The sequence below is a fragment of the Akebia trifoliata genome, chromosome 8 (genome assembly GCF_017979445.1).
Source record: "Akebia trifoliata isolate Shusen 1 chromosome 8, ASM1797944v1, whole genome shotgun sequence".
Classification (NCBI taxonomy): domain Eukaryota; kingdom Viridiplantae; phylum Streptophyta; class Magnoliopsida; order Ranunculales; family Lardizabalaceae; genus Akebia; species Akebia trifoliata.
Window position 1 is genome coordinate 29382072 of NC_141382.1, and position 72089 is coordinate 29454160.

Consider the following 72089-nt stretch of genomic DNA (forward strand, 5'->3'; position numbering starts at 1 on the left):
AGTCTAACGGGACCCGAATCGATGAAAATAGAGAAATTTAGGAAAAGTGATAAAAATGACCGAAATGTCCCTCGACTTCCAAACTCAACTTAGAGATCTCGATCCTTAGGAAAATATAATAAAAATTAAAATCAAATTAAAAATTAAATAATTAAAACTTAAAATTTAATTCGAAATTAAACAATAAAAATTAAAATCAAATTAAAAATTAAACAATTAAAACTTAAAATTTAATTCGAAATTAAACAATTAAAATCTAATTCAAATTAAAAAAATAAAAACTTAAAATTAAACAATTAAAATCTGATTCGAAATTAAACAATTAAAATCCAATTCAAAGTTAAACAATTCAAAATTAACAATTAAAATCTAATCTAATTAAAAATCAAACGATTAAAATTAGAAATTAAATTCAAATCAAAATCAAAATAAAATCGACGAACAAATTAAAATCGAAATCGAACTCCCACCGACCAAAAATTCAAATCGATCGACAAAACTAATAAATCAAATGGCCGATTAAAACTCAAATTAAAAATTGAAATCAAATTTAAAACCAACAAAAATCAAAATCAAAATTAAACCAATAAAATTTAAAATAATTTTTTTAAACAACCAAAATCAACCAATCAAGACGTAAGCATCAAAGAATTAACGAACTACGAGTAACGTGGGATCGCCCCACCATCATTCTCCTAAAAAGCAATCAAAAACAAGAGAAGGAAAACACGTGTTAATGAAAAAAAAAAGGGGGAAAGAAAATAAAAAAAGAAAATTAGAAAGAACGAAAATAGAAACTGATTCTTATCAAAAGAAGCACGTCTCCTTCTTCTTCTTCCTGGCTAAAGATCCTTGGGGCTGGCTGGATTGCTTCATCTTCCTCACGTCTCCCTCATGTGCTGAAAGACCTCTCCTTTGGGTTAATTTACTGCTTCTTCTTCCTTGAGATCACTCTCTCAACATCCTTGGGTTGCAACACAGCATGGCTGCTGCAATAACAGAATGTCCCATCTCCTTTACTCATTCTCAAGTTTTATAACAGTTCCCCCATTGCCCTCTTTTCTCCCACACGTCTTCTCGGACAGCAACTAAGAGAGGAAGAAGAAGAAAGAATGAGTTCTTATCATCTCTCTCACCACACTCTCACGACCTCTTGCCACCCTCTCCATTATCTCATAAACCTACAACCCAGACTCCTCTAACACCATCTTTGTAATGTCTTCTTGCTGCCTAACTTTTTATTCAGCAACCTCTCCAACAGTAAGATAACACCTAGCCCCACTACGGCCATCTCAGCCCTCCTTTCTCTTTTACTCCACAACAGCACCCTCTCTCCAGCACTCCTCATTTCCATCACAACAGCCGCGACGAGGATTCACAAGCCTTCGCTTGTACCTGAAGGAATCAAGCCACCATTCTCGGACTAATAGGTGATTTTATTGTTATTTTATATTTATCTATTTGTATTATATATATATATATATATATATATATATATATATATGTATTCTCTGTTTTTTTTTACATTACTATTCCTATATATCTTTTTCTTTTTCTTTTTTTTTTCTTTCTTTATGTTTTTATTAATTTTCATATTTTCATATTTTCATCAAAAGGATTAGGAAGATATTTATTTTATGTATTTTTAGGTTTTTTATATTTTTCATATCAATTAGGTTATGATAGATTTTTTTATATATTCTTCTCTATGGTTTATACATTTTTTATTATTAGGAGAATTTGCTTTTTTGTATTATTTCTCACTATTTATTCGTCTTCGTATATCAATAGGGTTCGCCAAATATTCATTGTGTATATTTTCTTAGTTTTTATCTTTATTTTTTTTGTATTGTTTTTTATAGGTTAGGAAAATATTTTTAGGTCTCATCTTGCTTATTTTATTTGGTAGTCTTTATTTTATTTTATATTCGCATGTTGGTAGGATTATAGGATTTTTTTATCATGGCTATTATGATCGAGTTGGATTTGCATGATCTATAATGATGTTCGTGTTCTTTGTATTATTTTAAGATTTTTCCATGTGATCAATGTACTCATTGACTTGACAGCTATGCATGTTATTGAATGATAACTATTTTGACAAAAATCGAAAATCATGTGTGCATGCTCGTTTGGTTATTTTAGGGATTGATAAATATGAGAAATTTCTTGTGAATTTTTCTTTCTAACTTGAAAATTTTTTTATGATAATATTTGTCAATTTTCAATTTGGTGATTTTTGGTAAATTCATAATCTTCTAATTTGCGACTTTATTGTTTATATAATTTTTCTTTTTGGAGATTATTTGTGGATCATTAGAATACTCATATTTGAAAATTTTCTAATAGGAGGTTGCATAATTTTTCTATTTTGGGAAAGACACATACTTGTAAGTTTCTATTTTAGGAATTTCATATTTTATTAACTTTCTAATTTAGAAGATTTTGTACCCTTATATTTAGAATGTTCACATTCATGGAAAGTTTGGAGTTTCTAATTCAGAAATTTACATTTTTTGAAAATTTTTTATTTTGGAAAATGTATCTTTTGAAATTTCTAATTTGGGAATTCAACATATCTTTTTTTTGAATTCTAATTTGAGAAACTTTAGATTCCAACTTGGAGATCCTAAGCTCTAATTTGACAATTTCCATTTTGGACAGTTTGAAAAATATTTGCAGGTGGGATCTCTTAATTAATGTTAGATCATGGAGCTAATCAGGGCTTTTTCATATCCTTCCATATTTTATGAAATTTAAGGAATGATCATGTAATAATTGGGACAATTTTAGCCATGGGATTTTTTTGGAAAATCTAACGTAAATTGATGATGATGATCGGACTGTGACCTTGATTGTAGTCTTTGTATGTTGACCATAGGATGATTTTGGATTGTAGTAGAGACCGATCGTCTTAATCGGGAGGATTCGGTGCCTAACACCTTCCGAAACCCGTAATCTGACCCCTTACCCATATCTTTGATCCGTGGACCGATCCATATCCATTTGGAGTTAATTTTGGTTCTTATACCTAAACTAGGTGGCGACTCCCATTTCTCAAAAGTCCCCCATTAATAAATCGGGTCCCTATCCACTATTTAGTGAAAACGGGTCGAGGCGATTTCAAAACCTATGAAGACAAGATCGTTGACATGTTACGCGTGTGGTCATGTGGGACATATTAGGAGAGAGTGCCTTCTATCACTGTCGTGAGCAAGGATTGTGACCTAGAAGAAAATACCTATCTCCTATGAAGTTTTGGAATGTACAATTTTTAATTATAATATTAGAAAGTAAAGTTCTATTAAATACTGGTACGTCTAGATCATATAATTATGCTGAGATTTTGCACACTTGCTAGAGCTAAAAATTATTGACATGGGTCAACTAATGAAATCATCTACACTACAAGAAAACTATGATTGATAAAAAAATTTATTGAGGTAGTATGGACAAAGAATGTTGATGAAATAGGCACGATAAGGTAGAGTAGAAAATGAAATATTGAATTGAATATAAAGATAGTAGTGTATTGAGAATGAAGATTTTAATGTAGTTTACGAATTTAATGTTAGTAGATATTTATATTATAGTAGGGATATATTAAGTGTGGATGTTGAGTATTATTTTATTAAGAAGTATTAAATAGTGTGCAAATTATAGTGGTGTGTTTGCGGTAAGTCTATGCATTGAGAAGTAATAGCCATGACAAGTATGAGTAAAACATAATAGACGGTATAATTGGTGAGAGAAATAAAGATAAAGAATAAAGAAGATGTGAAATGATTATTATTGATAGATATTGGTATGAGAGTGATATAATGTGAATTGATTGTTATCTTAGGATTATACAAATAATGGATTAATAAGAGTATAAGTTTAAATTGGAGTGATTAATTAATGAATGTGTTGGAGTAACACAATACAGGTGACATAAGGTTACGAGTTATAAATGAGATTGGCTTGGGACTAAGAATAGAAGATAATCGAAAATAGGTATTGTTCATTATACATGTCGTGTTAGTGGAATGGCAACAAAGCATGATAAGGTATGATTTAATTTCAATGACAAAATTTTTATTAAGGGGGCAGAATGTAAAATTTCGAGTTTTTTATTCGTATCTCGAGAAAAAATATATAATGGAATTTTGAGGAAACCTTGAAAGTAGGACTCAGAATAAAATATTAAGATCTTTTTCTGATCATTTTTAATGAAATCTGACCTCACTATTAGATTCAAAATGATCAGAAAATATACTTTAAACTATAAAAATGCTCAAATACTAGTCTAAACAGAAAAAATTATAAAATCCTCGATTTTCAAGTCGGACTATGCTAAAATAATGACTTTTTGCTATAAATTTTTTTTTTAAATTTGATCACACCATTAGATTTATAACGAAAAATTATAAAAAATGAATAATTTACTTGGCATTTTTGAAAATCAAAAAGTTGAATTATCATTAAAAATGAAAATGACGTCAATTTTAGTTATTGGGTCAAAAATGTAAATTTTTGTTAAAGATTGAATTTATAGAAATTGACCATACCATTAGATCCAAAATGAAAAATTAGACAAAATAGAATATTCATTCGCCACTTTTGGAGTCTAGACAGTCAAGTTATCATCAAACGAAACAATAGGTAAAATATCAATTTCGTCCCAAAACTTTATATAAATAAATTTTTTTAAATTTTCACTATTCATCGTCATTTAAAACTATCTAAAAACCAATCAACATTTTTTTTTTTAAATTGATTTTTTCCTTGACTTTCCAACTCAGATTTATCGCGATCAGGTCGTCGTCGACTTCCGACACAGAAACAGAAAATATCTATAACCTCGACATCTACAAAACCTACCCAATATCTTTTTGTTTCATCTTCTTTTTTACCTCATATCATTCAAAATTAGTCGTATATATATACGAAAATTTCGTAACTTCGACCTTAAATTTCATTTGTTTTAGGGTCAAACCGTTCTCCACCGCAGAAGGGAGAAAAGTAGACGGTATCAAGATCTTCAAAATCACCGGGCCAAATTCAAAAATTAGCCACCTCAAAGTTCGATCCTTCTCGATTTCGATGAGGTCAGATTCCATTAAAAATAATCAAATACGTCCTAAAATTTTATCCTAATTCCCACTTTCAGAATTTTCTCAAATTTTTACTATTTACTTTTTTCTCGAGATACGAATCGAAACTTAGGATTTTACATTCTTCAATTCTGCCCTACAGAGAATGGTATGGGACTCTCAATTTTTATTGGTAGTCGTAAATTATGAAAATTACATTTAAAATTTTTAACAAAAATATGTAATGTATTTCAAAAATATAAAAAAAATTCCGTTATTTCAAATTCATGTTTGATGGGTGTAATTGTGTTTTATAACAAATTATTCGTGGATGAGACATTTCACTAGATTATTTTTGCTAGTTTGGTCTTGTGTACTGCTCGAACCTTATTTTGATCAAATTTTTATAATTTTTCAATTTAAATGATAAAAATAAATTTCAAAGTTTGAAAAATAATTTAAGATTCAATGAACTCATATTGGGTTGATGAATATTGAAAAATAAATGTTATATTCGAAAAATTGAAAAGTGCAAAAATCGAAAAAAAAAAAAAGATGAAACATTAAAATGTCATAATCATACTCGAGGGGTGATGTTTGAATTTTACATTGTGATGCTATGTATGAGTTTATGAATGGATATCCAATGTTAATTTACTATTTGTTGTCACGAGGTGACTTACATGTTATTTACTTTCTGTTAACACGAGGTACTAGTTTACTTTTATGTACTGTTATTTATTTTAGACCATTGGGCCATAATTACATAGTAGGAAACTAGATATTCATTCACTAGATAGTCTATCATATCATTCGGAGTGATATACTATCCTGAGATGTATGATAGGGACAACCAAGCCATACGTGGTATGGGACGCGTATGAGAGTTGAGTCACAACGGAAATTCAGGTTTATTCATCTCTATCTTTACTAGTGAACTTGTAATATAAATGTGGTCATACACAAATAGAGTCGCATAATGGGAATCACTTGTACGCCTGATAGGAATAAACAAAGACAATTAATCAGTAATCACTAACAATCTAGAGCAGTTGAACATTCTGACACATCAAAAAAATACACATAGTTTACAGTCACGTCAAATGGTCAGCCTGAGCCGGATAAATAGTTAATCAAGTGTGGTATGTTGCAATGATCGACCAAAAAATCAAGAATTAAAAGCTAGTAAAGTATTGTAACATCAGATTTTGAATGGGAGTAATCCAGTCGTGAATCTCAATTCTCTAATTCCACTACTCCACTATTGTGTATTATGTATTTATTACTTTATTTTGAATTATAAAATGAAACGCATGTTTAATATTTCCATTTGGTGAATCAGATTTGTATAAAAAAGAAAATGTTATAGTGAGTACTACTAATTGATACAATATGAGCTTTAAAATATTTAGTTGCTCATCATTGGCCATATGTACTAGTTAATTGAGTTTAATTTGTAAAATCTTGCATGTATTGAAATGTTTCAGTATGCTTACTCGTTCATGTTTAAGAAAGATTATTAGTATAAATTGTTTGTGAACCTACTGGGTAATCATTGTTACTCACCATTTTCTCTTATTTTTTTAGTTTTAGAGCCTACAGTTGACTAAACGGGAGTAAAATCGACTAGTGGAGGCTATTTAGTAGGTCATATAGACGACCAAAGTCTATTATCTGATGAGTAGTGAGGCTATACCCCCTAGTGGTGTCAATTCGTTCAGGTGGTATTATAAATTTTATGTTGAACGTTAGGATTTTTTTTTAGAGTAAAGAGTTTCAGTAGAATTCTATATATTGTTTATCCTTCCGCACTTTGATCTATCTTACATGGCTAAATGTATATAGATTTTCATTTTTATTCTATTTTTGTATGTATATACAGGATATTATGTATATTATTTATCAGGTGAAACAGGTTGAGAGTCTTGAAATGCAAACATAAATAGAAGAGACCATGCCGAAATTTCGAGGCACCACCTAGTGCCTCAGGATCTGATATGGGGCTTTGTGTTAGTGTTTCAGGGGGTGTCATATTTCTTGATCAAAACTCAAACCTTTACCCAAAATATTCTTCTTTGATTCGACTTTCAAAACTTTTATCTTTGACAAAATGTTTTTGAGTTCCCACCCAACCTATAGGTTTAATGCTCTACCCCTAGTATTTGTGAACCAAATCATATTTCAACGCAAGGATAGCAATGTGGACTCGACTTTGATTGATATTACTTTGGAAGTTCGAGTGGGTGACCGGTTGGCTCTTATGATTCTAGCCGATCAAGTTTTGACAACTTGCGTTATTAAAAGGAAACGCGTTTTTGTAGGGTATGCCTCATTTTTGCAAGTAAAGGTCGTGAACCCTCCTCTATTTTATTAATGAAGTTAGTAGATAAATGTTTTTGGATTAAATTTTTTTTGTGAATTTTTTTTAAAATTTAGCATTTTTGTGATTTTTGAAATTTCAGATTTTTATATTTTAGAAAATATATGCTATTTATTTTGTGTTTGATTTACTCCATGTTAAAATGCAACATTGGTTATTTAATCATCTTTCTTTTTATCATGCGATTGATCATTCATTCTGTCTTGATTTTGATCTGGTGACGATGATGCTTTAGAAAACGTATCCAGAGTTCATCAGTGAGGAAAAAGGCTGGTATACCTTGCTTCAAAATTTCGAGAAGAGTTTTATCTAATGGATAGGTTCTTTTCAACACTTTGTCCAGTCTACTCTGTCGTTCAACACTTTGTCTAGTCTATTATATATTTTCAGCACTTTGTTCATGTATATTTAAGGTAAATTTTCTTTATCATTTTTTTACATATTTGCTTATAAAATATTTGTTTCATTTTAGTCTTCAAGGAGTTCTTATCATCATTTAGAATATGTTGATTGGATTCCTTAAAAATAATCATTGTTAAAGTCGAAGTCATTTTATTTAAGTATCTTGCCTTTTTACATTTATGTTTTTTTTTTCATTATGATTGAATGTTTTCCAATTCAAGAAAAAATGATAAATTTCTTTGTCTAGTAATAATAAAAATTTTATGATTTAATAATAAAAATAGCTTGTTATTCATCTTATTTTTTATAGAATATGTTGCAGTTCATTAGAAAAGATGTTATACTCAAGACAAAGTCGATATTGTGCGAGTTGAATGGATTAAAGTTTTCAACGAAATTTTGTGAAAGGTTCATGAATATGTTGGCAATGAGAGCATTTGGATAGGTTTTATATCCACAAATTTCTAGTATCTGTAGGCTTACATATTATATTTATAAGGTTTGGTTAAATGCATAAATCAAAATAAAATGTGTGATTTTGATATCTAATTTAAATGTGGTATGGATTTGAAGTTCCATTAAAATGATTTGATAAATTCAAGAGGGGTGATAGGCTTAATTTGTTGATAATGTAACTATACCTTAGGATTTGATGGAATGGATTAAATAAAATATTTGAGTTAAGAGCATTGAAGATCATTTGAGGTCCGGATGATTCTCGAATTTAAAAAAAAAAATTGAATTATTTTGAAACCTGGACTATTCATGAAAGTTTTGACATTTGTCAATAATTGAGACACGTTACTATTTATGAATAATAACTAATGCATGACTGAACAATAATATTATTCATTGCGTGACTTTGTGATAATTACTGAATCTCCTCAAAAGTATCTCTCACCTACTTCTTTTTCCTCGTTCTTTACTACATCTCCTTCATTGCCCATCTTTCATCAAAAATCTCTATTTTCTTCATACCATCATACTCTTTCAAGCGATCCAGTTAATTTTCCAAATATCCAAATACTCCCAATTATTTCAATTTAACAATGATCCTATAATTTAGTATCAAAACCAAGTTTCAAAAGTTACCCAGAAGAGTTTGTAATTTTGTTTCAAAAGTTCAAAAGAAGATTTCAAAAAGTACAAAAAAAAAGTATATTTTAAATATAATTAATAGCTTTCTTTGAATTCTGTACAAAATTTTACTGTCAAAAATACAAAGTACTATATCTAAAGGTAGCTCAAAGGTAATTAGGTATGTCTAGACTTTAAAGGTAACACCCTGAGCAAGAAATTGTGTCAGGAACCTAACAATTCGCCTTTACACCGGATATAATATCAATATTTCATATTTAGATTGTAGATTTTGTCTCCTCTCAAATATCTTATAATTTGTTCATTAAAAAATGTTAATTTAAAAAAAATTAAATCTAGGTTCAAGGCTACTTAGTCAGATAGTAAAACTCACAGACAGTGTTATCGTAAGACGAGTAGTAAAACCTTTACCAGCCACTAGAACGAAAATATTTAAAATTCAACTTGTTTAAATAGAAATAATTTTAAAACATTTTAAAAGAAAACTACAAGTGGGCAATTTTTCTTCATCAAATACAATTAAAATAATTTCAATCAAACAAAATGATGAAATTTCATATGAAAATATGGAACAATCAATAAAAAATTGGATAATTCCAAAAGTCCCTACAAACAAAATTTATAAAGATAAATCAAAATTAAGAAATGACTATATAATAAATACAATAGAATAATCTATTTCAATTTCTACAAAAATGATAAATATTTCTTTACTTTCACAAAATTTATTAACAAACTTCAAAATAAAAAATATAATTATATTCATTTTGGTCTTATCCAAGTAGCAATAGTACCCCTTAATAGAACAATCTTTCATACTTCTACTCTGGCCCATGTTAGAGACCGAAGATGTGGCGCCTCGCCGAAACGCTAACACAAATCCCCATGTCAGATCTCGAGGTATTATGTAGCACCTCGAAATTTCGGCATGATCTCCTCTGTTTATGTTAGCATTCCAAGGTGTTCAACCTGCACCTGATAAACGACATACAATCCTGCATACATATACAAAATATAATACTAGCGGAAGCCTATATAAGTCTAATAACGTACGAATTATCAGAGTGCGGAAGAAGAAAATTTACGGGATTATACAAAATTTTCTCACTCTAACAAGAATCCTAACGCTCAATACAAATCTATAATACTCCTAGACAAATGGAGTATAACTCCAATACTTACCAAGTGACAAAGTCTGGCTATCTATTTGACCCACCAGATGATTCTCACTCGTGCTCTATACTTGTCTCGCCAAGCTTTAGATCTGAAACTAAAAAAAATAGAGAAGGAAAGGGTGAGTAACAAGGGTTACCCAGTAAGGAAGCAACAATTTCTGCCAATAACCTCTCCTAACATGAACGAATAAACATACTGAATCATTTTAAAATAAACAAAATTTTACAGAAGAAAACTACGATTAACTGGTACATATAGCCAGGGATGAGCAACTAAACATTTTAAAACTCACATTACATCGATCAGCAGTACTCACTATAACATTCTCTTTTTATACAAATCTAATTGATCAAATGGAAACAATAAACATTCATTTCATCTTATATATCAAAATAAGCAACAGATACATAATACACAATGGTGGAGTATTGGAATTAGAGAGTTGGGATTCACGACTGGATCGCTCCCAGTCGGGACATGATGTTACAATTCTTCTCGGGCTTTTAGTTCCTGATTTTGTGGCTGGTCGCTGTTTACCACGCTTGGTTGACCATTTATCCGGCTCAGGCTGGCCGTTTGACGTGACCGTAAGCAATGGGTCTCTTTTCGATGTGTCAGAACGTTCGACTACTATAGATTGTTAGTGATCACTGACTAATCATCTTCGTCTATGCCTATCAGGCGTACATGTGATTCCCAAAGATACAAACCATTCGTATACGACCACCTTTACATTACAAGTTCACTGGTAAAGATAGAGAGGAATAAACCCGGATTCCAGTTGTGACTCCACTCTCATACGCGTCCCATACCACGTATGAGTTTGGTGGTCCCTACCGTACATCCCAGGATAGTACACCACTCCGGATGATATGATGCATTATCCCTTCAGGCATTCACAAACTCTTTAACAGCTCACAAAATAGCTACTTATATATATTATTTTCATTTGAAAACAAAAGAGAAATTAACAATACAAGGTTGAGAATAGATATCCAGTTTCCTACCATGCAAGTGTGGCCACCCGGCCTAAAATAAATAACATAACAGAGCGCCTCGCGCTAACAGAAAGTAAATAAACATGCAACCAATAACATTATCCCTGGATATCCGTTCACCAACCTGCATACAACACAACAACGTAAAATGCAGACATCACCCCTCGGGTGTGACTCTGACATTTTACCATTTCATACCCTTTTTCCCTTTTTTCGACTTTTACAGTTTTCAATCTCTTCATAAAATATCCATTTTCTGATATTCATCAACTCAATATGAGTTCATTGAATATTAAATCACATTTTTCAACTATACAATTTATTTCTATCAATAATATTGAAAAAAAAAATACAAATTTCATATCAAAACGGGGTCCGAGCAGTGCACAAGACCCAATTTATGGCAATAACCCGTTAAAATACTCTACCCACGTATAATTTGTTAAAAATACAATTAAACATATCAAACATGTAATTTCTGGCGTGAATTTTGAAATAAACAAAGAATTCTATATTTCGAAAATACATCCAAATTTTTCCAATAAAATCCTAAATGCAATTTTCACAATCTATGATTATTAATAGAAATTCAGAGTTCCTTACAATCTCTAGGCGAAAGGATCAAAGCACGTGCACAGAAATCGAGACGATCGGCACGGAAATCGAGACAGACCGAACTTCGAAGCGGCTGATTTTTGAAATCGACCTGGTGGTTTTGAAGATCTTGATGTGCTTGTCTCTTCTCCCTTCTACGGCGAAAGGCGGTTTGACCCCGAAACCGATGAAAATCGAGGTCGAAGTTACGAAAATCTCTGTATCCAAATACGGCTGATTTTTGACGATATCGGGTGAAATAGAAAGTAAAACAAAGCAAGGTTGGGTGGGTTTTGTAGAGAATGAGGCTACGGACGTTTCTCCCTTCTGCGTCGGAAGACGGTTTGACCTCGAAACGGACGAAATCCGAGGTCAAAGTTTCGAAATTTCCGTATCCAAATACGACTGATTTTTGACGATATCGAGTGAAATAGAAAGTGAAATGAAGAAAGGTTGGGTGGGTTTTGTAGAGAACGTAGCTGCGGACCTTTTTCCCTTCTGCGGCGATCGTCGACGGCGAACCGTTTGCGAAGGATCTGAGGTGGAAGGTCGAAGAGAAAAGAAAAAAAAATCGTTTTATATGTCTCGGTTGTATGGATGCGTTGGGGAAGATGGGTTTAAAAAAAAATTAAATTTTTTTTATTTATACAAAAGTTGGGACGAAATTGATATTTTGTCAATTGTTTGGATCGTCGATAACTTGATCATTCGGACTCCAAATCTAACAAACGAATACTCTATTTTGCCTAATTTTTCATTCCGGATCTAATGGTATAGTCAATTTCTACATATTATGTCTCCATCAAAAATTTACATTTTTAGCCTGACGTGACCCCTAAACTTGATGTCATTTTCGTTTTTGGGGATAATTCGACTTTCTGGTCTCCAAATTTGACAAATAAATAGTCCATGTTGAATAGTTTTTCGTTATGAACCCAATGGTATGATCAAATTTTAAACATTATTGCTCTAACAAAAAGTCACTATTTTAGCCTGGTCCGACCCGGTAATCGAGGATTTTGCAACTTTTATATTCGGACTCGCATTTGAGCGTGCTTACAGGCTAAACTATGTTTTTCGATCATTTTGAATTTAATGGTGAGGTCAGATTCCATTAAAAATGATAAAAAACATCCTAAAATTTTACCCCTAAATCCCACTTTCAAGATTTTCTTAAAATTCCACTATTTATTTTTCCTCGAGATATGAATTAAAAATTCGGGGTGTTACAGAAGACACATAAAATTTTCAGATCAATTAATAGAATGATTCAGACACCCTTACATGTTGGTCTTATATTTTTTAATTGCTTTCCAAATTTCTAAGTTTCTTTGATACGTCCAACTATTTCAAAATCCTTAACTTTAGATGTTCAAACTAAAGGTTTTAATATGTCAAACACTAAAAACATCACCATGATTTATAGAATTTACTATAATTTTATGATGTCTTTAATTCCAAATGTAGCATATCAAAGTCAAACAAAATGATTAACTACATTATTTCTAACAAATTTTAGAAATACTGTAATAACTCCAAAACAAATTCAATGGGACACCATTGATCTCAATAGCCCTTGAAAAACAAAAGAAGCATAAGAATTTCTCACAAAAGAAGATGATCAAATAGAAAGTATAATTGAACATTCTGATGGTAGTATTGAAATAAATTTTGACACAATGAGTTCAAAGAACTATGTTGTATCAAGGCCATCAATAAGTTCATCCTCTCAAAGATCATTTGAACAAATGACCAACAGAACATATAATATTGTTCCAACTCGTATTTCTTATCTTGTTGACCCAAAACATAAAGAAGTTAAAACAGAATACAATCCTACTAAGTCTGATTTTGGTAGTCCACCCAGAGAAGTTAATATTATTTATTTTGAAAATAAAAAGTTCACAATAAATAAAGAATTGTTAAAGGTTGATATCCTAAAAAATCCATTACACAAATGATTTTTTAAAAACTTCTCTCAAACAGAACAAAAGAAGATTAAAGAAAATGGTTTGAAGAGATGACTAAAAAACAAATTCATATTTCATTATTTAAATGGTTAAAAATCCGAACAAACTTAAAATTATCTTATTCGATAAATATGTTAAAACAAAAAATATAGATATGGAAAACGGTAAAAAATGAGAAAATTGACTCACAATTTCCTCCTTTTAGAGCTATAAAAATAATGGGTTCAATAACAACACCCCTAAAATCTGAAACTCAATTTCAAAAAAAATGTCTTTGTACTCAAAAAGATATATCTCATCTAATTGAATAAAATAATTATACTAACACTTATCTTCATCAATTAGGACAACAATTAGGATCATTATCTAATAAATCCAACAAAAAAATTATAGGAGAATCATCAACAATTAAATTAAAATTTCATAATCCTTTTCATCTTCAAAAAGAATTAACCCTAATAGAAATCTCTTCATATTTTTTGGATGAAATAATCAAAAGAATCAAAGAAAATTTAAAAACAAATCAATAAACTCAAAAAATCAAAATATTCTCGATCGCAATCAATTTCTATTCAAAAATAAAAAATTATTATCGTCGATCAACAAAATTTGATGTCCAATTTGAAGAAATAACATCCAACAAAACATTATGATGGTAATGAACTCTACGAATAGAACATAAATGGATTCACTGATTATCAAATATTAAACACTCTCTCTCAAAAGATTGTGTTTGCAAAAGCATGTAATCGATATAATTTACCTAAAACCCATATTACAAGTCATTGTAGGAGGTTTTACTGGTCAATTCTATGGATGGTTGAACAATATGTTAAACCAAACCCAAAAAGATGATATTTTTAATCACGTCAAAACAAATGAAGATGGTACTCCTATATTAGATAACAAAGGAAATCAAATTCTAGATCAATTTCTTACCCTTCTTTAAAACATTATTTATCATTTTACTGGTAGACTTGATGATTTAGGAATAAAAGGATCGGAGAAATCTTAATAAGTCTTAAATGCCCAACTCTAACAGATTTTATATGGTACAAAGATGTAACACCCCGGATTTTCAACTCATATCTCGAGAAAATTAAATGGTGAGATTTGGAGAAAAATATCGAATGAGAGACTTAGAGTAAAATACTCGAATATTACTATGGTTAATTTTGAGGAAAATCGACTTCGCCATTAGATTCAAAAGGATCGAAATATATACATTAGCCTGTAAACAAGTCCGAATTCGAATTCGGATAGAGAAATTGTAGAATCCTCGAATTTCGTGTTAAGTGGGACCCAAAACAGTGGAATTTCGTTAGAGCGAGAATCGAAAAGATTTGATGACACCATTAGATCCGAATCGAAAAATTATTCAAAATGGTATATTCGTTTGTCGTTTTCCGAGTCCGAATAGTTAAGTTACGATCGAAACTAGAAATAAGGGGGAAATTACAAGTATGCCCCTCAACTTTATTATAAAAAGGAATCTGATTTCTTTTATTTCATTCTTTCCTCTTCTTCTCTAAAGAACTCAACTCAGCCATTTTTTTTGACCTAGGGTTTGAACCCATTCCTATCAAGATCTATCCCAATCAAGCCCGAGTTGAACCTCGACGAAGAAGGCAAAATCGTCGGCGTTGTCGAGCTCTACGTCCTCACCCCATCCAACCTCCATTTCCTCTTCTTTTCTCTTGGTCTCCCACAAGGATCAGCAAGTGGGTTTTTGTATAATCACTTGGAACTTCATCCAAATCATAGGAAAGTCGTTGTTGGTCATTAGGAAGCGGGGAGAACACCTTCAAAGAGGGTTTCACAACCAACCACTCCGTTGGCACCCGAGTTCAACCACATTCGGAACTTCGAGCCACCTAACATTGATCCTTGGTGTTGATTCATCACCATTGGCGTCCACAACCAAGTAAGGGACTTCCAATTCTTATTGGTAGCTTTAGATTTCTGAAATTTGCATTTAGGGGTTTTGTTAAAAATGTATTGCTTGTTTTAAATCATAGAAATCTTTATTTCAATTGAAATTCATGCTAGAAATAAGGATTTGATGTGTTTAATCTATATTTTAAATGTTGAATTCGTGGGTGGATTGAGGGATTTGAAGAATGGAACAAAGATCCAAAGAAGGGATCGAAAAACCCAAAAATCGCGAGTGAGGTTCAGGCTGTAGGTGGGAAGGGTCGGTGCCACCGGCACCTATCGAAGGCATTCTGTCGGTTCCACCGACAGAATGAGGTTTTTGCCACCGACGAAACCAAATAACGCGAGAAAATTTTGTTCTGTCGGTAGGACCGTCGGTCCCACCGACATCTGCCGATGACCAATCTGTCGGTTCCACCGACAGCCACCGATAGACACAGTTTTGATGGCTTGACCTCTTCACACCTTATACACTATTTCTCACCCTTCATTTCATTAAAAACATTTAAGTAAATGTCCATTTACTTTAAGTTCTTTAATGAAATTAAGGTTTTACCCCCCATTTCGGAACAATGGGAATGGTTTTAAGATCCAAATCTCAAAGGATCAAAATCCGAATTTTGATTTAAAGAACAAAACGTAATTTTCGACGTTTTCGACAAGTTTTCAAAATGAAATAACTTTCGCGTTTCTTTGAATTAGATTACAAAAACTATATGGTGTCGAATCTCATGATCGAGACTTTCATTTCGAAAAACCCGTTTTCAATTTCGAAAACTTTGAAAAATTGAATTTCCGACACTTAGCCAAATTTCACCAGCTTTCATGATTTTTAACAGCTTTTGCCCCGTGCATCATCGGGACCTTGTTTTTGAATAAACTTCGGTGGTTTTCAATGGAAAGACCAAAAGAATGACTTTGAAAGATTGAAAATGAATGGTTGATTTGAAAGGATGAAAAATGAGAATGTTGAGAGAATGAGAAAAGGGAATGAACGGTAAAATGTCATAATCACACCCGAGGGGTGATGTTTGCATTTTACATTGTATGTTGTGTGTAGGTTGGTGAAAGGATATCCAGGTTATTAATGAAAGGGTTGCATGTTTATTTCCGATTATGTTAGCGCTTGCGCTGAGTACTGTTATTTATTTTAGGCCGGGTGGCCACGGTTGCATGGTAGGAACTGGATATCCGTTCTCAACCCTGTTATGTTAATTTCTCTTTTGTTTTAAATGAAAAACTATATATATGCGTAACTATTTTGTGAGCTGTTAAAGGGTTTGTGAATGCCTGAAGGGATAGTGTGTCACATCATCCGGAGGGGTGCACTATCCTGGGATGTACGGTAGGGACCACCAAACTCATACGTGGTATGGGACGCGTATGAGAGTGGAGTCACAACTGGAATCCGGGTCCATTCCTTTCTTATCTTTACCAGTGAACGTGTATTGTAAAGGTGGTCGTATACGAGTGGAGTGTCATTTGGGAATCACATGCACGCCTGATAGGCATAGACGAAGATGATTAGTCAGTGATCACTAACAATCTAGTAGTAGTCGAACGTTCTGACACATCGAAAAGAGACCCATTGCTTACGGTCACGTCAAACGGCCAGCCTGAGCCGGATAAATGGTTCCGCAAGCGTGGTAGACACGACCAGCCACAAAATCAGGAACTACGATGTTATTGGGAAATATCATGTCCTGACTGGAAGCGATCCAGTCGTGAATCCCAACTCTTTAATTCCAATACTCCACCACTTGTATTATGTATCTGTTGTTATATTTCGAATTACAAACTGAGAAGTATGTCTATTATTTTAATGTTGTCAACATTATTTGCATAAAATGGAAAATGTATAATGAGTATGGATGATTGATGTTATGTGTAATTTTTAAACTGTTTAGTTGCTCATCCCTGGCTATATGTACCAGTTGATCGTATTTTATCTTGTAAAACCTTGCATGTATTAAAATGTTCAGTATGCTTTATTCGATCATACTTAGGAAGGGTTATTAGTAGGAATTGGCTGTGGACTTACTGAGTAGCCATTGTTACTCACCCTTTCCTTCCTATTTTTTTTAGTTTCAACACTTGCAGCTGTCGAGGCAGGCGTAGAGGTAGTAATTGAGGAGTATCTGGTCGATCAGATCGACGATCAGATTTTATTGCCTGGTGAGCACTAGGGCCACATCCCTTAGTGTTGTCAGTTTCATCCAGGATGTATGTAGTTTTTGGATTTGAGAGTTTAGGCCTCTGTTAGAGTGAGAGTGTTTTGGTAAGCCTGTATATTGATAAATCTTCCGCACTCTGATCTACTTACATGTTAGATGTAATTAGTCTTCCGCTGTTCATTTCCTGTATTTACAGCTTTATATACAGGTTTTGTTATAAATTGGTTTATCAGGTTTGAGTTCCGTGAAACGCTAACATAAACAAAGGAGACCATGCCGAAATTTCGAGGTGCCACCTAGTACCTTGGGATTTGGCCTTGGGATTTGTGTTAGCGTTTGGCGGGGCGCCACAAAAGATGTCTTCTTAGCCAAACTTTATCAAATACCCAAATGTAATGATCTTTTCTGGAAAGAAAAGTTTATATCTGCTCTACCATCATTATTTGCTGAAAAAATTCGAAAAAATCTCAAAGGCACCCTTGATAGTATCGACTATACCCAGTTCACCTTTGGGGAACTTATACAAAGAATCAATATGATAGGTCTAAAACTTTGCCCAGACTTAAAACTTAAAAAGCAAATAGAAAGGTAAAAATCTTGCAAAGAATTAGGAAATTTTTGCTATCAATCTAGAAAAGAAATGTTTCTAGCACCCTCTGCAAAAAGAAAAAGAAACCAACAATTTTCAAGAAAATATTATTATATTTTCCTTCAAAATTCTCAAGAAAATATTTAAAAATAAAAGCGAATCTTGTTTCTAATAAAACAACGATAAAAACAGAAAAAGAATCCAAACCAATTATCTACTATAAATGTGAAAACCTGGCCACATAGTAAACAAATGTCATCTTAAAAAAAAAAAAAAATTAAAAATTTAATGAATTACAATTGTCTTCTTCTAAAGAACATCATTCTTCCACAAAAAATAATTGTGAGTGCCCTTAGTATTTAGACTCAATCTCATCTTCATCATCCTCTATAATATATGTTTCAATTAAATATTTTAACAAAAAATAAAAAACTCTTGTTAAAAATATTAGATCAAATTCTTGATTAAGACCAACGTATAATCAACATTCGATACAAATAGTAGAAAATCTAAAAAATCAAAATTAACATTTCTCATAAAATGTCCCAATCCCTTCTACTTTAACTCGCATATATTCACAAAGAGATATTTATTCAAAAGTCAATAAAATCTCTTTTAAAGAAACTTTCTCTTTAATAACTCTCTCTAATTTATAACAATAAATTAATCTATTAAAGGAAGATATAAAAATCCTAAAGGAGCAAGTAAAGGAATTATAAATATCATATGATCACCAAACAGATTCAGATAGACTTTTTGATCCCGAAAATCAAACCAATCAATTTCTTAATGATATAACTCAATTTAATTTGCAAAAATGGTATACTTTGATTGCAATAGAAACTCAAAAAAATTTCTCAAAAATTCATCGTGTTTATTGATTCTAGAGCTGATATTAATTGCATTAGAGAAGGCTTGATCCCTCTCTTTCTGCAAGCCAACACAAACATCTTTATCAGCGGCTACTAGTAAATCTATTTATAATAAATACAAAATAAGGAATTCATTTGTTTGCAAACAAAAGATCTGCCTCCCGATTACTTATCTTGCATTTGGAACTAACAAAAGATTTTTTTTAATTTTATATTTTTTAGCTTCATTTTTTTATATGAATCATTTTTGAATTTTTTTCATAAATTTTCAGATTTTTTAAATGGTTAAAAACCATTGTCTCAATGCCAAACGAGACAACTCGAACAAGACGAGACATGAAACTGAGTTTGAAAACCATGGTTGTGTTCCCTACAAAGATATTAAGGTAGGCCGTGGAACCTGACTTTGAAGATATGGAATTTGAGTTGGAACATGTTTTATGTTGGTACCATTTATCTTAGTTTCTGAACAGGTAACAAATCTCACTTTGTTTGCTACTTTGATTAAATAAGATAATACTTAATTGGTATAGAAGTTCAAAGTTTTCGATCTTATTGGTTGTAGTATTTTTCAGCTTTCAAGTTATTATAGCTAGAAAGTTTATTATCGATGTTTTAAGTTAATCATCTCATATGACTCAAAAGAAGCCTCCAATCCTAAGGATTGTGTCTATGTGGGAGTCCAAGAGGGATTTCTTGGTATGCTGCAAATGATTTTCTAAAATCAATTTTATTGGTACATGGTTACACAATGCAAATGATTTACATTGCAAAATTTTTGCATGGAGCACCTAAATTCTTAAGGAATTTCAGCAAATGATTTGCTGAACAAAAAGTCCTGAAAATCATTTGCAAAATTATTTGAGTCCAACCTTGCATATCAAAATTACTAAAGTAGCACTTATCAAGGTAATTAATCAAATAATAACAATACCCTTAGTACTTGTACAATAATATACACATAAAATTATGAAAATACCCTTCCTCTAAGATACATAAAATTGCACATTGAAATAAAAAAAATTCATCTCATGAAAGAAACTTTTAAATTATAAAATAGCCGTCAATACTTGTTGTAATAAAACTAATAAAAAGTCTATAAATTTACAAAAATAGATCTCTTTATAACATTTATTTGCATATGAAAATTACAAAAATACCCTTCCATCAATTTTATTACCAAATATCCCTCATCATGAAGGTATTTTTTTAATTTTATAATTTTATATGCATGTTATTGTAACATGTACTAAGAGCATTCTTGTAATTTGATGATGGGTATTTTTACAATTCCAATATGTAGGTTACTATACATTTTGATAGGGATATTTTTGTAAATTCATATGTATGTTAATGTAGCAAGTACTAAGGGTACATTGGTAATTTGAATGCTTTCTTTGATGAGATTGAACAACATAAAATTGTTTCCATGTTTTATTTTAGTAAGAAATCACAACGAAAATTTTTATTGCAAATATCAACCAACCAAAAAAAGTTTCGTAAGTGATCTCCCAATGGTTACCAAGCAGAAGTAAATCTTTCACCGCAAACTATTTGCATTGCAAAACATTTATAATGCAAATCATTTGTAGTGTACCAAGCGGGGCCTAAGTATAATTTTTTACATTGAGTATGTGATGGTTGCAGTTCAAATTTAAGTTTGTGATGAGGTTCACACCTGCTAACGACATAGGGAAGGTTCATGGTAAATAAGATATTGCAAGATTTTGCTGTAGTATTTTTATTAGAAAAATAAAAATTGGTTTGCTATTATTAAAAATATTTTTTAGTTTTATTTTTTAAATAATAACCAGTATTATCTTAAATACCCTGTGTTATAAATATTAACGGAGTTTTCACATACATGGAAGTTCTCTCAACACTTAAAAAACAGTTTGCCAATTATATGTGATAGATCTTTCAACATTTGTAATTTATGATAATTATTTGAAAAAAAATTCCTCGTATTTTCTTTCACTGAAAAATAAGAAAGGATGGTCAAAAGTTGTCACTAAATTTATTTATGTTTAATTACTAAAGTGAAACGATTGCCGTCTTAAATTGTCAATATCTCTACTATTATAATGAGAATCATCTTTTAAATTTTTTGAAATAATCTTTTAAAGTAATCATCGAACTTTTAATCATGCAGAAATCCTTTTTTTTTTTTCATACATCACCTACTAGTATAACGAATGATGGATTCGAGTCAATGTTTAATACACCAATAATATAAAATAAAAAAAAGACTGAAAAGACTGCTTCATTTATTTTTTCGACGTATTAAACAATGGTTCAATACGATCAAAAATGTTTCAAATAACGATGAAATGACTTTTTAACTATGATAATTTTGAAAGATATGACTCATTTTTAAAGCTTTTCAATGGATTTTGTTCTTCAAAGCTTGTGGTATCCGGACATGTGCAATTTGGGTAAATCTATTATATTTGTATAGTATGGTATACGTTTGTGTCAGCTTTTAACTTTTTAATCAATAATTATTTGCTGGAATTTGTCAAAAATGGTCTGAAAGTCTTGAATTATAGAGGCAATGATAACTTTTTTATCATAAAAGGCTCAATTGGAGTAAGCGAGGCTGAAAACTTTCCTGGTTTAATGTATCATTCTACTCCAATACAATTTATCTGTTTTATGTAATAGATATGGTTTTCTCTTCCAATTAATTAAGAGAAATCACACCGAGTCCTTGCCATCCTGTACATAATATTCAAGTGAAATATGCTGATTTTGAGGTTAGTAAAAAAATTCCTACATTGAGATCTTATCATATCTCTATTAAGACGAAATGCTTAAAGTGGCATAAAAGAAAGCAAAGACACAATCACGCTGTGGTTAAAGAGGAAGCCCTAGATTAGAGTACCATAACAAGCAATAGTTCAAATTCAAGGCCTTACATTTCTTAGTTCGAGGGCTGGACAAGTTGAAGAACCATGTAGAGCTTAGACCCATCAAATAAAAAACAAAAGAATTGTTTTGCCCTCATCGAAAGCTTTGAAGATAGATAGATGGCTATTGAACTATCGACAGTAAAAAGAAATTATCTTCTAATTATTATTTTTTAGAATTCTTAAAATTGTGTATTCTTCATCCGTGTGGCAGTCATGTTTTTCGGTAAATTTTTTTACTTGGTAAAGCTTGAGAGCATATGATTAATCATCTGAACATCAAGCACCAACAATGAATCTAATAAAATATGAGATTCACCACCGCTACTAAATCAAACTTCAAACTTCACGCACCTGACACACCTTGCAGAATGTTTTCAATACTAATCTCAAAAGATTAGAATTTTGGCTCCAATTCAGTAATCCAAAATATGTTTATTCTAATTGTTTGCATCGCCTAAACAATCTGAACAAACACTTAGTAATTTATATTATTTTTTAAAAAATAGCTCAGATGGATCATAAGAAAACCACGCAAAAACGTAACCCTCTCCATCGAACATTTCCCTTTCACCGCTATAGGTGTATGATGAGAAACTTTAGTTTTTTAAAACATGTTAGCACATTGAGATCAGGTGCCATTGGTAGCATCAGCAGATGTCTCAGCAGCTTTTTTCTCCCTTTGTTTCTCCCTTCGCTTTTTGTTCCTCGATGCGTTCTTGCTCATTTCTCTAAACCAGTGGAACATGTAAAAAAAAACTGTCAATGGTGATGTTTGGAGTTAACTGAAAATCTGAAGTATAATTTTAGCAAATTTAAACAAATGAACAGCTTACTCTGTAGGACTACCTCCTCCAAAAAGCTGACATGCGCACAAGCATAAACATCATCAGAACCACATAAAATAAATTAGCTTAAACAAAAGTTCAAAATGATGAAACTCAACATAGATTTGATGTGGGTTCCAAGACTTTAGTTATTCCTCGAGTATTTGATACCAAGATCATAAGAAACACTAATCAGAAGAAGGGGGGAAAAAAGTCAAAAGAAAACATAATAATTAACTAAACTGCAAACCTTATAGAGTTGAAACTCATTTTGACCTTAATATGAGCCCGATGGAAGTTAATTTGGGAATTTTTTTATTTTATCCGAGTGCGTGTGTATTGGGAGGGTAGGGATAAAGAGTCGACTCACCAATAATTATCCTGATAAAAGAGTCCGCACATTAAGCAGCAAGGATTACACAAATGAACTAACAATGGGTATCAGCTGTGGACCTATTACCAGTATCAGCATGATAAAGGAGAGCACATTTACGTTTTTCAATAGTTTATTATTGACTAAGATTTTAGAAAATAATAAACAAAGATAATAGTGGTCCGAAATAAAGGGAAAATGGACGTCATAACGGTTTATTGGTTAATAATAGTTGTTATATTAGGGAATTATCTATAAATGAGACAACAGGTATGAAAGAAAACCGTTATAACATGCACCAATCGCTAATTTTAACCATATTAGGCTTTTAATCACAGTCATACATGTAGAAAAGTTGATTAATAATGGTTTGTTCAAAATCCAAATGATGGATCCCACCCATGAGATTGGCATACTCATAAGATCAAGGGTATTAGAGCAACTCCAACGGGAATATCCAAAATTACTAGACATGATGTCTAGCCATTCCATTATAGAGTCATTTTGGATATTCAAGAGGTATATACTCCAACCGTGCTATCCAAATGGTTATCCATAAATACTTTTATATTTTTTAATTGAGATGGAGATGGAGATGGCTAGTACGTTGGAGACCCCCGAAATCCAAAATGACTCTCCAAAATAGCAGTTGGGGGGATGGAGAGTCCAAACTTACTAGCCAAAATGGATAATGAAAATCCCCAACCCTTCATTTTGGAGAGTGCGATGATGGATAGTGCATTGGAGACAAATTTTGGATCTGGCTCTCCAAAACGACAGTTAAGAGGAGATGCTGTGTGGGATGGAGAGTGCGTTCGAGTTGCTCTTACATGAGAATTATAAGCAATCGGTCATAGCTGACACATACCTCTGCTTGAATAGCAGCTGCACTCTTAGCATGTGGAGGTCGATACGCAGAAGGTTTCTGTGCAGGAGGGTTGGTAGTAATTGTTCTCGCTGAGGCTTGGGAAGACTTGGACCCTTGTCCTGAAACAATCCAATCTCTCTCATGAACCCAAAACATAACATAGAAAATTTCAAGTCCCAGGAAACTTGCAAGGAATAATAACCTTGAGGTTTTGGCTCATCAATTTTTAATGAGCTAATTGACTGCGCAAGTTCAACAATGTCACCGAATCTTTCAGGGGCTTCTGGTTTCCATTCAGCCTGTGTAAATGGTAAGCAGTAAAAAAAAAATTAAAGAGCAAAATAAGACAAGATGACTCAAGATTTGTTCAGGTGGTTGAAACTTCAGAAAACAAACCTGGTACAGCTTGTCAAACATCTTCTTGTAGTATAGTGACCCATTGTGGTGGAAAATTTTAATCCTTCAAATGAGAAAAATAAATTGCTTTAATTAATGATGAACTTAAAAGGAGAGAAAAGAAAAAAACTGAGATGAACAAGATGGATTGCGGTTGCAACAAAAACCCGAGAAATACATGATTTGGATGAATGTGCCGATGGTCTCAACTCTCAAACCTTCTTAATTTCTGGGATTGAGCACTTGCTCAATTTTTATTTATATATTTGATAAGCAAGTGAGTTGGTGGTTAGTAATTAGAAGGTGAAGGTAGGTTTTGAAGCCAGGTTATGGTATCAACACTAGCAGAATTTAAGCATTGACTCAACTGGTGAACAATTTTTTTTTTTGATAAACAAAATCAAATTCATTGAAGAAGAGGCTGAGACAGCCTCGAAAGGAGAAAAAAAATAAAAAGCTATCTTCTCCCTTAACTAACCAAAGACCATCTAAAGAGAATATCCTCAAAAAGCTTCCTCTAAAGTCAACAAATTGTTTAGTCCAAAAAAATGCAAGGCCCAACAAGATGCAAAAGATAACTTCCTGAAAGGACATCTCCTTCCCATCAAAGATTCTCCCATTCCTTTCCTTCCATAAGCCCCAGCAAATAGCGAAGAGAACAAACTTCCACAGAATCCTCACTTTCAGACAAAGTCATGGACTTCCAACTTTGGAATAACATAAGAACTGAGCAAGCCGGCACTTTTTGTTAGGACCATGGCATGAAGTTTTAGTTGATTCCCAACCCCACATCCTATAATATAATACAGAAACAAGATAATTAAAAAGACCTGGACTTTTATATTCGTGAGAAGCACAAAAGTTGTCCTTGGTAGTTTAATATAAATGGCTACCCATGCATCACAGACAATTAAATAGGAAAGTCAATGTGGAGCCCGCTAATGTTACCGTATCCTTCCAAGAGGGTATGATAGCGATATCAGATACGCCAACAGTGTAAATTCTGTATCTACACCGCATTGATCCTGTATACCTGTCATACGTGGGCAGTATAGGAGCCCACCATTTGCACCAAACAGGCAGGTCAGCTCTTGATGGCTCATAGCCCAAGAATCATGTTAATCATCAAAGTTTAACCATTGTTCAGGACCAGAGAGATCCAGAGTTGAATAGACAATAAATATAGTAATGTTTGGGAAAAGCTGATATATTGGACAACTAAAAAAAGAAGGGGAGTGGGGAGGCGGTTTAACAATTTGGAAATATATAGATGTAAAATCAACTGATGGTTCCATTAGGATGATTTCCAGTTTAAGTCCCACCAAAGAGGTTGCCCAGCAACTACGTAGTCCAAATCAATGCAAAGGTGAGCCGGTATAGCCCCAAGTAATCACAAAAATCTTTGGAAAAGTACATACCCTTCCCAACTGAATTCTCTCATGAACCCTCGTCCTTTTTTACATTTTTAAAATATTATCTGATAAGTGATAATATTCACACAAAATTTTCAACCTGGTGTTCAGATTTTGGCCAAACTAAGCAAACTCAAGCCGAAACATGCCGCCTTTCTAAGATGTCCACACACGTGCATGAATGTAATGCTTTGCATGTGTGCAGGTACATATACAACCTGAGATACATACATTACTCATAAACTCACACACACACACACACAAAAAGTACACATACCCATTGTCAACTTGTAGTCTTGGGGCTGTCGTGGCAGTCATGAAATAACGGCCATCTGGGGACCATTCACTTGTTACAGATAACTCAGCCTTTGTTGTTCCAAGCATTTTCTTCTCCTTGTAGTCCCAAAATGCCTTGGGGGAGTTGTAGCACAGAACAACACAGAATCAATGAAAAAGGAAAATAGGGGGAAAATTGAAACTAAACAAGATCGGCACGTGCTAAAGTGCAATCTCAAAGAAGAATATTCTGGACAGTAGTTGAAAAAGAAAGAAATTTCAACCCAAGCTTTCTTATGAAAGAGACAATAAAGTCCATTATTAATATAAACTGTTTATGGACAACAACTGTAGTAAAAGTTTAGTAACATAGCATGGACATTCAAAGCAGTAACAAAGTTTCATACATATACAAAGTAACTCCTAGAGGCAGATTATTCTCCTTACTTCTAGTAAGTTAAAGGAGAACAATGCCCATCCATAATTGAGGACAGAACTGGGATAGATTCTCAAGGGAAATACATCCTAAACACATTTTGGCCCTCATAGACTGACTTATCCAAGTAATCCCACCAAATGACAAATAAAGAGAAAAAGGGGGAAAAAAAAGTTGGAAATGTAATGGAAACAGTATCTTGTATCCAAAAAGTTGCAAAATTTGTTTGGATTAGTAATTAAATATGGGTAAAATTGAGATGTCTAAAAATTTCTTAGGCAATACAAAGATATCAATAAATTATTTCAAATAGGATATGTTGCATGGACTACCCAAATTAGAACAATTCTTTTTCTTTTTCTTATTCGTTTTTTTTTTTTTTTTTTTTTTTTTTTTTTTTGCCTAACATTTAGCATTTGGAATGTTGCAAAACTTTTCGCCTAAACAATAGGCAATATTTCACTCTTAGGTAATTAGGACCATATTCACCACTTCAAGGTTCAGGAATAAGTCAACAAGAGAAAGTTTATCCCGTTTGTCTGCTGGGAATTTGGAGACAAAGGATTCAGCGATCTTTGAAGGCAGGGAGAGCTCTCTAGGGAAGAGACCCTCATTTCAGTTTTGGAAATGTTTCTTTGCTGCTAAACTTTCAAGGAATGCACATGAGTTTTCTATGAGGATTTCTTAGGAAGGTATGATCAGTTTTTAGCTTTGTAATCAAGTAGAAGTTGGTGTTTTGGTTTTTGGTTTTTGGTTTTTCCTTTTTCCTTTTGCCTTCCGTTGCCTGTCATTTTGGTTGGTCATCTTGACCAACCTTTTTGTGCCCCATGTTTGGTTCTTATAATAAAAACTATTTTACTGATAATAAAAAATTCGCAAAATTGGAAAAATAAAGTTTGGGCTCGAATTAAGGTTGTGCAATTGTTCCTACTAAATGGTATTCTCCTATTATATCATCAAAGATCATATTAAACCACAGAAATGCGACACCAAGTCTCTTATTAACACCATACATCCACAAAAGGTAACCACAGGTCCACAACACATTCAAGGTTTCTATTGATTAAAATATAATTAAAAATATTATAATCATGAATCCAAGTTAGGATTCATCATCTAGTAAAAAATAATCAAATTCAAAGTTCCAAGATCTCAACTAGTGTTGAGATAGATTGTGAGGATAGGAGACTGTGGAAGGGGACCAAGGAGGGCACTTTTTATGTTCATTTGTTGTATGTGCTCTCTCGTGCCATTGTGCTCGAGGCCTCCCTGGCTTTGGCCATTTGGGGTCCAAAAATTCCTTCCAAGATCTCGACTTTTGTTTGGCTAGCGGCTTTAGAGAGACTACCTACGTTGGACCAATTAATAAAAAGAGGTTTAAAATTGCCAAATTTTTATTGCATGCGCAAAGAAGATGAGGAGTCTCCAAACCATGTCCTTATTCATTGTTGGGTAGCCAAGCAGATTTGGGATCGCTCTCGCTCCTTATTTGGCTTAGTGGGCTGCTTCCTGGACGATACGACTGTTGTTTGAGCCTTGGCTTTATTGGAGAACCTATTTTAGTGAAGCAAAGCAGATCTTATGGAGCCCTACTCCTTTTGTCATTTTCTTGGGGATATGAAAGGAAAGGAATAGGTGCATTTTCTAAGGGAAAGAGCTTCCAATTCAAGACATTGTAATCTCAATTTTAGCGTTTTTATTCTCTTGGGGGAAAGTCTTTAAGGTTGTTAACGGGGTCCTTTTTAAGGGATTTGTTTGTTGGATGGTATAAAGTTTGTAAATTGAAAGTTCAATAGCTGGTCTTGTCGGCGCTAGTGCCTCTTTGTTTGTTTTTCCTGTTTGGTCATCTCGACCACCTCACTTTGTATTGCTCTTTGTTTCCTCTTTTAATAAATTTGCTTTGCCTATCATTCGATGTCATCCTCATTTTGTGACGCTTCATCGGTATAATGGTCACCAATATCATGATCAATGTTATTTCCTTTTACTAGTGCTTTATCTAGGACTGGACATGGGAAGGGTGAAATTTTATTCAAGCTAACATACCCCAGATTACTAAAATAATACCAAAATACCCCTTTTTCATTTTTCGCAATTTAAACGTGAAGTTTGTGATTTAATCGTGAAGTTCGTAAAAATTGTTATTAAATCAAGATTTAATTAATGAAGGAAAAAAATCATAACTTTTGCAATAAGACACATAATTTGGTGACAATGATTATGGCGGGTATTGAAATGTCTATACTAATAATGCAAAGATCTATAAATTATTTCAAATAGGCAATGTTGCATGGACTCTTATCAATGGGTGAGGTACCCATGTCAAACGTGTGATAAATTCTGACAATCCACGAAATTTTTGCATTGCTCTCCTTTATTGATTTATTTTCTCTTTTTTTCCCTTTTTTATGTTTTTTTTTTTTCATGTAAGCTATATAAATTTACCATATAATTATGAATTTGACCATTTCCAATTGAAGTTTATTTTTCTTCGTAGCAAATGTGTCATGCCCCAAAAACTCAACCCGAATCCTCGTGATTCCCAAGTTGAATTCAGGGGCATGATATATAACTCATATCATGATAATCAATATATAAACGTATATGACAATTAAATAATTATATGTCATACCTGATCATTATCCAACAGAACATATATGTATCTTCAAACATCAGCACACTTGACATATATACATAAAATAATAACAAAATAATACTGTGTTCATAGTTACATAAGAAAACATCAGCGGAAGACTTAAACCTAACTCTGATTCAAGACTCATCAGTAGTACCCATGTTCCTCTCCTAGAAGTTTGGTCTAACCATCTATGAAACCCTGGTATTGAACCTCCTCGAAAGGATCACCTAAACTAGGTGCACCTGAAATATTTTTGTAAATATACTATCACGTATATTGTAAAAGTACAAAAATCAGCAATTTTTTTAGTTGTTGTATTTCTTTTATTTTATTTTTTTATACGTATAAAATACGAAATAAAATACATATAAATGTGTACAAAACATGTAAAAATAGTAACTTCATTGATATTTCATTCTAGCATAAAAAAAATATAATAAAATGCAAAAACAACTTCTATAATTACTGGTTTTTTTAGTATAAATAATTCATATACATGCTTTGGGAAGTAACTACAAAAAAAATTTGTTTTTGAACTACAAAAAAAATTTGTTTTTAAAGCAGAAATATTTTAAAACTACAAAACAAATTATATTTTACAACTACAAATTTCAGAAATTATTAAGAATTAAAAAGGCCTACCTCCTTATTCTTTTCTTTTCCTTTCCACATTTCCTTTCTCTTCCTTCTTTTTTTCAATGTGAAGAAGTTGAAACACAAATCAACTAAAATACAAACATATAAATATTACCAAAATATATAAATATTTACCAAAACATCTAGATATTTACCAAAAATCTAATTCTATTAGACTCTTCTAAATAAAATGGACTTTGGTTGACTCGATCAATCTTTTTTTTTTTTTTTTTGACATTACTACCTCCCCTCTTTAAAAAAAAATCCGTCCTCTAAATTAAGAATATACCTTATTCGATGAATAATTTTGAATATCAAGTCCGTATATCTAATTCATTTACACAAGTTGATTCTTCCACATTATGATATCTCCAATACTTTTACTAAGGGAATAACACGTGATCGCAACATTTTCTCTTTTCTACCAATGATCTGCACTGGCCCTTTTTTCATAAGATATATCTTCCTCTAACTGCAAAGATTGTCAATCTAAGAAATGTGAAGGATCTAATTCATACTTTCTTAGCATCGATACGTGGAACACATTAAGAATTTGAACTAGCTGAGAAGGAAAGACTAGTCTTTAAGCAACTTGACCAAGTCGCTTTGTAATCTCGAACGGTCCCACATATCGGGATTTCAGCTTACCCTTCATACCGAACCTGGATATCCCCCTCTTAGGCGAGATCTTCAAAAATGCCATATCTCCAACCTCGAACTCCAAAGGTCTTCCGTCGTTTATCAACGTAGTTCTTCTGTATGCTCTGAGCTGCCTTTATTCTTTCCCTAACCATTCTGATCATCTCTATAGTCTCTTCAACCAATTCTGGTCCCAAGAGAATTGTATTCCTAACTTCTATCTAACATATAAGCAATCGGCATGGTCTGCCATAAAGTGCTTCAAATTGAGTCATACCTATACTGGATTGGAAGCTATTGTTGCATGAAAACTCAACTAGGGGTAGATGATTCTTCCATTGACCTCCAAAGTCTAATACACATACTTGAAGCATATCTTCCAAAATCTGGATTACCCTCTCTGACTGTCCATCAGTCTGTAGATGGAATGCAGTGCTGAATTTCAGCTGAGTACTTAAAGCTGACTATAAACTCTTCCAGAACTATAAAGTGAACCTGGAATCTCGATCTGAAACTATTGACACTGGTACTCCGTGTAGTCTTACGATTTCTACTATATATAATCTACTCAACCTATCAATTGTATGCGTCGTCTTGATCGGTAAGAAATGAGCTGATTTTGTCAATTTGTCGACTATTACCCAGATCAATTGACCAAGTGAATTAAGGTTGATCGAGTCAACCATTGTTGACTCAAATCAAATCAACCTGATTAAGCTTTGGTCAATCAGTTTTGACTAACTCAAACTAATCAAAGTCCATTTTGCTTAGAAGATTCTAATAGAATTAGATTTTTGGTAAATACCTATATATTTTGGCAATATCTATATATTTGTATTTTAGTTGATTTATATTTCAACTTCTTAACACATTGAAAGAAAAAAAGAAGATAATAAGAAGATAGGCCCTTTCAATTCTTTGTGATAGTCTTAGGAATATTTTAAGAAAATAATTTGTGAAATTTGTAGTTGTAAAACATAATTTGTTTTGAAGTTCTAAAATATTTCTAATTTTGTAATTCTAAAACAATTTTTTTTGTAGTTATTTCTAAAAGCATGTACATGAATTATTCATACTAAAAAAAAAACCAACAACTATAGAAGTTGTTTTTGCATTTTATTATATCTTTTTTATGCTAGAATAGAATACCAATGAAGTTACTATTTTTACATGTGTTTGTACACATTTATACGTACAAAAAAAAATACAACAACTAAAAAAATTGTTGATTTTTGTACTTTTACAATATACTTGATAGTATATTTACAAAAAAAATTCAGGCGCACCCAGTTTGGGTAATTTTTTCGAGGAGACTCAATACCAGGACTTCATAGATGATCGTCCAAACTTCCAAAAGAGGAGCACGGGTACTACTATTGAATCTTGAACTATAGTTAGGTTTAAGTCTTCCACTGTCGTTTTCTTATGCAACTATGAACACAGTATTATGTCATTACTGTTTTAAATATATATGTCTAATGTGTTGATGTTTGAGGATACATATTTATTTTGTTGGGCAATGATCAGATATGACATATAGTTATTTAATTGTCGTTTACGTCTATATATTAATTATCATGATATGAGTTATATATCATGCCTTTCGATTCAACTTGGGAATCATGGGGATTCGTGTAGAGTTTTAGGGTATGACAAAATATAACATTTCGAACACTTATTCTCTACTCTACTTTAAAAAACAGATCATTTCATCCTAGGTACATGATTTTTTTTATGGGTAAACTGGACTTTAACACAAACTCAGAGATCTGTAGGTATATGATAGATATCATGATATATTATATCACCTCATCTACTATGATTCTTATTTTTATGCAAAAAAATTATTTTGTTCCAAGTTATTTTAATTACAATGCCAAGTACATGAATCCTATTCTTTGGGTTTGTCAAATTCAACACTTCTCACCCATGTCGAACTCTAACACCATACTCATACCCATGCAACATAGTAAAAAGTTGCTCAAATTATGGAAAATGAAAAGAAGAGCCTTTCCCTTTCCAAATCAAGATGCCCACATTTCCCATTGAAACAACAAAGAATTCTTAAGTCCTACATAATTTATTAGTGCATGCATATTACTTATTATATAAGTAAATACAAGATTTGTTATTTTATTATTAGTTTCTCATAAGTGGCAAGTACTTAATGAAAAAGCAATGGACAGACAACTAGTTAGAGAAGGGTATTTTAAATTTTATGCTGACAGTAATTTTTACAAATGCTTCCAAAGCACTTGTCAGACTCCCACTTCTTGAACTTTTTTTAGAGCAACTCAGTGGAAAATCTAATCAATAGAGGTCTTGCTGCTCCGAACAGCATAGTTTGCAATCAAGTGATGGATTGGTAAATCACTTGCTTCTTTATTGTAATCTTTTGATGGAGCTTTAGTTTTCCTTTTTTAATAGTTTGTGTATAAGATTAACTTTCGAGGAGCAGAATTAAGCTTTCTGAATTGTGCTAGCAATGTATTCTTCAAGCGTCAGCAAGTTCTAAGGAGACTTCCTTCTTCAATTTGTTGGATTCAATGGAAAGCAAACAAGCGTATTTTGAGAGTCTAGAGTTCCTAGTGAAGGCCATAACCATGGAGATCAAGGCTTCATATTGTATTGGTCCTCTGTTATTCCTGACTCTAGAGGCATTCCTTCCGAGGATTTTGAGTTCATTTGAAAGGAGATACTATACCAGGTTTAACTTTGCTTCTCAATTGTAATCTTTCAGGGTGGATCTTAATAGCCTTTTTTCCAGCTTTTTCACATAAGGTGGATAATTTCAAATAGCACATTGGGCTCTTTGAATCATAATATATCAAAGCATTCTCCAACTGTGGGACACATCTAAGGAAAAAATTTCCTTTTGTGGCTTGACAGACTCTATGAAACATGGAAAACAAGTGCATTTTGAGAGTTTAGAGTTCCCCGAAGACACCATAATCCCGGGCATCCTTATTTGATTGGTTTCCTTATGCCTAGCTTTAGAGGGGTATAGGTTTTGCAGATTAGTTGGGGGAGATTTTGCATCCCTATAACTTCGCTTGCTCTTTGATGTTTTGTTGCTTTCCAGAGGACCCTCCTCTCGGTCCCCCACCACCACCCCCTTATATATTTGCAATGCTGGAGTGTTGCCCTTTTCGTCTTAAAGATACTGATATATATATATTCCATTGATAATTAATAAGCCAAACAAGATTTAGAACGTACACAAGACCTTTATTAATGACCATATATCTTAGTGGCATAGATTTTTATTTATAAACACTAGAATGGAAAATGAAATAAAGAAAAACATGATTCACATACCATATCGCCAGGTAAGTTACCAAAACCCGCCAAACATAGAACTGTAAATCAAAGAATTAAGGACACGATATAAACAAAAGAAAGAATGGCAAAAATTTCAAGTATCAAAGCTCTCAATGCCAGTTAAAATTATTATACACAGAGAACATGCAAGAGAAGGTTTCATTGCAAAGGATACATCTCCCTTTCGGGTTCCATCTAATAGTATTATAAGGCCCTGTTCCAAGTTCAAGTAGCGGATTGCACTTCTTGTCGAACACCGTCGCTCTTGCAGGCATAACTTAGGTAAGTCAAGGAACATTGCAATACTAATGAACACAAACTAAGCACAATAGATTATATAAGGCTAGAAGTAAAAACCCATAATTTCCAAGGTTGTACTCAATCACCCTTACTTTTCCTTTAAATGTCTACAAGAGAGACATTTTTTTGGTTAAAAAATAGTGATCCTTTGTTATATAGAAGCATAGAAAAAAGATACATCCATAAACAACAGCAAATTCTGAACCAGTAGAAGACCATCGAACATCATGAACAGGCCCTTCTTTCCCTGCCAACACATCTAAGTATCAATTTATGTCACTTGTAGACCATAACATGAACAATTTGATTGTTATAAATTAAACTCAAAAACGCACTGAGTGGCACGAGCCCTTCATGACTTCCATCAGTTGTCAAGTAGTTCAACTTTGATTCTCCATAGTAACTCTGGTTGGATTTATCAACATCAGATTGTGCTACTACTAGAAGCCCAGTAGAACCACAATTCCAATTTAATTGCACTGTGGAGCATCGGAAAAAACTCCGTCGTGCAACAGGTTGAATCTGTGCATCCTTCCCACATGCAAATATCTGAACACTGGCAGGAATCCCCTATATGACAATAAAAATGGATTCAAAAACAAGTTTGGGCACACAAAAAAATTAGAATATGTGGATCACTAGGTGGAGGAAACTAGAATTGAAGCTCTATGTTACCTGGCTCAATGGTTCGCTTGGTTTGAATTCGGGTTCACCACTCTTGAACAAACCCGATTCAGAAAGGTAGCTTGTGATGGATATTTAAGTCATTTATGTTAATTTCATAGAAGAAAACTCAGGTCAAGGGGGCATATCGTCAGTTTAAAAACAAAGAAGTATCTTTAATACTGAACAAATCTTGGGATTTCTAAAATAATGGTTATCTGTAATATTGACCAAACCATGGGGGCATCTCTAAAATTCACCAAAATAGGGGGTTCGCGAGGAATGCTGTTTTTTATGAACCAAACCTCGAATTAGTTCGGTTTGTACCAGTTCGCGGTTCACTACTATATTAGCGAACCTGGTAACATAGATCCAGCTCAACCATACCTTACAATGCCTGCCATACATAAGTGGCAATCACTCTCAATCAATCTGACCTATCTGGGCATTAGGCCAGAGCCCAAAATTACACCATCCTAACAATTGTAGCAATTTGTTTATTTAATTTTTAATTTCATTCGGAGGGACTCCATTTTTTAGTGGTTCCATTATACTCTTTAAGCAAATAGCTTGTGACGCCAACTAGTGAAATTTTTACAATATTCAAATGTTTAGAATTGACAAGTACACAAATGAAATTCAAGCAGAATAATATGTCCCTAATTTTCATGTTTTCACATAGAAACCACTCCCAGCAGAGTACTTCAGAGCACTAACCTTAGATTCTGGAACAAATGCTGCAACATGGGATCCTGGCGCCTTTGAAAGCTCTACTGCAGCAACGCCGGGGATTCTAATTCGATAAATGATTCCTTTTGAAAAATCCTCAGGATCAAAAAATTGTATCTCATTTGTTGCCAACCGACACGCAACAGCTTCATCAGAGCTAAATTGGATAGAGGGCCTAAAAGACCAAAAACTATTAGATACCTAAACCAATATGCCAAAAAGGCCTAGACCTGCTGGAACACATCAAATTTAAGCCCTTAGGCACTTAGGCACATAACAAACCACCACACTCCACAGCCAATGTCCACGACAGCTTTCACTGGGCGGGACACTTCTCAGGGTATTTTTCAATAGCCCATGTCCCTCCCAGGTAGCCAAATGTTCGAACTTGAGATGTGGGATTAACTCTGATCCCAAATGTTGGAACTCGTCAAATTTAAGCCCTCAAAGACTTGAGGCACGTAGCAACAAATAAATAAACAATACATACCATGTAGTTTTGGACATGTTTTTCTGGAATTGATGATAGACTGGTGTCCCATTCTCCACTTTCCACAATATCAAGTTCTTTTCCTGTGGTGTTGAGGATTTTTGAAAGGTTTGGAGATAAGTCCCATGTGGAGACAAAGTGGCAGCAAGAACATTGGGGATTGTAAAGGATCTCAACTCAGAGGGAGTAGGCGTAGGGGTGCAGCAATCATAGATTGAGATAGTGGAGTCAGATTTGATGACTATGAGTTTGGATCCATCTTCGCTGAACTTTGAAGTGTTGCAGGGAATTCTTTGAAGCTTTACAGATGGCTGACCACCATTGCTGAATGGGGGTCCAGTCCAGAGAGTGAAGCCTTCTGGTTCTCTGGCTAAAATCTCCAAACATGGTGATGGTGAAGAGGTCATGACTAACAGTCACTAAAATCTCAATAATCAGATACGATTACGAACACACACACCAAAATTTGATTTTCCTTATTTGGGGTATTTGATTTCCTACCTTGCAAGACTATATAACATTAGGGCTTATTTCGACCATAGAAAGACAACTTGGGACTTGGGACGGGGAGCAAGCAACTCTTAATATTTGTTGGGATGGCTTCACCGAATTTATAAGGTTAATTGATCCCACTTTGAATCCACTATTTTTATTAGGAAAATTACATAAAGGACCCAACACAGTAGGGGTGCACATGCTTCGGATTGGTTCAGATTTTAGTAAAATGAGAATCGAACCAAACATGATTGATTCTACAAATTTGAAATCGAACCAATCCAATTACCCTATAGAACCGAACCAATCCAAACCAAACTTGGTTCGGATTGGTTCTCGATTCTCATACTTTTAAAATAGAAAAATTAGTATTTTTTCTTTCAAAAGAGGAATCATTTGGATCAAATCATAAATAATACCTATTTTTAAAATAAAAATGATTTTATGATTAAATTTTGACTAAAATCTATATAAATTGAAAATTATAGGAACCTCAATGAGACTAAAAAAAATTACAATTTTAAAATTGATATTTTTGATGGATTAGTGAGGAAACTAATCCATAAATGATAGATTAACGAATCCAAGCCTAGGTTCGTATAGTATATTTCATCTAACAAACACGACATAAAGGTTATCGTACAAAAACAAGGAATCAAACTCTTTGAAAAAGTTTTTTCATAAATGGGTTGATCCATTTGAAATTTGAAAGAGAGATTTGTGTACATTTTTTATGAGTTTGTGTTAGAAAAAAAATAGAAAAGATAAAGTTGAAGACTTTGATGAGTTACATCTTCGTAACATACTAACATAGTTGAGAGAGAGAGAGAGAGAGAGAGAGAGAGAGAGATGGGTTACCTTTTCGTTTTCCGACAAGGTGGCGAGTGACGAGGTGAGGGAGACAAATGACAGTTAGGTTTTCTTCAAACTTGAAGAAAAGAGAAATAGATAATAGAAGAACGAAACTAAGAAAGAGTTTTATTTTTAAATATATATATATATATATATATATATATATGGGAAATATTCGACACCCTACTATTTACCCTACGCTTTGCCCTACGTGTTTTATCCTACATGGGTTAGAAGTTTTGAAATGGGCTGATTTTTAGTGAAGGTGATCTCTACAGTTAGAAAATCCTCCTCACCAAAAATCAGCCCATTCCGAAATTTCTAGCCCCATGTTTACAAGTTGAAAAATCGTGGACTGTCCATTTTTTGTAAATCATTTTTGATGGGGTTCGGTTCTCAAATTGGTTCGGTTCTATTATACCCATAATCCAGAAACGAATCAAATCAATTGGATTTTTTTATATACAATTCGTACCTGAACCAAACCATGCTCAATCCAAACCAATCAAATCCAAAAGGCTTCGAATTGGTTCGATTCTCGGATTTACCCAATCCAATATGCACCCCTACGACAGAGGGATTTCTTTCTAAATAGTCTTTGAATTTTGGGCGGTAGCTTGATTGTCCATTTAAAAGAAAAAAAAATTTTAATGGTCCCTCATCATTTTTTGATAACCGAGTATCTCGATAAACAACAAATCGAGCCCGTATCTGGGCTATTGCCCAATCCATAGACCATGATCTTGTCCAAGGACTAATCCTGAGGCATGTGCAATGCCCACACATGACACGCACCAAGTAAGAGAGGGTGCACCATCGCGGGTAGCCCCTGAGGAACTAATGCTCATATTGGGTATTGAACTCAGAACCAATAAGCATTAACCGCTTATCAATCCAAAATTACCATTGAATTGTTGAGTTCACTACTTTTTATTTATTATCGAGGTCAACATTTTTATTTTCCAGCTCATTACTTTTTATTTATTGTCGAATTCGGCATTTTTTTTTTGTGCTAAACTGGATAAATTTTAAAAATTGTCGAACTCAATAATAAAAATTGGTGAACTTAACACTAATAAAACCCACCCTTTTTTTTTTATTTTTTGAGTTTTTCTCGACTAAAATAAGTGGAAAGATTGACTAACAACTTGACATGACGACTTGTTTGGATGATTTCAAACCAAAAGTAATATCTTTGATTGATTTACATAAAAAAAAAAAACTAGTACAAAATTAAAAAAATCCTAATTTTTTGTACATGTATTCAAAATGCTTGAGAATCCTTGAAAATGACTTTTTCTTCCTTCTCAAAACTTTTATGTTGGAATGGAGTCTCCATAACTTGATTGGAATGCTGAAAATCTTTTTTTATGAAAATGGTGAGTTCGAACAATTAGGGCACATTTGACATTTCAATTGTGAGAGATGTGGGGAGTGAGATTCATGGATTGATTAGAAATGAGAAAAAAATGTTTACTAAATGGACCATTAAAAAAAACCCTAAAACTTTGGGGTTAATTAGAAAAAATTCCCTCCCACAAGATCCTTTTAAGTAAATTTTTCATTTTTATTAAGGGATTATATTTACAACCACTTCCACTTTTTTAGGTAAGTTTACACACTTTCTAAATGCATGCAAGAACTAAAAATGAAATAGTAAATATACCCACATCGAAAGTGCATCAATCAAATAAATTTTGTTACTTTACAGAATTGAACTCTATAACTTGTCGTTGTCCCTCAAAGACAACAAACCATCCTCATTTTTATCCAAGATTTGTTCTTAAGTTGCAAGGCATCAAATGTAAGTTCCTCTTCCTATTTGTTTGTTTTTCATATCTACTTTGTCATAGGGAGTAAAAATATAAAGATCATGGAAAATGTAGGTGTAGACACCTTAATTTGATTGGGTCCCACTAAAAATGGCTCAAAAAAATGTATTTTATCATAAAAATATTTAACGAGCCTAAGGGCTCAAATTTTCAAAATGCCATCATTTTTGTTCAAATCAAAAGTCTTAAACTTTCAATAGCCCAATGGCCCACTATAGGACTAATTCATCCTCTAAACCCTACCACTTTCTCAATCCCATCATCTTCTCAAACCTCACCACTCTAATCCCGAACTTACCATCAAATCTCAAACCCATTTTAAGCCTACCATTTCTCAACCACCCTAAGTCTTATTTTAGCCCCATCCTAAAATAAACCTAACCCTTGCCAATACCTCAACCAAATCTAGCCGTAAGCCAATTTCACAACCCAACTTAAAAACCATAACCCAATCCTAAGCCTTATGTACAAAAGCCCATTCTAATCAAACCTACGCAAGCCCAAACCCAAATCCATGTCCCTATCCATACCCATAATCATAGTCAATCAAGATTCATACAACTCTTGATCACCAAGGTGAGCACATTTAACCTCCCAAAAAGAAATCATTATCATCACCTCATTACTATTTCTACATTATACCACTTAACATATCTCATTCTCCTCAAAACACTCCACAAGTCATCTTCACACCCCTACACTTCTTCTCCTTAATCAACTCACCTTACCTACACCCTTATACCTTTTTTGTCACATGTCACCATTTCCTCCACCCTCCCAAAATATCAACACCTGTCCTCCTTACATAATCATTATTGTCACGCTCCGAAATTGAAATACGAATCCCGATGATTCATCAATCAGAATATCGAGGTGTGAGGTAAACATACACACAACCTAATAGAGCAAACAAGAATAATAATGTTAAGAGATAAAAATATATGCAACGGAATTATATTGAATAACCTCAAATCGGAGTAACAAAAACTAAAAAGTCATAATTATAATTCATGACAATCACTAACATCATAACCATATTTCAAAATAAAATTCTAAAAAAAATACATCATCTCCAAAATTTAAAATTTAAACACAATACTAAACCCTTAAAGTGATCTTCAAATTGACAAGGGTTGCAGATCATCAACATAACCTTCTATGGGGACCTTCTTGAATGGTTCCTCATAAGTAGGCTCCTCAAAAATTGAGCAATATGAAAGGGTAAAGGATAGGATGAGTAATAGGGGCATATTACTCAAAGGAATAAATATCGTTCTAACAACGAGTCATGCATGTACAAGTAATCATCTAAACAATTAAATAATGTAAATTTTTCATAATGTTATATATGAAAATTACCTAAGCATAATTAGTAAATAATTGTAATAAACTTCAATCTCTCATTTAAAGTAGCATATACAACTTTCAAATGAAAATTATCTATCAATATTACAAATAAAGAAAAGATACATAATACGAACATGGCGGTGTAGTCACTAAAAAAATGGAGGATCATGCCAATATAACAGCCTTAGCTATGGCAAATTCGATATTTTAAACTTTAAATCCGATGTGGAATCCCATCGTTATAATCAGATTTTGTGGTCAGTCTAGCATATCACGGTTGGATGACCATTTATTCGATTTAGACTGGTCGTTGACCAAGAACCCAATACTGAGTTTAACTAATAGTGAGGTTGACCGTTTAACGACTACAAATTAACAATGGTCATTAACTAGCCCAAGAGACCCCCTCTCGTCGAAGCCTATCAAGAGGCAATGCATGTGAACCATGACTACTTCTACACTATACAAAGATCGCTTTTACACACAGGGTTCCCTAAGAAAGAAGTAGAAAAAATCCCCGAATCTCATAAGCTGTACTGTGCTCTAAGGTATCTCATACTACCAAAAAACATATGACATCTAGTAATATCCTAGATTGACCCGTCACTTCCAAAAATATAGCAATGCAACACTCTTTTTAGGTTTCCTAAAATTCTTTACAAGTGAACAAAATAATTTTTATTTTTGTAATACATACTAGTTTCCTTTTATATTGAAAATATAAGTAAGGTTCGGTAGTGCTATCCAGTGACATCTATATGTCGCTTATTCGTCTATCTATCATATCTCACGTGGATGTGGAAACGTGAGATATACATCCATCCATCAATCTATCATGTCTTACATGGTATGATCACTACATCAGATTGGAGGCACTGTCCCATCAATCAATCGAGAACATACGTTCTTTCTATTCATCATCAATCAATCATTCAATCCATCGTTTAACTTCCTACATATCTATCAAAATATTTTTATTTTTAAAATTATTCGAGACCCATAAGGCATCAATCAATTTCATTCAATGATTTTGGTTGAGTCAAAATACTCAAAAAATGTGATAAAATCATAAGACGTAAAAGTTGAAAAAAATGTAAAAAAATTTGGCTAAGTGTTAAAAAAATTATTTTTCAAAGTTGTCAAAATTGAAAATGTTTTATAATTGAAAGTCCTCGACAACATGAGAACTACCATGTAATTTTTATAACTTAATTCAAAGTAACGCAAAAGATATCATATTTTGAAAATCGGATGAAAACGTCAAAATTTACGTTTTGTTCTTGAAACTAAAAATTATATTTTGATACGATGAGATTTTGATCTTAAAATCATTCTCAAAGTTTTCAAATGGGAGGTAAAACTATAATTTTATTAAAGAACTTAAAGTAAAGGGAAAGTAATGAAATAAAGATACTTTAAGTATGTGTGCACCTTCACAACACCATGGAAGCTAGTTGAAATTTTTTCTGAAAAAAATTTACAAAATTGGTAAGATCGGTAGCAAGCCAAAAATTGCATATTTTCTTACGATTTTTTTCTGATTTTACTTTGAAAGTTAAAATTACTAATTTCCTTGCTAAATTATTGAAAAGTAATGCCAAGTCCTTTTGGTGGGTCCATTAGACTCTTAGAGGGTCTTAGGACCTTTGATTCGATTAAAATATTACATTTCGGTGAATTGGATTTTCGAGCCCGTCGACCAATTTTATTGAAAATTTGATATTTTTGGACCCTTTCGAGTGGGGCCCCGTTCAAATTAGAGTGTCTATAGCTACCATTCTTTGCAGGAATTGCGTGCAAAGAACTGCAAAGAAATAGACTAAAGCCCTCTTTGTGCGCGTTAGAAAATTTTTATAAAAACACGACTTCCAATTACCGATTGAATTGATGACTTTTGTAGAAAATGGCTACTCAAGCACTGGGTCTGACAGAATTTTACCTTATTAATTCCTTGATATTGATGGTAGGGAGCTCGTGTGAGATTTCAAATTTAACAAAAATTTGGTGAGTTTTGAAATTCAGATATTCGGTCACGCTTTGACAAATCGGAGTTGAATGCAACTCGAAAGGCTTTTTAAATTCTTTTTGATTTTTTCTATTTTTCTGTATTTTCTTGATTTTGTATTTTTTTTTCTTTGATTTTTGATTTTTTTTATATAATTTGTTAGTGATTGATTCGTGCTTGAAGCACGGATGACTATTGGATCGTTTTATCCATTCTTGAAGAACATATAATACTACTTTTGCTTTATCCATGCATGGAGCTGGATGGAATGAACATTGCCTCATTTGTACTGGTAACACGAACCAATACGAATTTCAAAGGCTTAAGGCCCACGTGCCTCTCCCTTTTCCAATTCTTCTTCGTTTTTCCTTGATTTCTACATCTTCTTTCATCCTTCCTTGATTTGGTGCTTGGTGGATCGACTTGAGACGAGTTGGAGCGAGCGTGTGGCATTAGGACATTTGTGGAAGCAACTAAAACCTCGAGGAGTTTGTTTGTACAAGTGGGCTGCGATTTCATATTGAGGTAAGTTTTTCATTTGTTTTCCTTTCTCTTTTGAAATGATGCCATGAGGACAATATTTTGAATTGCCCCCCTTCTTTCTATTTGTCCCCTTTTTTTATTTGTTTTTTTTCTTTGTATCTTTATTAGCCTTGATTATGGTAGATGACTATTTGGCGTGAATTTTGATGGATGTGATGGTCGTGGTTTGGTGAAGGGTTGAACATGGTTATGGTTTGGGGAATGGGTTGAATTTGGGGGCATTTGGGTTAGGTGTTCATGGTGGTTGATTGGATGGGGGATGGTTGTTTGTTGGGGTTGGGGTTTCGACGAGAGGTGACTGACAGGAATTGATTGGCTTGGGTTGACATTAGAAGTGTCATTAGGGTTATCGGGGGGTATTATGATAGTAAACTATGGAGGGGGTCAAGGGACTTGGTTTTAGATTGAGTGGATGTTTGCACTTCTTAGGATGAATGGGGTAGCATGGGACTGTTTGGGTGAGATTTAGGATAGGGATTAAGAGTGATTCGGGTTCGATGAATCTTTATATTTGAATGGTTTTGGTAGGTTTAGGTTGGGTTGTAATGAGATGTTGTATTTTCAATGGGGTTGTTTACGTGCGACGAAGGGTAACGGTAGGAGGTTTGGATGGTGAGGGATCCTTAGTTTGCTTGGGTTTGTAGGTCATGGGATTAGCAGGAATTAATGGGCTCGGATTATATTGTAATTGAGGGTGTTGACAAAGTGATTGATAGATCGGGTTAGCGAGGGTGAGGGTGGTTTTGGGGATTGTTAGGGTAAGAAAGAGGGGTGATTTAGGGGACTGTCTTGGGCAAGAAACTGGATTGTTTAGGATGAGAAGTTGGAATTGTTAGGGGCTATTTTGGATGGGAAGTTGGAATTGTTAGGGACTGGATTAGGGGTAGTTTAGGGGCCGTTTTGGGAACTGTTTAGTGAGAGTTGGGGATGTTTTAGGTGAAAAGTGGGGACTTGGTTGAGTTCTTAGGAACTATTGTGGTGAGACAAGGGGTAATTTAAAGACTATTTTGGGTGAGAAGTTGGGGTAGTTAGGGACTATTTTGGGTGAGGAGTAGGATAATTTAGACTCGTGAGGGTGGATGGTGGAGTGATGGTTGTCTTTGGGCAATGGTGATGATTTTCGAGATCTTTTTGGAGGGATGGTTTTGAGATTGGACTAGAATGGAGAGGTTTTGACTTTTTCTTCTTTATTTTTATTTAGCATGTTTTTTATTTGGAAATATCGTTTATCATGCTTTTTTCATGTTATCTTTTAATGTTTCCTCATTTATTTCTGTTTTTTTTTTTTGCTTGTTTAAGAATGACTATTTTGGACTTATTTCGAACACCCGCGTGTTTTTCCTTCCTTTGAACGATATCTCGACATGGTTGTGATAGTTGATTGGTTAATTTGGGTTTTGGATGGCGTGGACATGGGCAGTCTTACTTAAGGATGTTCAAGGGGTCGAGTCAATGGGGGCAAATGTTTGTCGAGGTGTGTTTGAAAGGCGAATAATCATGCTTGGATGGTTTAGGTAGAGTGGATTCGAAAATGGTATGATGAGTTTGGGGATTGTTTCAGGAGTTTTGGGAGCTTTGTATTGATGGTGGGACTAATGAAGTTGGTAATGGGATCAGGATGTTTAGAATGAAGGTTTTTGTGGTGGCATGCTTTTTCTTTTCTAATCTTATCTATTTTCTTTTTCATGCCTCCTATTAGGTTGTTGGGAACTTGTAACTCGGTTTATCGGTCCTTGTAAACTAGTGAATTTGAGGTAGGTTAAACTGGGTCTCGGTTTAGGATAAGTATAGATGGAGAATAGTGGGTGCTAATGTTATTCTTTTGGCTGAATTTGATAAGACAGCCTTGTGTAGGTGAAGCATGGAGTTGGGATTGGGACTTGCAGGTTTAAGTGGTCGACCTGGCGTTGGTTTGACTCTTGACTAGTGTAGACGTGAAATGTTCACAATGAACCTCAATGCTACATTGTTTGTAATCGCCACCATTCTTTTTTGAAAAAATGGGTGTGAATGGGCACCCGAATTGATTTTTTTTTAAAACCATTTTTCCATTGCATTATAGTGACTCTCATTTGTTGGAAAGGGCACGGTCTACCTAAGATTTAGGTAAAGAGGTCCGGTTAGAGGATGGGAAATGTGTTAGGCACCCTATCCTCTCCACCAAAGGTGGTTACCTTACTTGGCCATTTTATTTTGTAAAAATCTTAAGAAAATAAATACTAAAATGCATGTGAATGCATGATAAGGGTGGTGTGTGCATTGGAGTAAAATGTTCCCTTAACAAAGGGTTTTGATTTTCAACATGACATTAAGGGCATTCTATGGAAAAGAATGACCCATGTAGTCACATTAAATTTATGAATATGAATGTAGGTTTGAGCTTTTAGAGAGACTCCATGATAGAGTTCCCTTGAGGCCACAACCTTGATGCATGTATGCATGGCTAGAAACTTAGTGTTTCACCCCATTAAGAGGGTGACAAATTTCTTCATTATTGCCATGCATAGGTGAGTGTGCGCATTGTGTACAATATGATACATGATTTTAAGGTAAAAATGGGCTTCAACCCCCATCCTTTCGATCGAACCTTAGTCCAATCTACCGGGGATGGGAGAAGGTATACATTACATCTTAGGGATTTTTAAAAATAAAAGAAAAGGAGAAGGTTAGAAGAAGAGAATGCAAACTTTGAAATAAATAGATTACATGTTAAACCCCACCTTGTCCCTTGATGAACTTGAACCTTGAAAAGTAAACTTGAGAGTTGAGTGAGATGGTTGAGGGTTGGGTTGAAGTTTAGAAGATGAAAGAATGAATAGTAATTTTGGTAAAATTTTAGGTTGAAAGATGGGGGCTTGAGAGCATGAGTTATTCATAGAAAATGAGGATATTTATAGAGTTTTTAGAGAACTTTTAGGGATAAAGTGGTCTTACCCTAAAAATAAAGAAAATGGACATGGGGTTTAGGTTATTTCTTTTTGAATTTTTCATTTGTATGAGATTAAAGATGACATTTGTAAAGAAACCTTAAAAGTATTATTTGATCTTTGATTTTTTAGTAAATAGAAATGAGAGAACAAAAGTACTTTTAGGAGGGTGAATAAGGGAGTGACATGTGTAAAGGTGGAGTGGTAGGTAAAAAGTAGACATTGGTTTATTTGTAAATAACACATAAAACAAGGGTAGAAGGATATTTTTTAAAATGGACCAATGGGAGAATAAAGTACTTTTTGGGGGGGTGAGTAGGAGAATGACATGTGTAAAGGTGAAATGATAGGTGAAAAGTAGATCTTGATTCATTTGTAAATAACTCATAAAACAAGGGTGGATGTATGTTTTTGAAATGGACTAATGGGATAACTCCATGTATGTACTTGAAGATTCTCACCTTTTGAGGGTATAATTGGAAGTTTTCTCACCTTTATGGATTATTACCAAAGACCAAAGTATCTTTTAGGTTTGACTAATCTTTTTGGAAAGGGCATTCTTGAATTTTCACAAAGAGGAGTTGACTCTCCAATTATATGATGCATTGGGTATTGAGGACTTATTGGAGATTAACATGTGTCACATTTTGAGGGGATGTGAGAAAATGGGCTTGGTGTTGGGCTTAGAGTGAACTTGGGTTATGGACTTTGGACTTTGAAAGTGGGCTAAAAGAATGGACTTGGATTTGAGTTATAAAATGGACCTTGTTTTGGACTTAGATGGGGTTAGGAATTGGGCTTGGTTATAGTATGGGTGATGGAGCAGTGAATGGGCGATGGACTCGGATTAGGGACAAGGTTGAGCATGCAAACTATGTGACATGATGCATGTATGCATATATACATGAAAATGATGCCAAGTGGCAATGCCGGTTCGTGATAGGCTTGAGTTCTTAGTTGGAATTAATTCGAGAAAATTTGAATTTTCCTACGGGTTTGTGTAAATTAGGGTGTCTACAGCTGTCCCTCTTTGCAGGAGTTGCTTGCCAAGAACTGTAAAAAATAAATTAGACCCTTTATTTGCACGAATCCGAAATAATTTATTGCATGATGATTAAAAACATCGAATGGGTTGTGAATTTTTTTTTTGTAGAATGTAGCTACCCAAGCACGGGGTCTGACAGGTTAACCTTTTGAAACCCTTGATTTCGTGGCACGGAGCTCGTTTGAAATCTTAGATACCATTTTTTTATGATTTTTGAAAGTGATTGATGTTGTAAACCATGCAATGCAATTTTGAGATATTTTTTTCTTTTTCCCTCGTTGATTTTGAATTTCGAACTTAGTTTTCCCTTCATGGAAGTTATAGGATCATCTTGAGAGAGCTTAATGTAGCGTGATCGTCCTTGAGAGAGATTTGCATGATAGTATGATATTTGAGTATTTGGTGTGTCATCATAGCTCGGATGTGAAGAGAATCATCGTTGACCAAGCTGCTCAGATCAAAGCCCTAAAGGATGACTTGTTGCCTACTACGCTTCCCAAGGAAATGCTTGAGTGGTTTTTTGCCCGTTATAACTTCTTGTACCCTGCTTTTAATGAGAATAATGTAACACTATTTGAAATGAACGAATTAGGTTTTTTTATATAGTGGCCTCAGATATATCTATTGCTTTTGAAAACTCTGGGTTCGAAGAAAAGTCTTAGATTCTTCGTCATAGGCCAAAAATAGTAATTTTTTATGATGCATTTTTTTTATTTTTTGTATTTTTTTTTTTTTTGTTTTTAGGTTTTAAAAGATCATCTTTGTTGAATAATCTGTGACAGACTAGTGTTTGATGACTCTAAATGTCAACGATTATGGTGCCTTTGCCAAATGTCGAGGATATAAGTGTTAGCTAATCCTTAGCCTCTTTAGAGTCATCCCCGAGACTGAGAATTTTGATTGAGTTATCTTCGATGTATCCGTTGGAACATTGAGTATTTTGAGATTTTTGCCATTCACAGTTTATATTCTTGTGGGCCAGGGGTTATTTTTTTTGTTTTTTTTTTCATTTTTGCCCCTGGCGCCAGTTACGGTTTTCACCAGACTCGATTTCCACATTTTTGCGCATCGACACCCTTTTTGGATTTTCATCATGCCGGTGGTTTTGATCTTGCCATGGACTAATTTTTTTACTCATAGTGCCCTTGCAGGTTTTCACTATGCCATTTCAGTCTATGCTTACTTTGTAGATTTTTTGCTTTGAATACCTTCTCGGTTTCTCTGTACCCCTTGTGGCTTGATGACTCAAGTTGAGCTGCGAGATCGAACACTCTACTCTTCTAGTGACACTCTTTCTTGAGTAACAGATCTGGACTCCCCTCTTGAGTTCCTTCGATGATTTTCATGGTGCGGTGACTCAAGTTGAGCTTCAAGATCAATGACTCTACATTTCAAGTGGCTCTTTTTTTTCAAATATTTGACCTGGCCTCCCCTCTCCGGTCTTCCAACGACTTTGATGGCTTGAAATCCCAATTAAGTAGCAAAATCAACTATACCCTGATAATGTTTTTCATGACGTGCTTCCACCGTGATTGAGTTGTTTTTGAACCATTCCCTGATCTGAGAGGACTTTAATTAGGATGAAACGTAGGCTTAGGATAGGTTGTGAAAGGATGTAAGGAAGGCTAAGTTTGGATTTATTGAGGGGTAGATTGGACACAGGGTTTGTCTATTTTTGTTTCGAAAATATGATCTATGTCTCCTCCCATCGTCACACGAACTCGTTTTGGTAGGAGATTTGGGTCGAGATTGAGATCAGACATTCGAGGTTTTTGACTTTTTGATTTTTTTGTACTTTTAGCCGTTCACAGTTTATCCTCATGTGGGCTAGGAGTATACTTTGGTATTTTTGTTTTGACTTTTGATTGTTATTTATTTATTTATTTATTTGATTCTCTTGATAGCGGTGACTTGCCCCGATCCTGGGTTAAGAAATGAACGTGATGGCTCAAAAAGGGTTAACTAAGGGTAGATAGTTGTTCAGGCAGTAGAAAGATGGCCTCTCTTCATTTCAAAGGATAACGTCAGGCGTAATATTTTTTAACGGTGTCAGTATTGATCGGTTGCGAAAAGACTTCTCTGTCCATCTCTGTGAGAATCAGCTCTCCTCTGGACAGTACCTTTTGGACGACGAATGGCTCCTCGTAATTTGGACGAAACTTTCCTCTCGCATCTTCTTGTATTGGTAGAATCTTCTTCAGAACTAATTCTCCGGGTACAAATTCCTGATGTCGAACCTTCTTGTTATAAGCACGTGCTATTCTTCGTTGATACATTTGACCGTGACAAATTGCTGAAAGACGTTTCTCTTCTATTAAGTTCAACTGATCAAATCGGGCTTGGACCAATTCTGCCTCATCCAATTCAAATTCTTTTAAGATCCGAAGGGAGGGAATCTCGACCTCAACGGGCAAGACCGCTTCCATTCTGTATACCAATGAGTAGGGCGTTGCCCCAGTCGAGGTTCAGATTGACGTTCGATAAGCGTGTAGAGCAAATGGTAACATCTCATGCCAATGCTTATAAGTGACAACCATTTTCTTGATGATCTTTTTGATATTTTTGTTAGCGGCTTCGACTGCTCCATTCATCTTTGGTCTGTAAATGACTAAGTTGTGATGGGTGATCTGAAAATCCTTGCACATCTTAGACATGTCTTTGTTCTTGAGATTTTTGGCATTATCAGTTACTATTCCGCTTGGGAGGCCGTATTGACATATGATATTGTTCTTCACAAAATTGAAGACATTGTCCTTTGTAACATTGGTGTAAGATGCTGCTTCTACTCATTTTCTAAAGTAGTCGATGGCGACAAAGATGAAGTGATGCCCATTGGAAGCTTGGTGATTGATCTGCCCGATGACATCCATGCCCCAAAGTAAGAAGGGCCAAGGAGAAGTCATATTGTGCAATTCTAAAGGTGGTGCATTGATTTTGTTGGCATAGATTTGACACAAATGACACTTCCGAACATGTTGGTACCGTCGCTCTCCATAGTCATCCAATAGTAACCCATTCTCATAATCTTCTTTGCGAGCATATGTCTATTCATGTGAGGTCCACAGACTCCTCCATATACTTTTTCAACCAGACGTTGAGCTTTTCTTTCTGTTACACACCTGAGGAGGACCTCGTGGTGTGACTTTTTGTAAAAGACTCTGCTACTCAAGAAGAACTGCCCCGTCAATCTCTGAATAGTCTTTCGGTCGATTGTTGTGGCATCGGGTGGGAAGGTTCGGTCTTTTAAGAATGCCTTGATGTCTACATACCATAGTTTTTCTTTAGGTTTTTCGATCTCCACAGGTAAGCAATATGCTGGCTCATCTTGAATACCAATCTCAAGATGGTCAACTATGGTATCTTCGGAGATGCTGATCATTGATGCCAAAGTAGCCAATGCATCTGCAAACTGGTTCTTAGCCCTCGGCATATAACTGAATGAGATCCGGACGAAATTTGAGCTCAAATCTTCGAGATACTCATAATAAGGAACTAATCTCTGTTCTCGGGTTTTCCATTCTCCCGTTGTCTGGTAGACTACCAGACTTGAGTCTTCGAATACATCTATTTCATCCACTTCAAGGTTGATCGCTGCTTTCAACCCCACAATGCATGCTTCGTACTCAGCTTCGTTGTTGGAACACTGAAACCTTAATCTGACTGTAATGAGGATATGAGTTTCGTCTGGCTTGACCAGGACTGCCCCAATTTCGTTTCCCTTTTGATTTACTACTCCGTTGAAGTACATTTTCCAATTAGATTTTTCATCATCGCTCTCGACTTCGGCAAACAAATGGCTTCATCAGGAAAGTTTGTTTTAGTGGCTCATAGTCGGGCAGAGGGTGTTCCGCTAAGTGGTCTGCAATGGCTTGTCTTTTGATGGCTTTTTGAGTGACATAGGTGATGTCGAACTCAGATAATAGTAGCTGCCATTTTGCGGTGCGTCCCGTTAGTGCCGGCTTCTCGAAGAGATACTTCAAGGGGTCCATCCGAGCAATGAGCATAGTCGAGTAACTGAGCAAGTAGTGGTGTAATCGTTGTGATGCCCAGACAAGGGCACAATACGTCTTTTCGAGGGTTGAATAGTTCACCTCGTAACTTGTGAACTTCTTGTTAAGGTAATAAATGGCTTGCTCTTTTCGGCCAGTTTCATCATGTTGCCCCAGTACACAACCCATAGAGTTTTCTTGCACAGAAAGATACATCAGTAAAGGTCGACCTGGTGTAAGTGAACTAAGACTGGTGGATTAAGCAAGTATCTCTTAATCTTGTCGAAAGCTTCTTGACAATTTTCATTCCATTTTTCGGCTCATTCTTCTTCAGTAGTTTGAATACTGACTCACAGATTGGTGTTAGTTGTGCGATGAACCGACTAATGTACTGAATTCTCCTTAGGAATCCCCTGATCTCTTTCTCAGATTTGGGTGACTCCATATTTATAATGTACTTTATTTTGGCCGGATCGATCTCGATGCCTCTTCTACTGACAATGAATCCCAACAACTTCCCTAATGTTGCACCAAATACACATTTTGCCGGATTGAGTCTTAAACTGTACTTCCTTAATCGATCAAACAATTTCTTCAAGTTTACTAGATGATCCTCATCGAGATTTGATTTAGTTATCATGTCATCCACGTATACTTCTATCTCCTTGTGAATCATGTCATGAAACAAAGCAGTCATAGCTCGTTGATACGTTGCCCCAGCATTCTTGAGACTGAATGACATGACCTTATAGTGAAAGGTTCCCCAAGGTGTGATGAGCGCAGTCTTCTCTTGGTCTTCTTCAACCATTTTTATCTAGTTGTAACCAGAGAATCCATCCATGAATGAGAACATACCATGTCCAGCTGTATTATCGACCAGAGTGTCGATGTGCGGTAATGGAAAGTCATCTTTAGGACTGACTTTATTCAGATCCCGGTAGTCCACACACATACGTACATTTCCATCTTTCTTTGGTACAGAAATGATATTAGCGAGCCACTCAGGGTAAGTGGATACTGCGAAAAACCCTGTTTGGAACTGTTTCATTACTTCATCCTTGACCTTAAGTGTCCATTCTGGTTTCAATCTTCATAATTTCTGCTTGATTAGCTAGCTTCCCAATTTGATAGGTAACTTGTGGACGACTAGATCTGTGTCTAAACCAGGCATGTCTTGATAGGACTATGCGAATACATCTAGGTACTGTTGTAAGAACTTTGTCATCTCTTCTTTTTGCTCAATCGTTAATAGGATTTCGATTTTGACGATCCGTGGGTCCTCTTCAGTGCTTAGGTTCACTGAGTTTGTATCCTCTATATTTGGTTGAACACCCTTTTCGTGACGTTCCATGAGTTCTTTGATTTCTTTTGGAGGATACTCAATCTCTTCCTCTGACTTTTCTTCAATCCCCATGAGATCAAAGTCGAGCTCAAGGTCAAAGTCGTATTCATCTTTTTCATACTCTGTTATGTTACAAGGCTTATTCAACTGAGGAAATTCTTTGAAAACCTTTGGTATTTTGAAGATTTCTGATTTTTTAGAATTTTTTAAAATATTTGATTTTTTTGAATTTTGTAGAGTTTTTGATTTTTTTTAATTTTGAAAGATTTTTTATTTTTTTGAATTTTGAAATTTTTTTAATTTTTTTATATTTTGTGGACTATCTGTATTCTTGAAACAAGATAAAGAAAAATCATGCAAATTCATTAGCAATGAAGGTGAACCTCAAAACAGTCTTGCTCCAAGGACGAGGGCTCATTATGGTCCTCGGGCAGACGAGATTTTGCTAATGGCATTTTTTTTTTGAAGCCGTAGGGATTCTAGGCCCCATGGCGGCCTCCTAAGTGTTTGGGTATTCCTCCTAATTCTTGAAGACATGCCCTTCCTCTGCAAGGTAGATAGGTTGAGAGAGTTGCTCCCTTGATGGTTCAGATATGACCATCACTTCCAAGTGACTGTTGTCAAATCTGGGTGTAGGCATTTGTAGGGTGGGTGGAATTACGACAGATCCCCAATCGATTTGAAAGGGGAACAATGATTTTTCTTCTTCGTACATTGCGACTTTCGCCTTGGCGGGCTCTCTTTCTTCTTCCTTTTGACTTCATTTGGAATCCCCTTTGAACAGGATGTCCATACCGTCCATGAAGGACTGTGGGGACTCGACGAATGAGTCTTTTTACAATTGAACGGGCTCGATACTTACAACACTTGGCTCTCCTATGTGACTTGTCGGTGGTAGTTCTGATAAATCATCTAACCTCTTCGAGGATTGTGGGAAGCTGACGCTAATGTGTGGTACTTTGCCCACGTTCCATACATTAGACTCTCGGTTCTGTCTTCATGCAAGTTGAAACTCCCTCTTTTTATCATTCATATCAGAGATGTCCTTCCTCGTAGGCTTGAAACTAAGACCAAAGTAGGGAGTGTGTTTTTGCATGTTGATCAAAGTGGCCCTGCCTATTCCTTTAGGCCCTAACCCTTGTTTCGGACGATATCCCGCCTTCTTCATCACTAGTCCGATCATCAAAAATTTTTTTTGACAGCTCTGCCCTTGTATTCTTTTTCTTCCTCTAGATATGATTGACAGATGTGTACTGAAAGGAGTGATACCCTCGTTTTCCCCGGTCATTTCTATGTCAATATATGGTATATCCGGTGATAGATCGACTGGTATGAGATTTTCTACGAGAACCGATATCACCTTCTGTCCCATGATGAGTTTGATTCGCTGGTGCAAGGAAGAAGGAACTGCCCCTGTAATATGGATCTAGGGTCTTCCTAGAAGGAGATTGAATGCTGAGGGTATATCCAGAATTTCAAATGTCACTTCAAACGTACATGATCCAATGGTGACTGTGAGATCTAGTTCCCCTAACGACTCAGTTTTCCTACTATCAAAAGCTCTTACGGTCCTTCTAGTTGGCCTGAGGTGAAACAAGTCTGCGTTTAACTTGTGCAGAGTTTGTAGAGGACAGACATTAAGAGCCGAACCGTTGTCAATCAGTACTTTTGCTACCATCATACCTTTGAATATTACCATAATGTGCAATGGCTCAATGTGTCCACGCCCCCCGCTGATCAATTCATCCTCTATGAAAGTGATCGGATTGGGGGTCATGATCTGACCTATTGTCTTTTCCAACTCTTCTGGCGAGGTGGTCTCAGGTACATGTGCACTACTAAGGACTTTGAGCATGCTTCCCGATGATGCTCCGAGTTTAATAACAGGTTAAAAATACTAATTTCAGCTAGCATTATGTTCAGCTGCTCTAATACGTTGTACTCACTCTTTCGAATGAGTTTGAGGAGGTCAGCTGCCTCCTTGTCAGTTACTCTGCTCTTCTTCTTTTCTGGTTCCTTTTGTGATACTTATTCCTCTTCTACAAGCTTTTCTTTTCCTTTTTCTTTCCTTCTTTCTTCCTCTTCGTTCTGTATCTTCTGTTACTTTTCTGATATTTTGTAACATCTTCCCGATCGGGTCATATGACCAATATCCGTTATCATGGTCTCTTTCAGCTTCTCAACCCCTGCAGATGTCACAATTATTATCTCATAACTCCATGGGACAGTTTGATTTGAGCGGTACGGAATTGGTTTGGGGGACATGATGGTCATGGGTTGAGGGTCTGATTTTAAATGAAGGACAAGAGGTGGTGGATTGAGTTTGACGGTTGGTGTAGTAATATTTGGGGTTTGTGGATTGGTATAAGATACGATGAGAGGTGGTCGGGAGGAGAAGCTTGAAATTTGAGGGTTGTTGCAGTATAGGATATGATAAGAGGTGGTCGGGAATGAGGGCCTGAAGTTGGTATGGTCCAAGGTATAATGAGAGGTGGTCGAGAGGAAAAACTTGAAGTTGGTAATGTGTAAGGTATGATGAGAGGTGGTCGTGAAGGATTTGAGGTTTGGGAGTTGGAGTGAATGGTTAGATTGGCCAAATTGATTGGAAGTTGGGATGATGATTGGTTGGTTGTATCTGGTGGTAATGCATTTATGCTTGATGATGTTGGTTCTTTCCTCAGATTGACTCTAACCTTAGAGCCAATTGGTCCTATCAAAACTGAAGGGTTGAAGCTCGGTTCATCTCTCTCTATGGCATTGACTGTTGGCCCACTACCTCCCCCATTATACGTCAGTAACGGGTTCTGATTGATATTCTGCTGAGGTGCTTGGGTTGTCGAACTATCCAAGATGATCGTTTTCCTATCGATTAGATTCTGAACTTGGTGCTTGAGTTGCCAACATTGGTCGGTGGCATGCTCTGGTGCCCTCATGTGAAACTCACAGAATTGATTGGGGTTGTACCCTGATCCCTTAATCGACTCAGGATTTGACTACCTTTTGGTGAGATATTCTCCCCTGAGTAGTGCTGGGAGTAGTTCTGATAGAATCATAGGAAGACGAGTGAACACTTGTGGGATCTTGTTGGGTCTACGCTGCTCAGTTTGATGAGTTTAGACAAACTGTGGGTTCTAACCAAATACTGGATTTTACCCAAATTGGAAGGTTTGCGGAATAGGTGTTACTTGAGGTGGATTAACTCTGAACGGGACCTGAGGAGCTGGTGGCCTTTGGTTCGTTGTGGGTGTAGGGATGAAAAGAGGTCGAACAGGTTGTATATTGTTAACTTGGGCTTCATCCTTCTTCTTGTTCACAACCACTGGTTTCCGTTAGGTGAACCCCCCTGTTAGTGCCCCTAGATTGGACAAGTCGTAAATGAGACCTGACCGGATACCATCTTCCACCCGATCAGCCACTTGGATCAATGACGAGAAGCTTGCAGTTGTATGACCTACTAAATGTGTGTAGAATGAGTGTCCCAACGTTGAGATGAATATGGTATTCATTTCTTGTTTCGTCATTGGAGACTTCACTTTGGAGGCCGATTCTTACCACCTTTGGGCATATTCTTTCACACTTTCCCTTGGCTTCCGAGTCATCTTAGCCATGTCATTCCTGTTCAATCTCATATCTGTATTGAATTTTTACTCTTCTGAGAAAATCATAGCCAGATCATGCCAGCTCTTGATTCGAGAGTGATCCAATTGCGAAAATCATGAAAGAGCCGCCCCTATTAGACTCCTTTGGAAGAGTTGAACCAACAACCTGTCGTCATCCCCAAATTGGCACATGGATCCACAATAAAGCTTCAAGTGTGACAGAGGGCATCCGATGTCGTTATACTTCTTGAAATCAGGACACTTAAACTTTGGTAGTAATGGTGCATTAAGGTATAGGTAGAGGTCTCTGAACTTCATTCCACTTACGGAGTCCTTGCCTTTTATCTTTCTAATCTTCTTCTCGACTGCCTTGAGCTTGTTGGCAAGTTTCACTTTTGTGGTACTTCTTACTTCAGCCGCCCTGAATTCACATTCTTCCTCTTGAATGACCTCAGGTCGTTGTGGATTACAATGGATATGAATTGGGGGCCCCTGATTGACGGGAGCCATGGGCGGTAAGGTATTCTGCGCTGGTGGCAGTTGTTGTGGTTATTCTAGTATGGCCTTATTCGAACCGAATGCCTGATTTTGTACAGCTTGAATGATGCTTGGATTTGCCATTAATAGATCTAGAATCTTGTCGTGTTTTTCCAATGCCTTCACCATTATATCTAGCTTTGAAGTGAGATCTGTTATTACTTCTTTCATTGTCTGTTGAGGTTGCTCTGAAGTGTTCATGATTGATTGCGAGCGTAGAAAATATGGAGGATTGTCAGGTGGTAAGTACTTCTTTCTGGGTCGTTTGGCCACCTGTGGATAAGAAGTTAGGCGTTAATATATCATTTACATAATGAAGATGCATGATGATTTATTAGGTCAGATTGGATTAATTGGTAAAATTGTATTAAGAAAATCCTGAATTTGGTTGAGGTTGGATTTTTTGTCAGCACGGAGTTGGGGTTCTTCGGCACGAAGCTGAAGGTTTGTCAACACGGAACCGAAGGTTTGTCAGCACGGAGCTAGAGGTTCATCGGCACGGAGTTGGAGGTTTGTCAGCACGGAACTAGAGGTTTATCAGCACGAAGCTGAAGGTTAGTCAGCACGGAGCCAAAGATTTGTCAGCACGAAACTGGAGGTTTATTGGCACGGAGTCAAAGATTCATCAGCATGGAGCCAAAGGTTTGTCAGCACGGAACTGGAGGTTCATTGGCACGAGCCGAAGGTTCGTCAACATGGAGCTAGAGATTCGTCGGCACGGAGTAGAAGGTTTATCGGCATGAATCCAGAGGTTTGTCAGCACTGAACTGGAGGTTTATCGGCATGGATTTGAAGGTTCATCAGTACGGAGCCGGATGTTTGTCAGCACGGAGTTGGAGGTTTATCGGTACGGAGCCGAAGGTTCATCAGCAAGGATCCGAAGATTTGTCAGCACGGAGCCGAAGGTTTATCGGCACAGAACCAAAGGTTTATCAGCACGGAGCTGGAGGTTTGTCAACACGGAGCTGGAAGTTTGTCAGTACGGAGCTAGAGGTTTGTCAGTACGGAGCCGAAAGTTCATCAGCACGGAACCGGAGGTTTGTTAGCACGGAGCCGGAGGTTTATCGGCACGGAGCAGAAGGTTCATCAGCACGGAGCCAGAGGTTTGTCAGCAAAGAGCTGGAGGTTTATCGGCACGAAGCCGAAGGTTCATCAGCACGGAGCGAGAGGTTTGTAAGCAAGGAGCTAGAGGTTTATCTGCGCGGAGCCAGGAAACACATTTTGTAAAAATGGATTACTGTAAAAAAATTGAGTCAAAAAACCATTTTGTTAGCCCCTCAATTCAATTATCTGAAATCAAGATCGACCAGTCAAATCCCCAAGGAAAAGGTGGTGCACAATGACACTCTTAAGTCACCTCATTCTCTTGAATAGACGTAATCTATCCCCCTCATATCAACAGGGTAAGATCGTTATAAGGCACCAATTTTGATCAAAAATTACAATTGGTGCTTTAAAATTTCTTTGTTGTTTTTTTTTTCAAATCTAGTTTGTTGGAAAATGATCGGATTTACTTGATTTGATCGACCAATTGTTGATCTTGATGGTTCACACATAGATTATTGACATGGTTGAGATTGAAGGATAGATCTGGTTTGGGTTGGGTATGGGTTGTAAATCCGACTCGAAATGGATATGAGTCGTGAACCTATCTGAAAGTGAATATGGGTCGTGCACCCCGTTTGAAATTGATATGGGTTATGGACCCGTTTGGAAGTAGATATGGGTCGTGGACCCATTTGAAGTGGATATGGGTCATGGACCCATTTGAAGTGGGTATGGGTCTAGACCCATTTGGAAGTGGGTATGGGTCATTGACCCATTTGGAAATGGATATTAGTCGTAGATCCAGTTTGAAGTGGGTATGGGTCGTGGACCCATTTGAAAATGAATATGGGTTGTGAATCCATTTAAAGTGGATATGGGTCGTGGACCCATTTGGAAGTGGGTATGGGTTGTGAACTCATTTGAAAGTGGATATGGGTCGTAGACCCAGTTTGAAATGGGTATGGGTCGTGGACCCATTCGAAAATGGATATGAGTCGTGGACCCATTATGGTGTGGATACGGGTCACGGACCCGATTCGAAGTGGTTATGGTTTGTGAATCCGATTTAAGATAATCCTCGATGATGGATGATGGCAAGGTTGATAGTACGCCACATTGGGTCGGGATCAATTTCGATAAGTAGAGTGTAGGCGAGCTCCATTTGAATCAAACACAAAGTAGCGAGTGGTAGGCCCTAAGTTTAACGATAGAAATAGTGTATTTAATCATTTTCAAGCCTTAAAACTCAAAAGAAAAATAAAGTCCAAGAGAAAAGTTATCAAGACTGATGTAATAGACGAAATGAGTAAAAAACAATTTTTTTTTTGGGTCCGTTTTTAATGAGCGGACCGAAGTGCTTTTGTACTAGTCCGCTCTTTAAAAATGGACCAGAACCTTAATTTTCGTCGATTTTTTTTTTTTGAGATTTTGAGACACAGCCTTTGTTTTTTGGCTTGGGGTACAAATTTTTATTTTATTTTTTATAATGCAAAGCATAAAAAAAAAAGATTTCCCCCTTTACCTAGGGGGACATGTAAGGAAACAAAGGAGAAAAAAAAAATAAAAAAGCCTAAAATCTATACAACTTTGCCTTCAAAGACTAAAAAAAGAAGAAGATTACATGATACCCAAGGGTTGATACATCTTGACATTTGTGTCCTATGCCCCTAATCGTATTTTGATGCATGCGGATATAGGTGGTTTAAAGTTACTCAATCTTCAAATCTCCATACACATTAGAATGTACACTTCTTAAGTTGGTGATTGAGGTGGATGTTCTCCTCCCCGCCTCCCCAAATGAACGATCTAGGAGGCTTGAGAGTACCGGCATCCAGGGTTAGATTTTAAAAAAGGAGAAGGTAGTTTGTGCAATGAGCTATGAATCGAATATGCACAAATGCAATACAAATGTGTATATTACAACTTTGAACCACAACAAAATAAGAAAATAAATATTACATGCATTCTCACAAAGAAGAGAAAATCATAAACACAACAAAATGAATCAACCGAAAAAATATGTTAGTACCAAAAATAAAACTAAGAAAGAAAGTTGAATATTTCTTTTTTGAAAGAAAAAAGAAAGGACTAGAAAATGGCCAAGTCAAATTGGTTTGGACCCACTACTTTCTCCAATGGTGTCACCAAGTTGTAGACATGAAATGTTCACAATGAACCTCAATGCTACAATGTTTGGAGTCGTCACCATTCTTTATTATAAATGGGTGTGAATGGGCACCGAATCAATTTTGAAAATCATTTTTTCCATGGTATTGTAGTGACTCTCATTTGTTGGAAAAGGGTACGGTCTACCTAAAATATAGGTAAGGAGGTCCGGTTGGAGGATGGGAAAGGTGTTAGGCACCCCATCCTCTCCACCAAAGGTGGTTACCTTGCTTGGCCATTTTATTTTGTAAAAATCTTAAGAAACTAAATACTAAAATGCACGAGAATGCATGATAAGGGTGGTGTGTGCATTGGAGTGAAATGTTCCCTTAACAAAGGGTTTTGATTTTCAACATGACATTAAAGGCATTCTATGGAAAAGAATGACCCATGTAGTCACATTAAATTTATGAATAAAATATAGGTTTGAGCTTTTAGAGAAACTCCATGATGGAGTTCTCTTGAGGCTACAACCTTGATACATGTTTGCATGGCTAGAAACTTAGTGTTTCACCCCATTAAGAGGGTGACACATTTCTTCATCATTGCCATGCATAGGTGAGTATGCGCATTGTGTACAATATGATGCATGATTTTAAGGTAAAAATGGGCTTCAACCCCCATCCTTTCGATCGAACCTTAGTCCAATCTACCGATGATGGGAGATGGTATACATTACATCTTAGGGATTTCTAAAAATAAAAGAAAAGGAGAGGGTTAGAAGAAGAGAATGAAAATTTTGAAATAAATAGATTACATGTTAAACCCCACCTTGTCCCTATATGAACTTGAACCTTGAAAAGTAAACTTGAGAGTTGAGTGAGATGGTTGAGGGTTGGGTTGAAGTTTAGAAGATTAAAGAATTAGTAGTAATTTTGGTAGAGTTTTAGGTTGAAAGCTCGGGGCTTGAGAGCATGACTTGTTCATAGAAAATGAGGGTATTTATAAAGTTTTTTGAGAACTTTTGGAGATAAAGTGTTCCAACCCTAAAAATAAAGAAAATGGACATGGGGTTTAGGTTATTTCTTTTTAGATTTTTTATTTGTATGAGGGTAAAGATGACATTTGTGAAGAAATCCTAAAAGTATTTTTTGATCTTTGGTTTTTTGGTAAATAGAGGTGAGAACAAAAGTACTTTTCGGAGGGTGAATAAGGGAGTGACATGTGTAAAGGTGGAATGGTAGGTAAAATGTAGACCTTGGTTCATTTGTAAATAACACATAAAACAAGAGTTGGAAGGATATTTTTTGAGAGAATGGGCTTAGAATGAACTTGGGTTATGGACTTTGAACTTCGAAAGTGGGCTAAAAGAATGGACTTGGATTTGAGTTAGAAGATGGACCTTGTCTTGGACTTAGATAGGGTTAGAAATTGGGCTTGGTTATGGTATGGGTGATGAAGCGTTAAATGGGCGATGGACTCGGATTAGGGACAAGGTTAAGTATGTAAACTATGTGACATGATGCATGTATGCATGTATACATGAAAATGATGCCAAGTGGCAATGCGGGTCTGTGATAGGCTTGAGTTCTTAGTTGGAATCAATTCGAGAAAATTTGAATTTTCCTACGGGTTCGTGCAAATTGGGGTGTCTACAACTAGGTAAACTAACTAAGTTTGTGATTGGGTTGAGCTTTCATGGGTTTGAAATGTGGGTCTGCTGGGTTTGCTTAGGCGTAGCTTTAAAATGGGTAGACGTAGGTAGGTAGGTAAGGTTGGTTGCACCGGGTTACGCGATCATGGGATTTTGGATTGTTGATTCGGTACATTAGTGATTTGTATATAAGTAAGGAGAGACGGACCAGAATGGCGTGACCTTCTTCGGACGAGGAAGAGGAAGCGAGACCCAGGACTCGAACCTATTTTGCTCTAGGGTCTGGGGAGCAACCGAGTCACGGAGACCTGGTCTGCCTTTGTGGAGGCCTGATTCATCTTCAGTAGCCGATTCTTCTTTCGGTAGTTGGGCTGACGAGGTGAGTACCTCTCACAGTGGTCCAGCTGAGGACTCCACAAGCAGTGGTGGTGGTAGAGACCAAGCGGATAGGGTCGTTAGTAGAGGTAAAGTGGTTCAGGAGGCTCCCAGGGTCAAGATCCCTGAGGACGAGAGTGAGAGGGTCCTAGATACCTCTCTTCTGCACCTGTTGGGAAGACACGTCTCTATATTGGTTCGAATGGATATCCCACCCCTTATCCTTCAGTCAAGTTTAAGGGTAGGTGGAGTGCGTTTCTCTCAACAGTTGCATTATTTTCTGATGATATCTGGACTTGGTTTTCGATAGTGGGGTTCGACGCATTCTTGCAGATCCCAGTACTCAGGGCTGATCTGTCATAGTGGTGAGGTGGTTCCTTGCGACGCACTCTTTCCATATGCCGAAGGTAGAGATAGGCATCAGGCCTTCAGACTTTGTAGTGATTACTGGTATCACGATGGAAGGAAAGCCCCTGCCCTTGACTATGCTGACCATTCAGGAGGTAGGAGAGCTTTTGGGTATTGCCAAAGTCCCTGCTTCCATAGTGGGGAAGATAGGGCATATTAGTATGGAGGTGCTGATGGCATTGTTACTGATCGAGGGGGAGGACGGTACCCCCCACATCTAACGAGAGAGAGCAGCCCACTTTGAAGATAGAGATTTTGACATAATTTTCTGCATTTGCTTCCTTATTCTCATCGGCAGTTTTTTCTGGGAGGATGATTCTTCAGTCTCTATTACCTTCTTTTCTGTGATGCGCGACATTGATCATATTGGCGATTTTTACTAGGGGAGCCTTATTTACGGCACCATTCTTGCTGGACTTGATCGAGTAGTGGAGGGAATTACTGCACCCCGTAGAGCCTGGATCTCTAGATGTTTCTTCTAGTAGTTTATTGAGGTAAACAGATCTCAATTTCGTTTCCTTGTTTGTTTTTTTCTTAGTCTTCTATTCACTTGTTTGACTCCTTATACCCTTCCAGATTTTTGTTCATGTATATTCCATGTTCTACTTGTCTACTTGCTGTCACCCTGACCAGGGATATCCATTGGGTGCTTTCTAGGCAACCCGAGATGTCAGGGGGATGAGGAGTAGCCTTTGGGCCCATATTGGCAGGTGTTGCCTTCGAGACGAGTATTCTAACCAATCTATCATTTTAAACTTGGAATTATTTATATTTGTTGTCTGATTTTCTTCTTTTGTCAATTTTCTATGTCACTCTTTGAGACCTTCCCCGCACTGTTAGTAGGAGGCAGGAGGTGCGGAACACCTATAGGCATAACACTCGGTGACAACGCTACCCCTACTTCATCAGAGAGTAGAGATACGCATTCTACCTAAGAGAACGTTTGTTCTTCCGCACGACAGGAGCCTTAGCATCCTTGTCACTCCACCTAAGCCTATCTCGGGGGTTATGACAGTGGATGAGTATCTTGCCTAGTCGAGGGGCGTTGATGTTGCTAGACTAGTGATGGGTGGTGACTACTAGGCTTAGTTCAGAGAGGCTTCCATTGGATGTATTATGCCTGCTGTCACCACCCAGGCCGAGATCACTGAGATTGGAGGGGTCCTAATCCAAGAACATGTTGTCACGATATGAATTTTGTTTTTGTTTCTCTTTCTTAGGATTTCCTATCTTTATTGTTTTCATTAGGTTTGTTCTTTTGGTTTCAAGCCGATGATCTTCATCGCCTCTGAGAGGTTTATGACGTTATTGAGGCATAGGCGACGAAGGTCATGGTGATAGAGAATAGGTGGAAGGCCTTTAGAGCTGAAGTGTAGGAGCAGACGGCTCATATTGAGGAACAGGATGCTCGCATAGAGGCATAGGTTGCTCAGATCCAGGTGTTAGAGTTGGCCTTGCGGGAGTCCCGCCTCCAGTTTGAGATTGTATGTCACCTCTCTTTTTCTTTTCTATTTGTAGATCATAATTCGTTTATATCCTATTTTGATTGGTTCTCTCTTGATCTTTTTAGGATTATCATCGACGTTGAGACGGAGCGAGCACCTATGCATGCTCTCCGACACCTCCCGGGTAAGAATTTGCATTTCAATTATTTATTTCCTTGTATATCATATATATATATATATGGGAAATGTTCAGCAACAAACATTTTGGCAAAACATTTTTCAAAACATGAGTTAGAGGTTTCGGAATGAGCTGATTTTTGGTGAGGATAATCTATACAGTGAGGAGATCATCATCACCAAAAATCAGTCCCTTCCAAAAATTCTAACCCCATCAAAAATGGTTTACAAAAAATGGACGGTCCACGATTTTTCAACTTGTAAACTAGGGCTAGAAGTTTTGGAATGGGCTGATTTTTGGTGAGGATGATCTCCTCACCGTAGAGATCATCCTCACCAAAAATCAGCCCATTCCAAAACCTCTAACCCATGTTTTGAAAAATGTTTTGCCAAAATGTTTGTCAAAATGTTTGTTGCTGAACCGGACCCTATATATATATATATATGCCTATTCTCAACTTGTTTTTGTTTTTCTTTTCAAGCTTCCCCTTCCACTAGACAATTTGTCTTGGGAACCAATCTCGTTGGGACTACAGAGCAGGATGTTGCCCTAGATTCGAAGCTCTTCTTCACGGATTTTGAGGGATGACTGCGGAAGCATGGTCTACCTTCTTCTGGGGTATCGGGTTCTGCTGTAATGACTGGGTCTTCTTCTGGAGCAGTCTCGGAGACTCAGAGTGCTCGGGATGATGCTGGACCCCCTTCCATTTGATTTTCTCTTTAATATACCTTGCAAAATATGTATATATTTGTATTAGTCTCAGACATGTCAAGTAAACATTTCAAACTTGTGTACATATATGCATCATTTCTTAACATTTATTGTATCATTGTGATTATGTGTGCAACTGATTCGAGACCAACAGGCCTCTAGGGAATGATATCAATTATGAGGGCCTCCATGAGCCCGTCGAGTGGTTGTGAGCCTGTGAGTGGGTGATTGGTACGATCGGGGTCCCAAGGATCCCTTAAGAGTATTCTCGAATGGCGTAAGTCATTTTTGGGCCCAAAGGTCCAATGGTAAAGGGTTCGTGTAAGTAGGCAACTATGGGCCTCAAAGGCCCTGCGTAATGTGATTCGAGTGCCTGGGCTTTGAAAAACCTCGTTTTAAGTAGCATGATTCTAATGGATTTCAAAAAATGCAATTATCACATGCTTGATATAACTTTCACATTTTAGGGACTCTGAGATATATTGTTTGTGTTTATCGAGTGTGAGAGAACCCTAGCTATTTTTCGTGTGATTTTGAGGTTTCGAGGCATGAGATGATCGTTATGTGACCCTGGGTCCTCAAATAGTCAAATAATTCAGGGCCCCAAGATTGAAAAATATTATGGTCCGTGCTTTAAGCACATACAACATTATTAGTATCTTATCCGTGCTTATAGCACGGATAGCTCACCGAAGCTTTTATCCATACTATAAGTACGGATAAATTATCATAGTTTTCATCTGTGCCTGAAGCACAGATAAGTCATTACACTTTCCATCCGTGCTTCAAGCACGGATAAGTTACCTTTTGCTTATATCCATGTTTGGACCACGGACCAGTACTGTTCCATCATTTTTAAGGCTGTTTCCATGTTGGTTTTTCCCTAACATCTCATTTTCATGATTTTCACTTCCCTCTTTCACATTTTGTGTAGATTTTTTGCTCTCTTTTATCCTCAAGGTTCTTCCCAAGCTCCATGGAAGTGCTTTTCACCCTTCCCAACTTGAAAAAGTACGGCATCATCAATCCTTTCTTGAGTAGTTGGATAGAATTTATAGATAGTAATGAGAGGGTTCAATGGTGTTTGAATAAGTTGGGGTTTACACTTTCTTTGCCGAAGGTCCAATTGCAATGGAGTTTGATTGAGGCTATGTTGGGTTGTTGGGTTCCTGAACTCATTCTCTTCCATTTTGGGGAACATGAGATGACTCCCACCATTGAAGAGTTTGAAGTGTTGTTCAACGGTCTCGAGATATCGGGTATGGTTGTTGTTCCTCCTTTGTGCAATGGTTATTGAGACGAGGCTTTCGACTTCTTGGGGATAAATCGTAAGTTTTTGAAAATCTCGGATGGTATATTGGTTTTGAAAATAATGTCTAGATCTTTCTTAATCGAGCGTCTTACGGATCTCTCAAGGCTGTTGATTCACTTTAATGCCCTCATTTTGATGGTGGTGAATCAACTCTTATTTCTGGGTGACGGAGACATCATGACCTCTCTCTTATTTATGTGATACAACAAGTCTGTGAAGGACGTCGGTTAGCCCCTATACTTTTGAGTGAGATGTTTCAATCTCTTACGGCTTGTTCGTCCGATCGTGATCGAATTTTTCGTAGATGTGTTCCCCTCCTGCAAGTAAATTCTCAACGTTAGCATAGATTTATAAATTAAAATTTTCAAAAGTTTAGAATACTCCTGTTTTTGCAGCTTTGGTTCATGGATCACGTGACTTCGACTGAAGCTGTTAATCGTCCGTTTTGCGTTAATGCCGATCTCGTGCTTATGATATCGAGGCAAGTTATTCCCTTGGCCTCGAGTGGTAAAGAGGAATGGTATGCTTTCACCTTAATGATGAAGATGTGAGATGGGTCAATGCGTTCCAACCTTGGTGGTCTCCCGTGATTGCATTTTATGGGGCTCGTTTCCTTGTCTTGATTGATCTTCATAAGGCAACTCACTATGTACCACTTCAGGTTCTTCATCAATTTGGTTATGACCAAGGTGTGCTCATCCTTGAAAATTTTAACGAGTTGGTTGGTCCTTTATCAACTGCCCTTTTGAGTCGATTTGTGAAAGAATGGAGTCGAGTTGAGATTTGAAGTCGACCCATATTTGCAACACACTTATTCCCGTCATACATGCATTGGATTCGAAAACTCATCTCTAGGAGGCAATCGATGTCGATAGTGTCCCAAGCACGTCCTGGTGCTTCATCTTTATTTGCTTATCAAGATCGAGTGGATGAGTCCCAAATTAATTATCGTCGCATTCAGGCTATTTGGCTCAAATTTGATAAGAAAATACAGAAAGAGATTGCTTAATTGACATCCGAACTTGCACGGTCAGGATCTAGTGATAGTTGCAAAGTGGCTAGGCTTCGAGCTAAAGTTACTGAGTTGAGGGACATGCTTGCCTAACGTCCTCATTTTGATGATTTTGCAACATATTTGTTAACTCGTGATGTTTCGGATGCTGAAAGAGTGATGATTAGCCAGGCTGTCCTGATCCATGCTTTAGAGGAACACCTTAACTCTTTTTCATTTCTTACCACGATGTTTGATGGGTTGCATGTTGTATTCCTGGTTCTTTGTATTTTATGAATATATGCAAAATGTTGAAAAACTTAATACAAAGAAAATAGATTTTGTACTTACTTGGTCTCAGGTGTATCTATTGTTCTTGAAAACACAAAGTTTTATCGAATAAGTCCTAGATTTGTCATCATTGGCCAAAATAGTAATTTTTTTTTGAAATTTTATGAAATGCCTTTATTAAATGAGTATGATAAATTCAGAGTTTGTAAAATCTTTAATTGTAACGGTCTTGGTGTTTTTGCCAACCACAGTGGAACGAACGCCAATTACTCTTTTGGTACAGTGGAACAATCCCCAATACCCTGGTATTGGAAGACTGTTATCTGCTCGGGCCTCAGGATTTTGGAAAGATTTTGTTGTTCACAGTTTATACTTTTGTGGGCCAGGAGTTCTTTTTGTTTTATTTTATTTTTGTTCTTTTTTTGCTTGCCTTTTTTGCCTCTGGTGCCAGTTACGATTTTTATCAAACCCAATTTTTATATTTATACGCATCAATGCCCTTTTTTAGGATTTTCATCATGCCGATGGTTTTGATCTTACCATAGTCTGATTCTTTTATTCACAGCGCCCTTTCGTGTTTTAATTATGCCTTTTCAAACTATACTTGTATTTTTTTGGATTTTTACATTACAATTCTTGCTCGGAGTCTTTATGTCTTTGTGGCTTGGTGACTCAAGTTGAACTACGAGATTGGTGACTTTACTCTTGTAGAGTAATCGATCTAGATTCTCTTCCTGAGTTCTTTTGATGACTTCTCGTGGTTCGACAACTCAAGTTGAGCCGTGAGATCGGCTACTCTATACTTCAAGACACTCTTTTTTTTGAATATCTGATCTGGATTTCCCTCTCGAGTCTTCTAATAACTAATAAGACTTGAGGTCCGACTCAAATTACAAGATCATTGGGGCTGTCATCGTCATTGTGTTGCCTTAGAACATTTTCTGATTTGAAAGAACTTTTAGTGGGACGAAATGTTAGCTTATGCTAATGGTAGCGGAAAGATATAAAAAGGTTAAGGTATGTGTTTGTCTAGAGTGGGTTAGACATGGGATTCGTTTATTTTCGTTTCAAAAAGGTGATCTATGTCTCTTCCCAATATCTCTTGAACTTGTTTAGGCTAGAGATTGGGGTAGTACTCAAGATCAAGTGCCCGAGTTTTTTGATTTTTTTTTATTTTTAACCGTTCACAGTTTATCCTCATGCGGGCCAAGAGTATTTTGATACTTTCTTTTTAATTTTTTGATTTTCTAATTTTCTTTTTTTTTGTTTTTGTTTCATTTTGTACTTATTGACTTGTCCCAGTCTTAGGTTAAGAAATGAACCTGATGGCTCAAAAGGGTTGACTAGGGTTGATAGTAAGTTTAGGATAACAAAGATGACCTTTCGTCATATCAAGATCAGATCTCATGTGTAATATTTCTTGACAGTGTCAGTATTGATCGATTGATAGAAGACTTGTCTATCCATTTCTATAAGGATCAGAGCTCATCTTGTTATTACCTTCTGCATGATGAATGGTCCCTCGTAATATAATCGAAACTATCTTCTAGCGTCTTCTTGGATTGGCAGAATCTTCTTCAAAATAAGGTCTCCTGGTGAGAAATCTCTAGGCTTGACTTTTTTATTGTAGGTATGAGTTATTCGTCGTTGATAGATCTGTCTATAGTAAATGACTGTAAGACACTTTTCTTCAATCAGATTTAACTGGTTGAACCGAGCTTGAACCCATTTAGTTTCATGCAACTTTATTTCTTCCAAGATTCGGAGGGTGGGATCTCAACTTCTACGAGCAAAACTACTTCCATTCCGTATACTAGCGAGTATGGCGTTATCCCGGTCGAAGTCCTAAATGAGGTTCGATAGGCGTGAAGTGCAAAAGGCAACATGTCATGCCAATCCTTGTATGTGACAACCATCTTCTCAATAATCCTCTTAATATTCTTATTGGCTACCTCGACGGTTCCGATCATCTTAGGTCTGTAAGGTACCGAGTTGTGATGAGTGATATGGAAGCCTTCGCACATCTTGATCATATCCTTGTTCTTGAAGTTTTTAGTTTTGTCAGTTACTAAGCCGTTGGGAAGTCCATATCGACAGATGATGTTGTTCTTGATAAACTTTAGAACGTTGCTTTTGGTGACATTGGCATAGGATGCAACTTCTACCCACTTAGTAAAGTAGTCGATAGCAACTAGGATGAAGTGAAGCCCGTTTGCAACTTTCAGCGAGATTTACCCGATGACGTCTATGCCCTAGAGCGATAAGGGCCAAGGAGTGTTCATATTATGTAATTCTGAGGGTAGAGCATTGATCTTATTGGCGTAAATCTGACATAGATAGCATTTGTAAATATGCTGATAGCAATCACTCTCCATTATTGATCAATAATATCCCATCCTCATAATCTTCTTGGCTAGTATATGACTATTCATGTGGGGTCCGTAGACTCTGCTATGTACAGTCTCAATTAGTCATTTTATTTCTACTTCTACTACATACCTGAGTAGGACTTCATGATATGATTTCTAAAACAAAATAACATTGCTCAAGAAGAATTGTCTTGCCCATTTCTAAATAATCCTTTAATCATTAGGTATCTCATTTAAGGTGAGGGTTCGATTTTTTAGGTATACTTTGATATCCGAGTAACATGGCTTTTCTCTAGACTCTTCTACTTCGATGAATAGACAATAGGCCGGTTCATCTTGAATTCCAATCTCATTAGGTTCAATGACTAAATCTTCTGAAATACTGACCATGGAAGTGAGTGTAACTAGTGTATTTATGAATTGATTCTTAGCTCTCGGCATATATGTAAATGAAATCATGTCGAAGCTTGAGCTTAATTGTTCGAGATACTAATGGTAAGGGATCAATCTCTGTTATTGGGTCTTCCATTCTCCAATCTTCTTATAAATTATTAGGCTTGAATCTCCGAATACGTCAATTTCATCTACTTCAAGATCCAATGCTACTTTCAACCCTGTTATGCATGCTTCGTATTTTACCTCATTGTTGGAATATTGAAACTTCAATTTGATAGTAATTGGTATATGGGACCCATTTGGCTTGATCAAGACTACCCCTATTCCGTTCTCTTTCTGATTAGCTACTCCATCAGAATACATCTTCCAACCTGGTTTTTGGTTATTATACTCAATCTCAGTGAATTGTATGTCTTAGTCGGGGAAGTTTGTCTTTAATGGCTCGTAGTCAGACAATGGGTGTTTGGCTAAATAATCGACGATGGCTTGTCCCTTGATGGCTTTTTGAGTGACATAAGTGATTTCAAACTCAGATAACAATAGCTGCCATTTTGCAGTGTGACTTGTTAGTGTCAGTTTCTCGAACAAGTACTTCAGGGGGTCCATTTTGGCAATAAGCATGGTTAAATAATTGAGAAAATAATGACGTAATCGTTGAGATGCCAAAACTAATGCGCATCAAGTCTTCTCAAGTGTTGAATATTTTACTTCCTACTCCGTAAACTTCTTGCTGAGATAATAGATGGCTTGTTCTTTCCGTCTTGATTCATCATGTTGTCCTAGTACACACCCCATTGAAGTTTCTTGCACTAAGATGTACATCAGTAGAGGACGTCCTAGCGTAGGAGGTACCACGACTAGTAGATTGAGCATATTTTGCTTGATCTTGTCGAAAGTTTCCTGACAGTTCTTGTTACACTTCTTTGGCGTATCCTTTCTGAGTAGCTTGAAGACTTGCTCATAGATAGGTGTGAGTTGAGCAATGAATTGACTAATATACTTTATTCTTCCCAGAAATGTCCGAACATCTCTATCTAAAATGGGTGCCTTCATCTTTAGGATATATTTAGTCTTTGTCAGATCTATCTCGATACCTCTTCTATTGAAGATGAAACCTAGTAACATGTCCGATGTTGCCCCAAATACATATGTTGCCGAGTTGAGCCTTAAACTGTACTCTGTAACCTATCGAACAACTTCTTGAGATTTACCAAATGATCTTCTTTTATACCAGACTTAGTGATCATGTCGTCTACGTAAACCTCAATTTCTTTATGGATCATATCATGGAATAATGCAGTCATCGCCAGTTGATAAATTTCCCATATGTTATTTTATCCGAATGGCATAACTTTATAATGGAAAGTACCCTAGGATATGATGAATGCAGTCTTTTCCTGGACTTCATCTACCATTTTTATCTGGTTATAGCCTGAGAAGCCGTCCATGAAAGAGAACATGTCATGCCATGTTGTATTATCGACTAGAGTGTTGATGTGTGGTAATGAGAAGTCATCCTTAAGACTGGTTTTATTTAGGTCCCGATAGTCAACACACATGCATACCTTCTCATCTTTCTTAGGTATTGGAACGACGTTAGCTAACCACTCGGGGTACGTGAAAATTACGAATAATCCTATTTCGAATTGCTTCATGACTTCATCATTGACCTTAAGGGTCCATTATGTCTTTAGTCTTCTTAGTTTTTGCTTGAGTGACTTGCTTTTGAGAGAAAGTGGTAGTTTGTGGACGACTAGATCTATGTCTAACCGAGACATATCTCTATATGATCATGCAAAGACATCTTGATAATCCTATAAGAGTGGTCATTTTTTCCTTTTGCTTCTGTGTTAGTAACACTCTGATCTTGATGATTTGTGGGACCTCTTCGGTACCAAGATTGATTGAATCTATATCCTCAATATTTGACTGATCACCTTTCTCGTGATGTTCTACTAAATCTTTGATTTCTTTAGGTGGGTATTCCATTTCATTCTCAAACTCTTCTTCGATCCCCATGAGGTCAAAGTCAAGTTCAAGATCAAAATCATACTCATTCCTTTCAAACTATGTTCTATCTGGGTATTCATTTGATTGAGACAATTCCCTTAAAAATT

The 72089-nt window shown here is 35.8% G+C and overlaps 1 protein-coding gene and 1 long non-coding RNA gene across 2 annotated transcripts; both read right to left on the minus strand.

The window, feature by feature from the left end:
* Window positions 1-9961: 9961 nt before the first annotated feature.
* LOC147396482 (uncharacterized) lies at window positions 9962-12319 on the minus strand. The gene is made up of 2 exons (XR_015180712.1): window positions 11733-12319; window positions 9962-10225 (listed from the first exon to the last, which is right to left on the minus strand). It is a non-coding gene; the product is annotated as an uncharacterized LOC147396482 (long non-coding RNA).
* A 10225-nt stretch (window positions 12320-22544) lies between these two features.
* LOC147396483 (Eukaryotic translation initiation factor eIF2A family protein) lies at window positions 22545-36761 on the minus strand. The gene is made up of 12 exons (XM_086450988.1): window positions 36177-36761; window positions 35675-35861; window positions 34630-34864; window positions 34473-34541; window positions 34170-34271; window positions 33992-34032; window positions 26326-26459; window positions 24637-24700; window positions 24443-24539; window positions 24241-24359; window positions 23009-23034; window positions 22545-22903 (listed from the first exon to the last, which is right to left on the minus strand). The coding sequence occupies exons 1-12, from the start codon at window positions 36581-36583 to the stop codon at window positions 22804-22806; spliced, it is 1581 nt and encodes a 526-aa protein (XP_086307114.1). The 5' UTR covers window positions 36584-36761; the 3' UTR covers window positions 22545-22803.
* Window positions 36762-72089: the final 35328 nt, after the last annotated feature.

Coding starts and splice junctions, on each gene's coding strand:
- LOC147396483 (XM_086450988.1), bottom strand. CDS start 36,583: ATGACCTCTTCACCATCACCATGTTTGGAGATTTTAGCCAGAGAACCA. Junction 34,272..34,472: donor ATTTGCTGTTGTTTATGGAT/GTATCTTTTTTC, acceptor GACTTACCTAAG/TTATGCCTGCAAGAGCGACG. Junction 22,904..23,008: donor GGAGGAGGTAGTCCTACAGA/GTAAGCTGTTCA, acceptor CCACTGGTTTAG/AGAAATGAGCAAGAACGCAT.